This window comes from Uloborus diversus, chromosome 6 (genome assembly GCF_026930045.1).
Source record: "Uloborus diversus isolate 005 chromosome 6, Udiv.v.3.1, whole genome shotgun sequence".
Classification (NCBI taxonomy): domain Eukaryota; kingdom Metazoa; phylum Arthropoda; class Arachnida; order Araneae; family Uloboridae; genus Uloborus; species Uloborus diversus.
In genome coordinates, this window is record NC_072736.1 from 95,148,029 (window position 1) to 95,220,117 (window position 72,089).

The 72,089-nt window shown below is 33.0% G+C and overlaps 1 protein-coding gene across 1 annotated transcript; it reads left to right on the forward strand.

The window, feature by feature from the left end:
* The first annotated feature begins 28,038 nt into the window (after positions 1-28,038).
* LOC129224461 (uncharacterized) lies at positions 28,039-48,666 on the forward strand. Its single transcript, XM_054858914.1, has 3 exons — positions 28,039-28,289; positions 33,689-33,876; positions 47,771-48,666. Exons 1-3 carry the CDS (start codon positions 28,039-28,041, stop codon positions 48,664-48,666), a joined length of 1,335 nt encoding a protein of 444 aa, XP_054714889.1.
* Positions 48,667-72,089: the final 23,423 nt, after the last annotated feature.

Consider the following 72,089-nt stretch of genomic DNA (forward strand, 5'->3'; position numbering starts at 1 on the left):
CTACTGTATTTACTATGTGAATTTACTTTTGATTTCGGATGAATTTGGTTTTAATATTGTAACTATACACAATCTAGATAACATTTAATAAAAAATATATTCTTTTTTCTTAAAATAGATAAATATTTTCTATTTTAAATTTGGAAAAAATTTAAACATTAGTTTCGAAAACATTCAAACAAGTAAAGTAAGCATAAACAGTGTTGATATTGTTGACGTTGTTTATACTTTCTTTACTATTCTGCGCAAAGGTATTTATCTTATTTAAACAAGTATTAGGCCAAATATTCAGTTTGAATTTTACCTGAATATTTGGTATTTAGTGAATCTCTAATCTGTAAAAAAAAATTATTTTCACATTTATTTAAATTTATTTCACATAAATAGCTTCTATTGTTCTAAGTAGCTATTGAAAGTTGATCAGACTTAACTTCTGCTGTGCAAATGTCGACCAACAAATTTTTCAAGGCGACTTTTTTGAAACAGCTTTTACCAGCCCCCCTTCAACGTTATACATCAATTTTCAAGCGCTTGCCGTTGATAGTAATGCATTAGCACTTGCACAGGAACGGAAAAAGCCATTTCTCTACTGCTCCGAGGCAGTCGGCAAGTGTAGCGACTAAAAGCAGTTCGGCCGCAAGCGCGAAACAACCAATGGAAGAGGAGCACACCCCAAGTCGAGAGAGAACTGGTTAGCAGGGAAAAATAGGGAAAATTTCTCCCTTTCGGCCGATTTCTCCACTGGCCGTCCCGACTCCACTAGCCGAGCACAGGGGGGCAGGTAGCAAGGCTCCAAACGGTTAATTTATGTTCTTTAAGAGTTGTATTTTTTTCTGCGATGGTATTTTTTTCAATCTTCTGGAAGGTGCTGGGCAGTAAACGGCTTAATTAAGATTTCGAACTAGGTGCAAACTGCAAAGGTTACCAATCGGAAGTTGCTGACGTAAATGCTAAGGGTATTAGTGAGAATCTCCGTGTTTCTTTGGTAATTGCTCATAAATATAGGCAGAAAAGAACATCAGTTATTTGTTCCTTCGCGATATTTTGTTATTTACTCTTCCTATTTTTGTTATTTGCTCTTCTTACGTCGTCCTTTTTTTTTTCTTAAAGGCATTTATTGCTCATGATTTTAGTTCACCAATTTCGATTTCTCTGATTATCCTCCATGCTTCTTCCACCATCACAGAAAAATGTAGTACGAATATATATTTCTTACTTATGCTTTAAATGGTCGTTGCTTCATTTCAACGTAAGTTGGTAATTAGGAATCAAGTCTTTTATAAAAGAAAGCAAGAGCTGTTTAAAGTTCATGAAACAAAACTTATTACGATAGTGAGAGCGGTAAATATTTAGATTTGTGCAGAACTAATGAGAGAGAACAGAGTCACAACTTACATGATTATTGCACGCGCTCTAAACGTAGCCAGCTTTTTCTCCTAGGCTTTGGTCATAACAAGACAGAGTTTTTTTTCTGGGTGGGTTTGTTTATAAAGTTACAGACTTCACACATTGTACCAGGCACGTAGCTAGAACTTTGTTAAGGGGGGGGGGGTCCAAGGTTGCACGAACTTCAAAAGAGGAGGCATGCTAAAGCAGAATTAGTAGCTGATAATTACACAAGACTAAGATAAATCCAATTAAAACTGATCATTAAAATATGATAATTAATTAAAATTAATTAAATAATTGAAATTAATAAAGTCATTAGTTAAAATTAGTTAACAAAAAGTTTATGTTAAGTGGTAAATTAATTATTGTCAGTTTGTAAATTAACATTAAACTGAAGGTTATCACATACAAAGTTTCCAAATATGGGTGAACCTTTGTCCTCCTGAAAATAAGTGATATATTTTCTATTAATAAAAAGGGCACAATAAAAGAAAAATGGAAAATGAAAACTGTTCTAGAAATTACTTGGAAAATGCATGCGATAATTTAATAAAATATTAAAGCTTTGTAATATATTTCAACAAAATATGTACATTTGTACTTATGCCATTTTATTTGAAAACTAGAAAGTCACCCGTCAAGGCATGACGGGTGAAAATTGCTTCAACTCTTCTTCATTTGAACGAAGCAATTGCCTGTTTGGTGATATTTTGATAGTTGAAATTTTAACTCTAACACCAGTGCATTAACCCTAAACTCCAGTAGATAGCGTTCATTGTTTTCGTTTCTTCATTCCTCTGATATGACACAGTCTTACCAGTAAAACTGTTCAAGTTACCGGATCGAGTTCAGCCTTGTCACAATAAAGCCTTTCCTTGCATGTTAAACATTACCAAAACATATTATCGAATTACATATCATGCCGTGGTGCGAATTCATTGTTGAAACACGCGGGTTACTCAATCATCGGCATTATTTGTATGAGGATAAATAAATCTATATCTATGGAGTCGAATGTATAACTATATGAATGTTACATAACGTAACCCTGTCCGATTTGAACAACATTTCAGGCAAAATCCCACAACTCTCTCAACGAAAATATTAACAAGGTTTCATTTAAAAAGCTTGAATTGGTTTTTATTTATTTACATTTATAATATTCTTTTGATAACACGAAATAGAATGAAATTTCTAATCTTATCCGTTTTCTAATTATCATTCCTAATCACCAATTAAAAGCTTGAACAAACTATTAACTCTTTGAGGGACGGAGGCTTCCTTTGTTGCAACCATTTTTTATATATATATATTTTCTTTCTTCAGCCAACTGACACAGTGATTTCAGTTAGCTGGGGAAAAAAAAAGAGAAGCAAGAAATAAATGGTTTTCTCAAGTGAAGTCGCTATTCCTAAAAAGGGTGAAAGCTGTTCGAAAAAAATTTAAATATCGAAAAAGGCGTATTTTATCATTATTTTTTTCTTTCTAACTGGGCTGTGTTAGAGGCTTTAGCCTTTTGCGGAACAAGTGCGAACCAACGATATGGCATCCAGTCATTCATATGCCACCCTTAAGGCGCGGATGTGAATGTCACAGGAAAATTTGATGCCCAGTTTCCACCAGATGGAAACACCTGAGCTCTCTTCGATGCGAAACTGCAAAAGGAATTTAATTTTGTCAAGAGTATTCACAGTCAAACGACCTAAGGGATCTTTTACATGACGATTAATGGAATGTATACCTACTGAATTAAATTAAGCATCTGTGTAATTTTATTTTAACAACAAGTTGTTAATTTTAACAACAGTACATATCATATTTTACGACGCAGGTAATGATTTTTTTTCTTCAATACGCTGTTAGCAAAACACTCTATTGCAAAAAATAGTAAATATCTTTAGCTTGAAGAAAATAAGTGTTTAAAAAAAAAGGCAATATATAAAAGAAAAGCTCAAAAACATTTACCTCGTATTCACCTTTTTTGTTTCTTTGCTTGTAACGCAGTAAATAGCAGTAATTTTCACCTAGTAATTTATAGTTAAATGCACATTCCTGTTTTTTGTTACGTTTAATGCTACCTTCACAATTTACTAAAGATGGATGCATAGATGCTAATAATTAAATAACTCCTTAGTACAAAGTCAGTGAATAACAATCAGAAAATGTGTTCCAATGATGCAAATACAAATATGTTTTATGGAACAACATCGAATAAGATTTTTTTTCGTCAATTAAAAACTAACTTTTTCTTTTGGGATCATAGAATCACAATTCAGTAAGATTTAAAAGTAATAATTTCTAATAAATTACTTATTACATGCCTTAATATGGCCGAACTTGTAATTTCATAAACTGATCACAGTAAAATATTTAAGTAATTTTCAATTTAATTTTTCTATACAATTTTTATACCGTAAAAAGTTTGCTACATCAACTTCAAGTTTTATTTATTCATTTATTTTATTTATTTTACCTACAAACACGATTTTTTTTTGGGGGGGGGGGGGGCATTTAATATGTTCCATGATCATGCTTAAATACTGGGGGGAAAACATCAGTAAAAAATCTACGTAATTTGTTACTCAGAAAGGAGAGAGATGTTAAAAGTAATTTAAAAGTTCAAATAAAATTTTTATCAAAAAATAAAATGAATCTGAAATGAACCATGCCAAAAATATAAGAGTTAAAATGAAAAAAAAAATCAATAATTATTTTTCTCATCCTCAAACACACGAAATGTGTAGAATTTCTTTTTTCGCTGCTGGCTTAGAATCTAAAATTAGTTTTTAAATGGAAAAACACATTAACACGTAAAATTGCTCGTATTATCAAGAAAACTTTAAAAGGGAGCACTACGACTTACCTAGTTTGGGTAAACTTAATTTTCTTTTGCATACAATTTTTTGTTCAAGATATGTTTCCTATAAGTATGACGTAGATAAAAACTGCGTGTTAAAACAGAAAAGAATCGGAATTCAATTACTGATTCACCAGGAACGCACCTCACTCTGACTGTCTTTCGTACAACATGCGCCTACGAAATCCACGAAAATCCAAAAAGAAAAGAGAAAGAAATAAAGAAAACCACGCCAATGAGAATGTGGGATACGGCGGAAGTGGCAATAAATGCTTGTTTTTACTTTGCCAATGGCAATTTGATGGACCAAGGAGAGGGGTTGAATTTCAAGGTCACAGGACCCAGCTGGTTTGAAAGTCGAAAGGGACATTTCCCCGTTTCGGACGGAGTGGGTGACACAGCAAAAAACGGACGAAAATTGGTAACCTGCAGTTGTTGCACGAGGTTCTCGTGTTCTGAATTGACTCAAGCGCTGAGGAAATTGCCGATTACTGGGAATATTTAAGGGGAGAATGCTGCCTTTTATAAAATTATTGTCTTTCGGAAAATTTTTGTTGATGCGAGATGCAACAACTGAGAAAAAAGGAGAGGAGTCTTTCGGGAAGGGAGGGGGGGGGTCCGGACCCCATGGACCCACCCCTTGGCTACGTCCTTGGTATTACAGGCTTGGCAACATTGCAAAAAAAAAAAAAAAAAGTCTCCAGGGTTGCCATGTGAAAATTTACGAAGTAGCCATGTGAAATTAGCCAAAATTATTCAACCTGCAGAGAAACAGCGTTCCTTTCTAGATATGTTTAAAATCTTCAACCACTAAAATACTTATTAGACATTTCTTCTGTTTTTATGTACAAGATGTATTGAATCCGCAATAGAGAGGTGTCCGCAGGACAGGGGTTTAATAATGTTATTTGCATTGGAACTGGGGAATTAAAATTTGTCCGCATAAGAGGGGTATCCACCTTTGAGGGGTGTCCGTTAGGAGTGGTTTTGCTGTACTTTAATACTTTTCTAAATCTATTGTTCAAATGATTGCTTTAATATTCTCTTTGAATCTTCTCTGACCAATAAATTTTACTTTTCTTGGTATTAATAAGGACTGTGGAATCGGAGGAAAAAGGATCGACTCCAGCTCCGACTTTGTAAATTTAAGACATTCTACTCCAACTCTTACTCCGTCTCCCTTGCATGAAAAGCATTCCGACTCCGATTCAGCAAGCACTGGCAGAGTTGCGGACTTTTAGAGAAAACGACCGACTTTCTTGAAATTTTAAACCTTCGACTCCGACTCTTTTACCGCAAAATCAGTCAGACTCCGATTCCGCAGCCCTGATATTAATCATGCTGTGAATGATAAATATTTAGAAAATTTTCGATCGGTTTTGCCCTGACTGGTTCAAGGGATGGGTTTTGAACCCCCCCCCCCCTCCCCCACTGTTCCCCTGAAAACGCTTGCTTCCAAGCAAATATTCCATTTCCATTTCCAATACGAAAACGCTCGGAGCTTCAGCATCAGACAAAACAAAGTCACTGAATAGTAATTAAATAAACGCACTGAAGTGGAACGATACTTTTGCTCGTCGGGTAAACTTGTTGATGCTCTTATTTTTTATCGTCAGTGGAGAAATAAATTTGAGCTACAGTAATGACTGTTGCTTGCTTTCTGAAGCTCAAAAACTTTTCTGCATCATAAAAGAAGTTCTCCGCAAACCAGAAAAACTTGCAGTCATCCTCGAAGTAACTTTAATCCACAATTTCTTTATTTTTAAAGGCTCCAATCATATTTAAATCGTATTTTTGTATCTATTCGCATAAAATGGAAGAAAAACTCTTTGCGCACTGTATTTTATAGTTATCCGAAATTAAGAAGTAATAGGAATAAAAACAACACTGTTAAAAATTCAGAGAAATTTTTAAGGTAAATCTTATTGTAAAATAGAGTGCTTACAGTGTGAAAAAAAAAAACAGTAAATTGTAGCGGAAAAAGTAAGCAATTGCAGAAACATTTGATGCGCCACGTGACTTCCGGTGTGAATCATAAAATTTCCCATATCCTCTCTTCCTTCGTGTTGCATTCAGTATTGGGGTTGGCACACCGTTCTGCGAAAAATACGAAGGCAGTCTCTAATCCCGCTGCTTGAATCTCTTTCGTTCTTTTCAGAGCAGCTAGTCACAGCGTTTTCATATCTCTACCGTAAAATTTTACAGTAAAATAGGATTTTTCGATTATGTGTGCTCAGTCATAAAAAACGAGGTGCATCATGGCCGGATAATTGGACAGATCGGCAATTAGAGTTCGGATAACTGGTACCCTACTCTGATATAATTCTAATTAAATGTATCTTCAAATTCAGAAACCAGTAATTTTGTTATGGGGGGGGGGAATTCACGTCAGAGAATTTACAATTTTAAAGCATGAGTTTTTTTAAAAAATCACATTTTGTGAAGTCATTTCTGAAATTAGTCCTTTAATGAAACTTTAAATGGTAAAAAATACAATTAACATCTATGGAGTGACCCACCAATGAATTAAAAAATTATAATAAAGATTTTTTTTAAAAAAATCGCCATTTTTGGTTTTGGACCAAAAGTGACCGCCGGGGGGAGGGGGGATTTGGAATGTCTCCCCTTTCTAAAATATTTGTATCTACAATGTCTACAAACATGCCAAGTTTCATAATTTTGTCAAAAAATGCAGTTTCTTCCCCCGTAGCCCCCTGACTATTCAACCAATCTGCGTTTCATGTGACTAATTGAGAGTCGAACAGTGTAGTGAATAGAAATCTGGATTACGATTCAACGTGAAGGTCTACGAAGCTTTCACCGAATCTCGTGAATTTGGCTAAACTGTAATGCATAAAAACACAAATATAAAACATATGTACCAAATTAACCCAAATTACAGAAGCTTAGTATAACTAATCTAATAAAAAGGTTCATAACAAGGAAAAGTTCTACTTCACATTTTTAAAACCAAATTCAAACTTCATTACGATTTTTATTCCCAATTTTTGTGAGCAACAAACAACACACTTTCGGTGAAGCCCTTACTTTATTAAATTAGGAAGTATGGCTTGCAGAATGGACGAGTGCGCGGTTTAAATACTTCAGAAAATGCATTACTGACATTTAAACGATGAAATAGGAAAAAAGAAATAAGAAATGAAGTCGGCTGAGTAATTCTAGTGCTCTGCGCTCCCTCAAACAAACAGACGCTTTTTGAAGACTTCATTTAATATTATGTGGAAATACTACAAACGGCTTCAAAAGTACATTATTCACAATGATTACATCACATTATAAGAACTTACTTCAGAGCACTGTACAGCTGTAATTTCAAAAAGACACACATTCAGAAAAAATGTAATGCTCCTTACCTGAAAACAAAACAAAATATTATTAGGCACATAATGCGGTTGTTTCCTTCAGTCAAAAGTAGTACTTTTAGTCACTGAAATTGATAGAATAAGCAAATAAAATTACATGGACCCAGAAAATTCTTTCATTTTCCCAACAGTTATTTTTAAATTAATTTTTTTAACTGTCCGATTTTTCAAACAAGGCGAGGTCTTGATGACGTCACAAATGCTCTTTCGCTCATCTTTGTACCGCGTTTCCACGTTATCAAGAAGCGAATTAAAATTGCGCTCTATGCTTGCTATCAACCACATCGTTGCCAATACATGTGAGTAAACATGCGAATTAAATATTTTGCTCTGTGAATGGCAACACAGAATGGCATTTCCTCATTTGTGATATTAAACTTAAACAAATTATTTAAAAAATAGTTAGATCCTATATTTTTAAGCATGTTCTTTCATTAAAAAATATTTTTGAAATTTTGGAAATGACCCCATTACCTCAGAATGAAACACAAATTAATGTATTTTTCCTTTTCGTAGTCGTTAAACATCCTTAAGCATCACCGCACTTCAAGAAACTCGCAGCAGACTTTACAGAGCCACTAAGGCTGCGAATTATGTATGTCGTCACAAATATTTCAATTTATGATATTTTACAACCTCATTCAAACCATAGAAATTTCTAGATGCAGATTTACGAAATATTATTTACATTAAAGATTTTTGATAGTATTTATCCAAAACATGCATTGCAAAAGAGTGAAAAACGGAATAACGTTTTGAAAAAAATTCAGACTAGTTTCAAATGTGCGTTTGAATTGGGTGTTACATAGGAGTCAGAATCACGCAGTCCATAGAGGAATCTTTGAAGAGGTATAATTCCATAATGGAAAGAGGAATATTTCCAGAGTGCATCCAAACGGAATGAGCACATTGAAATTAAAATTGACCTGCACGTGCCAGGCAAAGATGCAGTTTGGACACGGCAGCAGCGGGACATGGAATTGAAAACCGTGGAGTTGAGAAAACCTGGAGTATAGTAAAGCCGAGGAGAGAAAAAACAAAAATTGGATCGGAAATTACATCAGAAATATTCAGGATAGCTCCTGGATAGCAGTTGGAAAAATAAAGATCTAAGAAATCTCTGAACGTTAAAAAAAAAAAAAGTGAAGAGAAATCAAACGATTTCAGTTAGGTCACGTGATGAGGAGGTGCGGAACTCAGCCGGCAATGCTTACAGGTCGCGTCGTGTTCTGCACTTAAAAAATTGTAAAATAAAACTTTTGCGTATTATTAAAAACTTTTTCCTTCTGAAGGGGGCGGAATGTTTTTACTATTACCAACTAAAATTTTGGAATTGAGGGCTCAATACTTTTTGCAGGATGGGTTTCGAAAAAAACTAAACCCAGAAAAAAATGCGAAATAAAGGTTTTTTCAGAAATTTATAAAAAATACAAAAATTGCTCTATCTTCAAAATTTTTTCCTTCATCCTATTTAAAATTAAATTTTCTACACTATAGTACAAAAAATATTTGTGTGGTGCGATTGTTTCGGGGTCTGTGAGGTAAAAAGTACTAAAAAGTGCAAAAAAACGCATAAAACATTAAATAACTTTTTTTCTAATTAAAATATCAAAAATCGAAGCCCGAGGTGCACATCTTCAGCAAAAACTGAACCAGTATACCAAATTTCATCTTTCTAGTCCTTACCGTTTTCCCGGGATGCGCGCCACACACACACACGCACATACACACACAAACATCTTATTTTATTACTAGCCGCCTTTGGCGACCAGCTGGTTCGCCTTTTTACGCCATTCGCCTTTTTGCGCCAGGGCTGCCGCCTTCGGCGGCTGCTTAGACAATTTAGCAACGGTATTAATCAATGTTTTTCTTTATGTATCAATATTATCATTCGCCTTTTTACGCCAATGTTGCCGCTTTCGGCGGCTGCTTAAATAAATTTCGTGGCGGTATTAATCAATCTATATCTATTTATATCATTAGTAGTTTGAATAAAATATTTTCTAGACCTATCTCCAGTTCCGTCGTTTGGAATACTTTTAAAGGAGGGGAGGGGAGACACAAACGGCGTACTCCTCATGCAAATTTTGTTGAAAAATAACAAAAAGCACTCCCACTTTATGTGAAAGCATTGTTTTTTCAAAAGTATTGTGTGTGCGGGGGGGGGGCATTGACACCCCGTTGAAGTTCCTTAAATGACGGGCATGTCACTTTCTTGCTGTCCATCTACTATATCAACATCTATATTTGTCTCTCTATCTATTTATCTATATATACGATCTATGCATATCTACCTCAGACAGTAATTAACAATCTTTTTTTTATTTATACAAGTATTAATTCGAAAAAAAAAACATTTTTTGTCCGCTCAATCTCTATCTGTCTCTGTATCTACCTAACCTAACCTCCGATCCTTAACAGAAACACACATCATGCAAAAAATCGCGGGCTTTATTTATTTAATCAAAATAGCACGCAAAAAAAAAAAAAATCTCTATGTTCCCCGTAGTGCGCAAAAAGTAACGCTTGCAAAAAAAAAAAAAAAGGTGAAGAGAAGGCAAACGATTTCAGTTGGATCACGTGATGAGGTAAGTTCGGAACTCAGCCGTCAAGCGAACAGCTCACGTTGCGTTCTGCATTAAAAAAATTGTAAAAAAAAAACTATTGCGTATTTTTAAAAACTTTTTTCTTCTGAAGGGGGCAGAATGTTTTTACTATTACCAACTAAAATTTTAGAATTGAGGGTTCAATACTTTTCGGGGATGGGTTTCGAAAAAAACTAAACCCAGAAAAAAATGCAAATTAAAAGTTTTTTCAAAAATCTATAAAAAATACAAAAAATGCGCTATCTTCAAAGTTTTTTCCTTCATCATATTTAAAATTAAATTTCCTACACTATAGTACAAAAAATATTCGTCTGGCGTGATTGGTTCAGGGTCTGTGAGGTTACAAGTGCTAAAAAGTGCTAAAAATCTTATAAAACATTAAATAACTTTTTTCTAATTAAAATATCAAAAATCGAAGACCGAGGTGCATATCTTCGGCAAAAACTGCACCTGTATACCAAATTTCATCTTCCTAGGCCTTACCGTTTTCCTGGGATGCGCGCCACAAACACACACACACACAAACACACACACACACACACACACAAACATCTTATTTTATTATATGTACTAGCCGCCTGCGGCGACCAGCTGGTCCGCCTTTTTACGCCATTCACCTTTTTGCACCAGAGTTGCCGCCTTCGGCGGCTGCTTAGACAATTTAGCGACGGTATTAATCAATGTTTTTCTCTTTTTTCTCAATATTATCATTCGCCTTTTCACACAGATGTTGCCGCCTTCGGCGGCTGCTTAAACAAATTTCGTGGCGGTATCAATCAATCTATATCTGTGTATATCATTAGTAGTTTGAATAAAATATTTTCTAGATCTATCTCCAGTTCCGTCGTTTGGAATATTTTTAAAGGAGGGGGAGACACAAACGACGTACTCTTCATGCAAATTTTGTCGAAAAATAGCAAAAAGGACTTCCACTTTTATATGAAAGCATTGTTTTTTCAAAGTCATGGTGTGTGTGTGGGGGGGGGGGGGGGCACTGACACCCCGTTGAAATTCCTTAAATGATGGGCATGCCTCTTTCTTGCTGTCCATCTGCTATATCGAACTCTATATTTGTCTATCTATCAATCTATACGATCTGTGCATATCTACCTCCTGGCAGTACAATGTTTTTTTATTTATATAAGTATTAATTCGAAAACAAAAACATTTTTTGTCCACTCAACCTCTATCTATCTCTGTATCTACCTAACCTAACCGCCAATTCGTAACAGAAACGAAGATCATGCAAAAAATCGCGGGATTTATTTATTTAATAAAAATAGCCCTCAAAAATAAAGGCTCTATGTTCCCCGTAGTGTTCAAAAAGTAGCGCTTGCAAAAAAAAAAAAAAAAAAGGTGAAGAGAAGGCAAACGATTTCAGTTGGATCACGTGATGAGGTAAGCTCGGAACTCAGCCGGCAAGCGAACAGCTCGCGTTGTGTTCTGCCATTAAAAAAAATGTAAAAAAAAAAACTATTGCGTATTTTTCAAAACTTTTTTCTTCTGAAGGGGGTGGAATGTTTTTACTATTACCAACTAAAATTTTAGAATTGAGGGTTCAATACTTGTCGCAGGATGGGTTTCGAAAAAACTAAGCCCAGAAAAAAATGTAAAATAAAGGTTTTTTCAAAAATCTATAAAAAATACAAAAATTGCTCTATCTTCAAAATTTTTTCATTCATCATATTTAAAATTAAATTTCCTACACAATAGTACAAAAAATATCCGTCTGGCGCGATTGGTTCGGGATCTCTGAGGTCAAGAGTACTAACATTAAATAACTTTTTTTCTAATTAAAATATCAAAAATCGAAGCCCGAGGTGCACATTTTCAGTAAAAACTGCACCTGTGTACCAAATTTCATCTTTCTAGGCCTTACCGTTTTCCCAGGATGCGCGCCACAAACACACACACAGAACACACACTCACAAACATCTTGTTTTATTATATGTATAGATTAATTCGAAAACAAAAACATTTTTTATCCACTCAACCTCTATCTATCTCTGTATCTAACTAACCTAACCGCCAATTCGTAACAGAAACGAAGATCATTCAAAAAATCGCGGCCTTTATTTATTTAATCAAAATAGCCCTCAAAAATAAAGGCTCTATGTTCCCCGTAGTGTTCAAAAAGTAGCGCTTGCAAAAAAAAAAAAAAAAAAACAAAAATGGTGAGGAGAAGGCAAACGATTTCAGTTGGATCACATGATGAGGTAAGCTCGGAACTCAGCCGGCAAACGAAAAGCTCGCGTTGTGTTCTGCCATTAAAAAAATTGTAAAAAAAAAACTATTGCGTATTTTTCAAAACTTTTTTCTTCTGATGGGGGCGGAATGTTTTTACTATTACCAACTAAAATTTTAGAATTGAGGGTTCAATACTTGTCGCAGGATGGGTTTCGAAAAAAACTAAACCCAGAAAAAAAATGTAAAATAAAGGTTTTTTCAAAAATCTGTAAAAAAAACAAAAATTGCTCTATCTTCAAATTTTTTTCATTCATCATATTTAAAATTAAATTTCCAACACAATAGTACAAAAAATATCCGTCTGGCGCGATTAGTTCGGGATCTGTGAGGTCAGGAGTACTAAAAAGTGCTAAAAATAACATAAAACATTAAATAACTTTTTTTCTAATTAAAATATCAAAAATCGAAGACCGAGGTGCATGCACATTTTCAGTAAAAACTGCACCTGTGTACCAAATTTCATCTTTCTAGGCCTTACTGTTTTCCCAGGATGCGCGCCACAAACACACACACACACACACACACAAACATCTTGTTTTATTATATGTATAGAAGATAGATTAATTCGAAAACAAAAAAATTTTTTGTCCACTCAACATCTATCTATCTCTGTATCTAACTAACCTAACCGCCAATTCGTAACAGAAACGAAGATCATACAAAAAATCGCGGGCTTTATTTATTTAATCAAAATAGCCCTCAAAAATAAAGGCTCTATGTTCCCCGTAGTGTTCAAAAAGTAGCGCTTGCAAAAAAAAAAAAAAAAAAAAGTGAAGAGAAGGCAAACGATTTCAGTTGGATCACGTGATGAGGTAAGCTCGGTACTCAGCCGGCGAGCGAACAGCTCGCGTTGTGTTCTGCCATTAAAAAAATTGTAAAAAAAAAAAACTATTGCGTATTTTTCCAAACTTTTTTCTTCTGAAGGGGGCGGAATGTTTTTACTATTACCAACTAAAATTTTAGAATTGAGGGTTCAATACTTGTCGCAGGATGGGTTTCGAAAAAAACTAAACCCAGAAAAAAATGTAAAATAAAGGTTTTTTCAAAAACCTATAAAAATACAAAAATTGCTCTATCTTCAAAATTTTTTCATTCATCATATTTAAAATTAAATTTCCTACACAATAGTACAAAAAATATCCGTCTGGCGCGATTGGTTCGGGATCTGTGAGGTCAAGAGTACTAAAAAGTGCTAAAAATAACATAAAACATTAAATAACTTTTTTTCTAATTAAAATATCAAAAATCGAAGCCCGAGGTGCACATTTTCAGTAAAAACTGCACCTGTGTACCAAATTTCATCTTTCTAGGCCTTACCGTTTTCCCAGGATGCGCGCCACTAACACACACACACACACACACACACACACACACACACACACAAACATCTTGTTTTATTATATGTATAGAAGATAGAAGATAGAAGATTCATCTAGCTGTAAATATTGTGCTTTTAAGGCTAAAGCAAAGACACATGAACTACGAAATACTCGGAAGACAACTATTCAATAGAATAATTACAAGTCAATTAAAAGGGCTAATTAATACTAAGATTTTTAGTATTAATATATCAGAAGTTCAGCTTTCAGAATTTCTGATATATTAATACTATAAACCTTAGTCACTTTATGTATGCATATTGATATTCTACAATTACTTTTAATAAGCATTGTTTTACTAATTTTATTTAATTGGTGATTTTTTTTCAAGAAATCTAGTTTATAATTTTATATTTGTTTTGATATAAGCTCAAAGAAGCTTTTAATTTTTTTATTTATTTAGTACATATTACTTCTTGTAATATTGTTCTTTGTTGGGTAAATTATATAAAAAACTATTTGCAAAACAATACCCACTATATTCATTTGACCAAATTAAAAATATAAATTAATAGATATAAATTAAAATTATATTTGAATTGAAACTACCGTGTGCCCGATTTCCTAGTTCGTCTCAAATTTAAAGCAGTATATAACAAAATTATTATAAAACAAAAGCCATAAATGCATACTTTACAATTAGAATAATTTCGTAAATTGCAGAATGGATGGTTCGTCATTAAGTCTATTTTTTCCTCCTTAACGTGCTGCCGCTTTATTCAAAGCGCTAACACTTAGGCGGTGCTTCTTACTATTTCTGCTTCGCGTTTTAACAAGTACGTTGGTAATAATGAAGTAGTTTTAAACAAACTGAATGAAGAAATTTGAGATTTCATTGATTCTCTAAACGGTTGAATAATTTTTAAAGAACTTATCTTTGGAGGAAAAAAAACTTCCTGCGTATTTTATTCAAAATTTTGGCTTGATTGCGAAAAAAAGAACTTACTCAGAAACCAACAAAGATAGGACTATAAACATTGCTTGGTTTTTTAAGCCCTTGTTCTGTTGCATCTATTGCCACTTTTTTTAGTGTTTTACCTCCTACGGTTTGCGAGTTATAAGTGTTTTAGTAAACGGCGCCTCCCACTGCTTAACCCCCGTCCCCTCCCCCAGGGATTTCAATCACCGAGGGGGGGGGGAGCTGACATGTGTTTTCATAATCACTATAGTACCTATAACAATAATCGGAAATAATTTTGAGTCAGTTTTTCCATGCATGCTCATAAACCACCTACAGATCCTGAACTATACTGGGAATCGTGTTTAAGCTTGCTACTGTCATTTTGTTTTTCAACGCGTTAACAATACATAAATAGTTTTAACAGACTGAATAATGATATTTAGGTTTATTTAATTGAAAAATAATCAAACAATGCTGATTAAGAATTTATCTTGATAAAAAAGAGTTTGTTTTGCGTATTTTATACAAATTTTTTGCTTGTTTGCAAAAATGGCATTTTACTCTGAAGCCAAAAAAGATAGGTCCATAATCATATTTAGCTTTTATAAAGCTCTTGTTTTGTTGCGTCGATTGCCACTTTTTTCAGTGTTTTATCTCAAATGGTTCACGAGTTATGAGTGTTTTAGCAAACGGCTCCCCCCACTGCTTTCCTCCCTCCCCCGGAGTTGTCGACCACCCAGGGGGGCGACGACATGTGGTTTCATAATCACTAACGTGCCTGTAACAATAATCAGAAATAATATTGCGTCAGCCTTTCCATGCATGCTCAACCCCCTTCAGATCCTAAGTAGCGTTCATTGTTGACCATTTTTTCGTTTCTCCGTTCCCTTGAAATGGCAGTATTACCAGTAAAACAGTTAAGTTACCGCATCGAGTTCAGCCTCGTCACAATAAAGCCTTTCCCTGCATGTAAAATATTACCAAAACATATTCTCAAATTTTCATGCCGTGGCGCAAGGTTCATTGTTGAAACTCGCGGGTTACTCGATCATTGGCTTTTATATATATTAGGATGATTTGATCTTCAGGGATAACTTTTTCTTGACTGGAATAGACTACACATGTGGCACTACAATGTTGAGATTATCAGATAGGTGGCACTAATAACAGAGTAAATATTTCACCCTTTCACTTTGTCCCACATTCCACTACCTCTTAGTGCAATATAAAATGCATAGTAAAATTAATTTATCAAGTTGTTCGCTCTTTTTATTCTTTTTTAGCCTACTTTCCCATTAAAATAAAAGAAAGAAGAAAAAAAGCAAGACAGAAGGCCTAATATATATTTTTAAAAATATCGCTTAAAACAAAAACAAAGAAAAGGGGGGGGGGCAATGGCACACCCACGGAGGGAGCTATGGGGCTTACGTCCCTCCCAGAAGCATGAAGGTTAATCCCCTTGACCACATAGAGCCTAAAATTGAGTTTTTTTTGGCATTCATTTCCGGAAATTTTCCGGGAGATGGCACTCAATCTCCAACCCCATCCTAATTTCCCCAAACATAACTTATATTTTTTTTCAAGGACTTTCGAAAAATTTCCGAGGGAGGGCTACTTACCCTCTCCTTCTCCTCTAACTGGTACAAAAATAGTCTAAAGTGAATTTTGGAAGCTTTATTTTCAAAGTATTTCCCGCACGGAACTTCTGCGTTTCCAACCTTTGTGTATCGTCTCCAAGATGCAAAATCTGTTTTAAATCGGAGAACTCCCAAATCTTTCATCCTGTACCCCTTTGGTACAACAAATATAATTTTAAATTGTGTTTTTAGACCCCCTATGTCGAAAGTTTTGCTAGGAGAACCCTCGAACCCTACCCCCCAAAAATCACCAAACATAGCATGGAAATGTATTCTTTGGGCTTCCATTTCGAAGCATTACCGAGAATACTCATCCACCTTCTAATATCTCAGAAAATAGTTTCCCTTGTGCTTCTATAGCTTCAACATTTCTAGGCAGAGCCCCCTGAACCCTGACCCTCTTCTCCTAACACCGTCAAAGATTGCCAAAAATGTGGTTTAAAGACTTAAATTTCAAAAAATTTCCTTTTGAGAGCCCCCTAACACCTCCTCCTTATCACCACAATAGCTTAAAATTTCAATTTTTAAAATAAATTTCGGAATTTAGAAATTTTAACTTAGCAATGTTCTCCAGGGGAAAGCTTTTCATCTTCCCTTAACACCCCAAAAATTTCATTTTTAAGGCTTTACTTCAGAAAATTTTCGGGGCAGTTCTTCCGAAACGCCCACCTACCTTCGTCTATTCTCTGAAATTACTAGAGACTCACCTAAAATCGCCTTTTCTGGGGCTTATAATGTTTTGAAGACTTGCAATTTTTTTTTCAGGGGAGAGCCTTTTGGAACTTCTGTGATTTTGCCATGGACTTTCCTTATTTGAGCTCCTCGCACTTCTAGCCCCTCCCAGGAAACAATCCTGGATGCACCCCCTGGGTCAGGGGGGAGTCAAAAATAAATAAAATAATTAAACATCTATCGAAATATTAAAAATTGGGAAGTTGAGTTTTGAGAGGGGGAACATGTGTGCTTGTCGGTCAGTTTGTCGGTCTGTCTCTCGGTTTGTGTTTATGCCCTAATAACTTTCGAGTGAATAGTCCCGATTCAAGCTAACTCCTTTTTAGCCTACTTTCCCAGTAAAAGTCAGAAAAAGAAGAAAAAAGCATGAAAGAAGGCTTAATGCATCTTAAAAATATCGTGAAAAACAAAAAAAAAGTCAAAAATAAATAAAATAATTATTAGCCTACTTTCCCAGTAAAAGTCAGAAAAAGAAGAAAAAAGCATGAAAGAAGGCTTAATGCATCTTAAAAATATCGTGAAAAACAAAAAAAAGTCAAAAATAAATAAAATAATTAAATGAATATTGAAAAATTAAAAATTGGAAAGTAGGGTATTGAGATGGGGAAAAATGTCTGTCGGTCTGTCTGTCTGTCTGTCTGTCGGTCTGTCTGTCTGTCGGTCTGTCTGTCGGTCTGTCTGTCGGTCTGTCTGTCGGTCTGTCTGTCTGTCCCCCCCTAATAACTTTTGAATGAATAGTCCGATTCGAACAAACTTTTTTTTGTTCGAAAGATCTCGGCGAGGACACCTCATTCCCATATTTCACTTTTTGATTTGAACTATTTTTTGTTCAATTTTGAACAGTTCAAAAAAACTTAACATTAGCGCCTACGGGGAAATTCAAAGCAATTCCGAACTGTGAGGCGAATTTGCTTCAAACAAACTTTGTAGGAAAAAGCTTTTGATAAAAAACTTGTATATAAGATATCTTTTTGATTTGAACAATTTTCCGTTCAATTTTGAACAGTTCAAATCCCTTAACATTAGCGCCTACGGGGAAACTGAAAGTCAATGTAGATTCCGTACTTGAAGGCGGATTTACTTCAAACAAACTTTGTTGGAAATAGCTCTTGACGACCAACTCCCGACTCCGACTCCGAGAATTTAGGGGGACCTGACACTGACTCTGACTCCTGTTCCCGACAATTAATCGGACTCCGACTCCCCGACTTCGACTCTGACTTCGTAGCTTTGGCAAACATTTATACACGGAGGACAAATGACTGACTCCGATTCTTGGATATTTGACTCCGACTCTTTTATCCCAAAATGAGATTGACTCCGACTCCGACTCCGCTGCTGTGGTTTTAACTGTGAAATAATTATTGTTGATATGATTTGTTTTTATTTTCACGCTAAAGTTTTAATTTAGGTATTTAGTTTTCGGTGAATAAACTCGAAAAATATGCGCAGACGATTTTTTTTTTTTTTTTTTTTTTGACAATGAAAATTATTTCTTTAAGTTGACATTTTATTGTTTTTTTTTTTTATTTTGGTAAGTGCATTAATTCGTTTAAAAAATTATTTTCGGCAACAGGGGAAAAAGAAACGATTTTTTTTATATGATGTATTTATTTTAATGAACTTATTATTATTTTTTCGTTTTGAAAGCTGTTAAAAAAATTTTTTTAATGGAAAGAAGTGTATTAGCTGCTTTGTTTAAAAGGTGCTGCTATTTTATTTGTTCGTTTTTTTGAAGAAAAGTAAGGAATATTTTATTCCTAGAAATCAGCTTAAAATATTAAAAAATATATGTTTGAAAAAATTTGCGATTTTAGCTATTTTTGAGAATATTGATCAGGTACTAGAAAGTAGTATGGGTATACGGGAAAGTAGGCTCGTCTAGTTCTAGACGGAACTTCTTGTTGTTAAAAAAATCTTGGCGAGGACACCGTATTCCTACATTTCTCTTTTTGATTTGAACAATATTTTGTTCAATTTTGAACAGTTAAAAAGAAAAGTGAATATTTAGCCGGAAATTTCAGAATATCGCAGTTTTATTAACGATCTGCTGATGCTGAATATAAAAGTGTTGCAGTGGATCCCAGCACACTGTGGGATTAGGGGAAACGAGCTCGCTGATGCTCTAGCAAAGAGGGGGTCTGCTGTTGTTCAACTATCAAATGAGCCATTCTCATTCAATGCAATAAAATTATATATCAGGAAAAAATCAAGGGATGTTCTTTGGCAAGGCCTAAAAGCTAGAAGCAACCACAAAGTTTGGTTTATAAACCGTGATTTTGATCCTATTTGCACCAAGAGCAGAGTCAGTAGACATGCTTCGACTTTTAACTGGCCATGACTGTTTGTCAAAGCATCTTCACCGTTTGAGGATTGTCGAAAGTCCTAACTGTCCTCTTTGTAATTCAAACCAAGAAATGGGCATTCGCCATTGCACACTTGCACCCAGCTTTGTAACGTAGGCTGTGCGACCGTTATTGGGAAGCAAGAGAGGGTATCGGCAGCTAAATATTTCACTTCATTGTTCTTGTATTGTTCCTTGTTCTGTGTATTGTGTTTGTTTTTGCTATTCTGTTCTTTGTAATTTTTTCTTGCTGCCAGCCATTGGAAATAAAAATTTAAAAAAATGTATTTCGATTTAAATTTTTTTGTTCGAAAGATCTCATCGAAGAAACCTTATTCCTATATTTTACTTTTTGGGTTGAACAATTTTGCGTTCAATTTTAAACAGTTCAAAAAAAAGAAAAGAAAAGAAAATGAGCTAACAGTCCGACCTTCAAGCAACCTTTTTTTGTTTGGAAGATCTCGGAGAAGACAACTCATTCCTATATTTCGTAATTTTGATTTGAACAGGTTTTCGGTAAATTTTGAACAACTATAGCGTCAGTGGGAAAATGTGAGGCAAATACAGATCCTGAACTCAAAGATGGAACGGCTTCAAACAAACATAATAATGAGCTATTTAAAGGGTATTTTTTGAATAATTCAAAATTTTTGAACCTACGGGAGGATTTCAAGACAACAACATTAACACTAAAAATGATTTTTGGCCAAGAAATCAAAGAAAAAAATTGCATGTATGCAATTTATTTTGAATATGTTCTTAATTTTTAGCTTCAAGAAATAACAAAAAATCTATTAATTAAAATAGAAATATCATCTCTCTTAGACTTAAAATTGACACAAATTACAGGTAAATACGAATGAATTAAAATGACATAACATCCAACATCCAGCCCCAGGCATTCATTTGAATTTTGACGAATTGAATTCAAATTGCGGTTACGATAAAAGCCATCAGTAGAAACAAGAAACCCAACGAGTAGAGTTCTATCGCAATTCGTGATTGCAAAAAACATAATTTGAATTCAAGATCTTAAAATTCAAACATTATTATTATTATTTTTTTTTTTTTTTTCAATTTTTATTATTGACATTTTTGGCTTTTTTCTTTTCGGACAACCAGTTAGTTCGATAACTTCTATATCTGTACCTATATGAGAAAAAGCCTCACCATTGTCAACCAGCTGAATGAATTGATTATTTATAAAAGTTTGAATAAAAAGCGCATACGTCGACCAGTGTTGATTTGCTTATTATATCTTATTTATACCTACTTTCCCAGTAAAAGTCAAGGAAAGAAGAAAAAAAGCATGAAAGAAGGCTTAATGCATCTTGAAAATATCGCGGAAAAAAAAAGTAAAAAATAAAAAAAGGGTATTGAGATGGGGGGAAAAATGTCTGTCGGTCTGTCCCCCCCTCCCCCTAATAACTTTTGAATGAATAGTCCGATTCGAACAAACTTTTTTTTTTTTCGAAAGATCTCGGCGAGGACACCTCATTTCTATATTTCACTTTTTGATTTGAACTATTTTTCGTTCATTTTTGGAAAGTTCAAAAAAACCTTAACATTAGCGCCTACGGGAAATTCAAGGCAATTCCGAAATTAGAGGCGAATTTGCTTCAAACAAACATTGTAGGAAAAAGCTTTTGATTAAAAACATGTGTATAAAATATCTTTTTGATTTGAACAATTTTCCGTTCAATTTTGAACAGTTCAAATCCCTTAACATTAGCGCCTACAAGAAAACTGAAAATCAATGTAGACACAATGTAGTTGAAAGCGGATTTACTTCAAACAAATTTTGTTGGAAATAGCTCTTGACGACAAATTCCCGACTCTGACTCCGAGAATTTTCGGGCACCTGACTCCGACTCCCCGACTTCGTAGCTTAGGCAAAAATTTATATACGGAGGAAAAATGACTGACTCCAATTCTTGGATATTCGACTCCGACTCCTTTATTTCAAAATAAGTCCGTCTTCGCAAACATTGGCAGCTCTAAAAGGAAAATGACCGATTCCAACTCCGAATCTTTGAATTAAATACCTTCGACTCCCGAATCTGACTCTTTTATCCCAAATGAGATTGACTCCAACTCCGCAGCCATGTTTTAAACAGTGAAATAATTATTGTTAATATGACTTGTTTTCAGTTTCACTCAAAAGTTTTAATTTATGTATTCAGTGTTCGGCGGATAAACTCGGAGTCCTTATTCGCAACTCCAACAAACTATAGGGGGCACTGCAGCCATCGTCTAATGGCGGATGAAAAAGGTAAAACAAACGCATGCCGTCGTAGCGTATAAAATGCTAATAAGCCTAGGAATTTTTGTTTGAATGTATGTTTTTCTAGTTTTATTCTTTTGAAATTAATTTTTTAAGTCTTTCGGATATTCTGGCCTACGTAGCAAGAAATGAGAATTCAAGAAGCATTACTAAACGTCAGAAATTAATGCAAATTACGTAGTTCGTAGTTCTAAGCAGCCATTTCCTCGATGTTGAATTTGATATTTATGAATTCTTGATGGATTTACATTTTCACTGTGGCCATAAGACTGAGAAGAATAAAATTTAATGCAAGATAATTTAATTATTTAATTATATAACATTACGATTGATTATCAAAAGAGGAAGATGATGTTTCTTTGTCATATTTGGTTAGCGCTAATTAAGGCCTCTATACTGCGGCTCTAGCGCTAATTGATTTACATTTGTAGCTGAGCTATTTCTTAAATTGCCGAATCGGTTAATATTAATTTTTCCTGTTTCGTATGTTTCTAATTTCTAAATTATGATTCAATTCTGTCATTCTATGCAAATCATCAATAAAATTCTCACGGATATATGGTGGTAGTTTTCTTTTTAATTGATCTTCCATTGTTTCACTTATCGAATTCTGCTTTCTTCCTACCATTTTAATACACTCACGATAAAAAATTAAAATGGTAAAACTGGCATGTGAAATCTTGCCAAGGGTTCTTTGCTCGCCCAATACTAAAACTATAACCCTAAACAATTTTTTGGTGAAACTCTTCAGCTAATAATGCAAGCAAAAAAGTAAAGTTAGCGCACTATGTTTTTTGCATACTGTCCATTCCAGCTAAATGCTGGCGTAAAATAAGGCTAGTTAAATTAATTATTTTTAAATTAGGCGGAGATGAAAACCCTAATTCTTCAAAAACAACAGAAATCTTCTTTTGTGACTAAATACGGTTCATAAAACCAATCATCGGCAAACTTAGGCTCATTAATGAATTCCGATACATTTTGAGCAATGTAGTTATTTATAACCTTATAAAACAGCTAATATATGCAACGTAGTATTATTTTTTAAAGAGGAAGCAACTTGTAAGAAAATTAGATTAAATTCCTTACATGTCAGTTCGCTGTACTGGTCAACACACAAAACTTACTCACTTGGATTTCCTTTCATTTTTGTCTTCTTTCCTTTTTTTGGCACTCTCGCCCGCCAAAAACATTGGTGTATTTTAATTTGTTCAAATGAAGAAAGAGGCAAGGCACATAGTATGCAGTCCTCGACATAAATACAGTTGAAGTCAGTTGTGACTCTTGAATAGAATAGAATAGACAAATGAAGAAAACTTCGCCCCTACATCAAAAATCATTTCTCCATATTTACAATAATTAGATCATTGAAATTCTATCCATATGGGAAAGAATGCCGAGAAAAGCACGAGGCGCTGAGGCGCAGCAGTTGCTGCCAAAAAACAACGCGAGCGTGATCGCCAAATATCGAGGACGTCTGAAACCACGCCAAGTTACTTCAAAGGTTGCTAGAAAAATCGAGGAGTAGCAGACACTTCCTATAAAAAATAAAAATTTGCATACTCAAAACAGTCTCCAACAACTCAACTCTGATCGTATTGTTTCCTTTTTTATTGTAAACAAACGGAGCCTACTTACCGGTAAATTGATGTAATTGATTATTAAGGAAATGTTATGGCTAACGATTTTATCTTCACTCAATACGCATTATTATTTTTTGTCAAATAATTTGTGTGATGTTTGATCTTTTATATTGTAGATGTTTCTCTCTTTTAAACATTATTTTAAAAAGGGGTGTGTCTATATGCTTTGTTTTATGCAGATAGTAGATTTTTGTTCTGAAAAATTTTACTCGAACTATACCCTACACTCAGCCATCGTATGTTTAAATATTTTGTTGAGAAGAAAATGTGTAGTCTTTAATTCTTACAAATATGTTGTCTTGAATGAGATGCAATTTTTTTTTTGCTATTGTATAAAGAATTTTTTTTTTTTTACTTTTAAATTTTAAATATATTTTAGACATTGATCATTAAAATTTGAGATATATTAACCAAAAAAAATTTAATTTTCATGAAAGTGTAGTAAGAAGTTTTATTTAAAAATTTTTCAAACGCCAGGAATACTAACTCATTATTTTGAATTGTATTGATAAATTGAAAAATAATATGCAAATATTTTTTTTTCTTTCCCGGCAAAATATTCAAGCCATTTCTTGATTGCTAATGCAAAATCATTTAACAGAGTGATTTTCTCTTTGTAAGCTTTTGAATAGATTAATTTAGATTTTAAGTTTTACTATGACCTCATCAATATATCAAATCTGGCGATTTTCGCTATGAACAGAAATAAAAGTTGCGAGAACGAAAAAAAATAGTAACAAAGCTAAAATTTGTTTGATTACCATGGGCTTGCAAAAAATAAAGCCTTGTGAAAATAAGTGAGCTCATATGGTATTGAAATTGTCTTTTTTGTTGTACTTGATCTTTCTTGTACCATGAGAAAACACCAAACATTGTTTGCATCCATTTTTATACTTTATTTGTTTATAACTTCTCATTGGTGGTTCAGGGCAATTCCATGGTGTAAAAAATGAAGAAAAATTTCTCAGTTTTAATTTTATTTACCAAATATAAACTGATCCGAAATGATTAAATTTATTTACAAAATACTTACTACATCCCACTGAATAAAAAAAATCATGTTAGTTTTTCAGAATTGATCCCTAAAGTATAAATTAAAAAACTTTAAAGAGTTGGTGTCGGACGTAAGCACAAAAATAGTAAAATTGATGGTTCACTTAAAAATTATTAAAAGTGTGAATTGGGGGACTTACATTTTCATTTTAAAAACAGCTTAATTCTTAAGTATACTTATGATTTAAGCATATTTCAGTTTTCAAAAAGAAAAAAAAATATATAAAAAATATTATTAGCTTAGTGTCGGATGTAAATTTTCGGTGTCAGACGTAATAATTGTTCATATTTCATGTAAACTATTGCTCTTAGATGTAAATACATAACAGTGATTACAGTTATGAACATGTAAATTATAGGTTACATATAGTGAAACAAAATTTGCCAAGTAAATTCCGAAGTAGGGTTGGTTGGGGGAAGTGGGTCACTGAAGTAAGTGGATCACCCATCTAAAACTGAAATATGCATCTGGTGTCTATACTTTTTTACATTGATCTTGTCATGGTTCATCACAGTGATTGATTTTTGCATATATTTGGGCTTTGTGGAATTTTTTTCTTAGTAGAGAGTTTATAGTCAAAAAAAAAAAAAAAAAAAAAAATCTGAAAAATATTTTTTTAAGTTCAAGCAACATTCCTCAAAAATGTGTGACCCGGTTAGCTTTTATTATTTTTTTATAATTATTAAACCTTCATGTACAGTTTAACTTAAAGTGCAAACTGCAACCAGAATTTTTGAATAAAATATTATTAATAACTGTTTTAGAGGAGTGGTCTCACTTACACCGTAAAATTTCACTATGGGGTAATTGGTTCCCACCATTACAGTGAAGATTTAAAAATTAAAAGCAACTCTGATGAAATTTTTGTATTAGTGACATACAAGACAACATGATGACTTAGTTGAAATTGATAGTTCAGCTACAAAAACTGCTAAAGCTGGTGATTAGTTATTTGTGAAACTTATGTGAAAGAAAACCATTAAGATTTATGTAGATCTAATGTTGATAATAGTTCTTCCTTAAGTACCTTAGACGCAGTCATTTAGTGTTTCCAATTTCTTTTTCAAACTTATAGTTTTAGCGAATTTGCCAAAAATAATCTTAATTAACTGTATTACCTTCATTCAACACACCTTTATATGTAAAAGTAAAATATATTCCTAAAAGCTTTCAGTAAATTTTGCAAATAAAATTGTTTTGCTTTTGTTTTAAAATTTTCCGTGATACAGATTTAAAAGACAGTAAATATCTCCTAAATGGATGCATTTGCAAAAATGTATTTCACACTAAACATTTCTCCCTTATCCTTTTTTAGATATGCTTCATTTAAATTCAATTAAAAGGGGGGCCACCCACTTACCCTTTACTATGGGGGACACCCATTCGATTTTTGTAAAAAATATAATCCTTAAGAATAGTTAAAGCATTATTTTAGAAAATAATGATGAACTTCCTTTGCTAATAATGTCCAAGATAAAATAAGACAATAACATTATTGTTTTTTGCTTCAAAACTTTTGTATAAGCTTTCATGAACGAACTGTTCTTAAAAGGGGTCCTACTTACCCCAATTAACCCTATATATATGTACAGTAAATTCACTAAGTTGTTTTTTATGCATGTTTCACTTTAACTTTGAAATTAAAGGCAAAAAAAAAAAAAAAAAAAAGAAAAAAGAAATGGTTAAAAACATATGTTGTTCAAAGGAATGTAACAGTATTGGACGTAAATTTTTTTTTTAACATCCAACAGCTAGATTTTAATAAGAAATATTCACTTGTTACAAAATAAAAATAGGTTACATCAATGAGATTGAAAATCTTACTTTGTACCCAAAAATACATGAATGTAGCTTTAAAATTATTAGCTCAGCATAATTAATTGCACATTTTGGTGTCAGACGTAAATCACTTCATGTACCCCAGAGGATTTCTTCTCCACATCAAAATGAATTATATTTTGACACATTTTTGCAACATCACCACCAACACATTGTATCTTTAAATGGTTATTCATCTCAATCCATAATATTAGAATGTATTTTTTGGAAAAAACAGAATTTCTTTGAGAGTCACCAAATCCAGTTCAAAAATACTCAAGATGTTGACCTTAGTTTAACCTCCTGTAACTTATTTATAACTGGAGTCATTTAATTTTAGACAGGCATTTAAAAATATTTAACTCTTTAAGATAAATAAATACCTTTGTGCTGAACAGTAAAGTAAGAAAAAAACAACTTAAAAAAAAGCACAAATTGCCAGTTACAGCAGATGGTTGACCTTATCATGGAATTACCCTTCAGTTAATCTATCATTTTTACTTTTTAAGCAGTTTGCCATTCTACCTCATTGCTTTTGTTGGATAACCTTTTGTCTATAAGCTCACTTTTTTTGCATTGAAAAAAAAAAAAAAAAAAAAAAGTGGAAAATTTGCATTTTTTTTTAGGGGGGCAGAGTGAAAAATAAGATATTTTTATAATGAAATATTTTTTATTTGCTTACCAGGGGTGCCCACCTAGGGAGGGGGGGGGGGTCATCGCACATAATGCACCATTGAAATTTTTAGATGGGTGTTTTGAGGGGTATTTTTCTCTTTTTTTTGGGGGGGGGGGGATCTTTGCGATATTTAGGTGGGTGCATCCTTGCCCTTATTGAAGGGGGGGGGGGGGGTCACTCCTGTGCTAACTAAACATCTTTTTGATCAAATGAAAGAATAAATAAAAGAATAGATGAAGAAATTAATCGATCATGAAGCAAAATATGAATAAATGAATAAAATAATAAATTAATACATAAGAAAAAATAAATTAGTAGGGTAGACCGGGGCACGTTTACGCAGATTTTTTTCTAACTGTTCTGTATGGCAATGCAGATTCTCTGCAATCCTTTTGAAGAGCTTGATAACACTCTTATTTTACAACTTCTAGCACATTCAAGCTTTTTCAACTTCTAATTTTCTTTCGAAAACATTTTGACAACCCTTACTTTAGACCACAAGCTAATGCAAGACTCAGTTCTTTTGTGTCACTCCACGTGAGTGTAACATAGGAAGGATGCGTCTTTTTGCTGAGTTGTAAAGTATGTATGAACATGTGAACATTCTTTGATTTTGTTGCATGGTGTTTTTACAGCAGTATTGCCACCATTAAAGATCAACTCTCCTAGTTTTGCAAAGTGTTAATCTCTGCTGTTGTAAATTTTTGAAAAATTCAATTTTGTGAAAATCTTTTTGGGCCCCAATTATTTCAGTTAAACAATAATCATTAAAATTTTAGATTTTATTAAATTTCATTTTTTTGTACATTTCCTTCTTCTTTTGTTGTAATTTTACTGAAAATTTATACATTTTAAAATTTGTTATCATAGTTTCTTTAATTCAGTTTTTAGCTCTAATCTCATGTATCTACGATACATGAAGACCCATGATGTAAAATCAGGTGCTTTTGCACAAAAAATAAATAAATAAATAAATAAATAAATAAAAATACATTTACTAATTATATAAACTACATGTTTTTTTAATATCATATGATTTCACTGCATTTGATTTTCATTATTATATTTTTTAAAGTTTCTTTTAGAAAATGAGCCACACCTTTAAACCTTCTCCTGTTCATGGAGCAGGAGCAACTTTATTTATGAATGAACATTGCAGTGATATAACCATCATCATCACAGAGGAGTGCACTGTATGGAGATTTCCAGCTCACAGTACAGTTCTTGCCGCTCAAAGCATAGTTTTTCATCGCATGTTAGACAGTGACTTTCTGGAGAAAAAAACTCAAGAAATTGTTCTGCAAGACATGACTCCTTCGACCCTGAAGAAGTTACTTAGGTAAAGAATAGAACCTGTTAATAACTTGATCTTCTATTATGTTTTGTTTTGTTGTGGATTCTATTTGCTTTGCTATCTGAGGTTGCTGTGTACCTACCGTATTTTCCGGGTATATCGCCGCACCGTATATAACGCCGCAGGCAAGTATTTTTTTTTGTTTAGAAAGCAAGTTTAACGCCGCACCGAAAATAACGCCGCTCTATTTAAAAATTATCTCAGAAGCAAGATTATCAAAGTAAAGAGGTGATAATTAGGAAAATGTTTAGCAATAAACATAATAACAGTAAATAAACACGACCACTTACCTTGTACCATTAAAAATCATTTTACATTCAATGACATTTAATATTTATTTACAAAAAAAAAAAATACTATATACAAAATAAATCTGGAAAACAAATTTACAGATCTGAAAACCCATCAAAATCATCGTCCTCGGAATCTGTATGGAACATTTCCAAAATATCGTGCGGCAAAGGTTCATCAACATCTGAATCAGTCTCATCGTCCGAAGACACATTAGGGGTAGCAAGTCCATCAGTAATGACCAATTCAGCCTTTTTAAACGCTTTTTGAATCATTTCTTTTGGAATTCTATTCCAAGCGTTTAGGACCCACTCGCAAACAACGCTAAAAGTTGCTTTCCGCATCTTGCCGCCTTTTGTAAACGTGTGGTTTTCACCGGACATCCACGTCTCCCAGTATCGACGCACATGACTCTTTAATGCGCGATTCACTGAAAGGTCCAAAGGTTGCAATAACTTAGTCAACCCACCAGGCACAATCGCGAGTCTGGTCTTTTCGGCCGCGAGACATTTCTTAGTCTCGTCCGAAATGTGCGTTTTCATCGAGTCCATAACGAGCAGACAGTTTTTCTGAAAAAAGGAATTGGGCCGCTTGCGCCAGCTTTTATGGGCCCACTCTTGCATTACATCCTGATTCATCCATCCTTTTTCGTTTGATAACACTATTATTCCTTTCGGGAAATCCTCCTTGGGAATTGTTTTTCTTTTAAAAATCACAACGGGAGGTAGTTTATCTCCCGAGGCTAAACAAGACAGCACCACCGTAAAACTTTTTTTCATTCCCAGTTGTTACAATGGGGACAGACTTCACACCAACGATGTCGGCGGTTCTTGACGAAGGCATGTCGAATGACATAGGGACCTCATCCATGTTCCCTATGTCGAATGGCTGGAAATTGTATTTTTGAATTTCCTCTTTGACAAACTTCAAAAAGGAACCTTTCTTTTGTTCCCAGTCACTGGGCAATTTTTGGCTGACGGTTGTTTGAGCTCTCATGCTCAGTTTGTTTCGTTTGAAAAAACGAGAACACCACGAAGGTCCACCCTTAAAGTCGTCGAGACCTTTTTCTTTCGCCATTTGCTTTGCTTTAATTCTAATGAGGACAGTAGATAAAGAGCGACCGTTTTTCCTTTGGTCTCCAATCCATTGGAACAGTTCACTTTCTAAGTCTTTCCACTTTGCAGCAGGACCGCGGCGTTGAGCACGCTTCTCTCTGGGCGTTTGCATCAGCACATCTTTCTGTTTACGCCACTCTCTGATGCGTTTTTCATCAACATTCAGCTCCCGTGCTGCTTGCCTGTTTACATTTACTTCTGCAAGGGCAACAGCATTTAATTTAAATTTCGCCGTATAACTTCGGCGCGTAGATTTGATCGAAGACATTTTGAAAAATTTTAACTCAAATTGCGTATGGCTAATTCCACGTGTGACTTCTAAAATCTAAGCAAAAGCATAGAACGAACAAGCATGGAGTTAGTTAGTAGTTGAACTGTTGCCAAAAGTATAACAATTTTCATTCAGACTTTAGGCTAGATGCTAACGCCCCCTAGCACCTCAGCCACGTTCGGAAAAGATAACCAGTTAAGAGCGGTTGACCGGTAGTTCTATTTGAACACAAGCATGCTGGTAGGTTTCTAGTACGGTGGAAATTGCCCCGCACACGGGTTTATTTTACATTTTCTTTTTAAATAAATGGATAAAACTTGTTGTCAAATTACTATTTATAAGCCGCACCGAGTTATTGGCCGCACTTTTGTTGCTGAGAAAGTAAAATCGAGTTTGACGCCGTGGCGTTATTACCGGAAAATACGGTATATTCACCCGTACTGCATTATTATAGTCTAACAAAATCAGGTTCAGTACTCTGCTCATAGTAACAATATCAGAAATAAATTTTTTCGGCCTTGCTGGTGTTATCAGAATTTACCAAAATTTTGCAATTGTGCTAGAAGCTCAAGTATCAAAGTATCCCCCATTACCATTGGATGCATACTTTAACTTCAAATTAGTTTATTTAATAGATGCTAAAGTATTCTACAACAAATTCCTATAAACAACTCTACTCCTGTGTTATTTTTAATCTATTGTAAATTGTAGCCGTGCTTGAAATTTTAAACATTCATTTCAACATTCATTTCTATTTGAAGCCTAGTTTGCTGGTTGGTTGGTTGATTTGATTTTTATGGCGCAAAAGCCCTTGAGGGCTATACTGCGCCAAACGATTTTTTATTATATGCTATTTATTTTTCATTCAAGAGTAAAGTAAATAAAATCATATTCTGAAGAAGAAAGCATAAAACTTCAAGTACTAGTATTAAAAAAGTGCAGCCGATAAAAACATATGCGTTAAAAACATATAAACAATTTGAAGATAAAGACAAAATAGACGAAACAATATCTTGAAAAATAAGGAAAGGACGAAATCACATAATGACGTGACAAACACTAATTTAAAAAGGAGAATCCAATCTCCTGGAGGAAGGAGTACAAATTTCGATGGGGTGGCTCCCCCAGCAACTCCTTCAAAGATGGGTTAAAATGATTAAAATATTTATAATGAATTAGATTAAAATTTGGGCAATTGCATAAAATGTGCAACACTGTCTGATTTACATCACATGTAATGCATGTTGGAACTGGTTCATGACATAAAAGATATTTGTGGGTGAATCTGGTATGTCCAATGCGAAGTCGAGCCTAGTTTGCACTCATCTACATTGTTTATTCCTATGTAACCAAAAGCAGAATTTTTTTCAGCCAAAAAATAATCTGCTAGATAAATCAGCATTAGGCTAGCCATAAGTCAAACACTTCTTATGTATATGAAAAATAATTCTTAATTTAAAAATTGTGAACCAAACTTAGGCTGAAAAGTTTCAAAATTAAATGGAAAACTGAGGCACAGATAGCTACCGTACTAAATGCTGTGTTCTCTCGGCCTCTGAAGACCATAGATTTATTTGCCTTTTATGTTTTTACTTTTGCTTTCTTTTTCATTTTCAGTTGTATTTTTCTACTTGAAATTCAAAAAATTTGCAAAAATCAAAAAAAAAAAAAAAAAAAAAAATCTTGCAAATTTAGAAATTATTAGCAAAACTCAAAAAGAATCTTCGATGGGTGTAGCATTGCTGCTGTTTCTGCTATCAGATTAATGCATATATGAGAGATCTTCACAGAAATACAGGAGGCAGGATGCTTGTATTAAAAAAAAAAAAAAAAAAAAAAAAATTGGAGGGCAGCAGTGTGCACTTAGTAGTGATGCCAGAAATTGACCAAATTGGGCAAAGCTAGGCAGAGTTTAGACATATTATTCATGAAAGAAACGGGAGGGATCCCTGTAAGAAGGCACCGTTGCACCGTGAATTAAATAATTGTGTTTCCAAAAATTTCATTTGTACCTAGTCATTTTCCTTGACTTTGTTCCAAAAAATCATCTTGTGAAAATCAGAGTTTTTAACCACATTTTTAAATTCAAAGTTATGCCACTTTTAGCATGAGAAAAGTGTAGTATCAACTAAAAACAAAAGCTACATGAAGAATGATTAGGAAACAATCCATGGCAAGGAGACCCCATAATAAATGAGTGTACCATGTTTGATCTTTTTTTGTTCTTTAAATTATCTCATAATTTGCTTGAGTACAACTAAGTTTTTTTTATAGCTCTTCCAATATTTTAAATCTAAAATATACCTATTGACAAAAAAGAAATGAGCCCATGGCTATTGAGAAGAATAGCACATCTATTTGAAAAAAAAAGAAAAAAATGGAATGAATCCACGGCTAGGAGACTCCATAATAAATGAGTAGACCATGTTTGACCTTTTTTTTGTTCATTAAATTCTCTCATGATTTTCTTAAAATTCTTCTAATGTTTTAAATCTAAAATATACCTATTGAGATAAATAGAATGTGTCCTTGGCTATTGACAAAAATGGCCTATGTATTTAAAAAAATGAAATGACTCCATGGCTATTGACAAAAATAACATTATCTACTGACAAAAATGGAATGCGTCCATTTCTAACAGGGATGTTCGTGATTCAAAATTTCCAACATTTCCAAAAATTTGGGTTGTTGTTTCCGAAAATTTTTGGTCTTGCAACATTCTAAAACTGAAAAATTATATTAAGAAAAAAGTTTTAAAATGTTTTTTTCCCAATGATTTTTATGATTTTTGTATGCATATTTAAATATTTTTTACGGAAGGGAAAGAGAGCAGGAGCTTCCGAAAATGTCACACCGTCTTCAGAAAATTTTACTTGAGATTCCACTTGATGTCTAATGAAAAAAATACATTGACAAAAATGGAAAGAGTTCATAGCTTTTAAACCCCATAATAAATGAGGGGTGCCATGTTTCACTGACCTCTTTTTAACCCCTGATGCACAAAGGAAGGGGGTTATAAGTTTGACGCGTCTGTGTATGTGTGTGTTTGTGTATCTGTCTATGGCACTCTAGTGCCTAAACGGATGGACCGATTTTGAAAGTAAAAAATTACTTCGAAAGGAGAGTTGATCCAGAATGTTCTTAGCTAGGTTGCATCTTTGGATGACATTAATTAACTAAGATATTATTTAGAAACCTCTAAAAGGATTTTCGTGACTTTTGCTGTGAAAACATATTTAAAATTTAATACCAAAATAAAGAAAAAATTTTTACGTGTCTGATAAAATATGTTTGGAACTTCCATTTTACATAGAACTTGGCCTACAATGTTTTTTTAAGCAGATTTTAATAACGGCTAAGCCTTTATTTACGCGATTGATCACCAAGTTCATTGTTGGCTGTCATTTAAAATTTATTTCTGTTGCCAGTTTCTATTTCTTAACAAATAAAATAATTGAAACTGATTTTTAATAGTATAAGGCTTTTAAAAGGATTTTCAATTTTCCCTCTTGATTCTACAGTTGCGACTCAGTTGGGGCTTTTTTTAATTTTTAATTTGACATGGATTGTTGTTTTTAAAATTCTGTAATGATTTTCTTGTGTACAATACAAATTTTTTTAAAAAAAACTCTTCTGTTATTTTAAATATAAATTATATAAAACTAATTCTAATCTTACACTAAAATATATGCATCCTATTGTTTTAGGTACATGTATTTAGGTGATGCAATTTTGGAAGATTGGAAAGAAGCAATTGATCTTTTGAAAGCTGCTCATAAGTATCAGATGGAATCTCTAGTGCAAAAATGTGCTCATTACCTCCAAGATCATATTGATCTTACTAATGTGTGCTATATATATAGCAAAGCTGTCACTTATACATTAAGTCCTTTAGGTAAGATTTAATTTTTTAGAACAGGAGAATAATTTTATTTTTTAGTGAAGGGGATTTTAGGGAAAGAAGGATACATACATAAAATTTTAAAATTTTGATGCAAAATTACCCTTCCAACCATTGATGACAGATATTAAAATACTTTTAAGAAATTAAAATGCAAAAGATGTATTTTGAAAGCATAACCATAGAAACATGAAATAAAATAAGTTTAAGATATTAAATGAAAACTGAGAAAATAAACAATGGATTCAAAAAGCATAACCGTGGAAACGTAAAAATAAAATAGTTGACAACCTGACTCGAAATGACATATTTCGAAATTGGTTTAAAAACGCTTGTAACTTTTTTTCCTTTGAAGATAGAAGCTAATTTTTTCGACCATTGGTCAAGAGATTTCCGGATTAAATAATGTCGCTTTTTTCAATGGTGTCAAAAAGAAAACTGGGACAATTCTTTCACTTTTTATTGATAGATTTAATGAAGAAAGTAGTGCCTAAATTTCAGCTAAGCCTAAAAGAGTTCTAGCTAAAAACGCAAATTTCTCCCATCTTAATGAAGTTGGAACATCAAAACAAATTGCTTAGAACGCGGAAAATTCTACCCTTTTCAACGATATATAATATTAATATGTGCAAGTAATTTTTCACCCCTTTAATAGCCAATAATAGGCAATTTACGTGAAATTTGGGCCTAAATTGGAATAAAAAAGAGCTATTTATCGGATTTTTTTTGAATTATAACCTATGTTACTCAGTGAAAAGGCACCTTTCATACAGTGAGAGAATTTTTCAAATAGATGCAGTGGTTCCGGAGATTACCTCGAACATATAAACACACAAAAATTCGTCCTCTGTCTTTATAATATAAGTATAGATATATATACAGTGAAGCACCTTTTATACATTTCTCTTTTATACTTTTTTTTATCAATTATTCGTTTTTAAAATTGGTCCCTGCAGAGTCTAATACGCATTAACTTATACATACGTTTTTTCATTTGTACGCTTTTTCGTGCAGTCCCTTCAAAAACTTATAAACGGTGCTTCACTGTGTATACATATATATATATATTTCTCACATTTTTAGCATTGTTTAGAAATTTCTCTGAAAATTACACTCAAGATTTGCCTCATGACTGACTCAAACCTACACCCACTGGATTGCAAAGCCTGCATTTTCAGATCGAGCCACCGTGGCTATGCATATTCTGCGTTCCAAGCATTTTATATTATAATATAAATTTTCCCGTTTTCGTAACATTTTTTATTGCTGCTCCACTCCTATTAGTCATAGCGTGATGTTATGTAGCCCATAGCCTTCCTCAATGAATGGACCATTCAACACAAAAAGAATTTTTCAATTCGAACCAGTAGTTTCTGAGATTAACATATTCAAACAAACAAACTCTACTGCTTTATATTATTAGTATAGATAATAAGTGAAATTATTTTTGTTTTTATAAAAAATAAATTAAATTGTTAGTCACTGCACTTCAATATGTATATTGTGTAGAACATCTCTCTCATAATACTTAAAATTTCATGTCAGCATAATAAAATAATTATTTTATTGTATTAGGAGACTCTGTAATCTATTGTTCACTCAGAAAACCATTGAATAATACATTGTAAATACTGTTCATTTTTGTTGTTGTTGGAGTAAAACGTATTAGAATTGTTTTCTAATTTTTATCAGATGTGAAAATATTGGAAATAATACATTTGACTTGGCATGCATGACAAAGTACAGTACTTTTAGTGCATTGTTGTTAGAAAAATAGATTGATTCATCCTCATTCAAAGTGAATATTACGTAATGTGCTGTTGCACACGTGTGTTTAGTTTTAATATAATTCCTTAATATTTTTTGGACTCCTTGGATTTTTTCTGTACTTCTTGGATTTTTTTTTTTTTTTTGATGTAAGTAACAATATTTGTAATGAAAAATGTTTCAGTTAGATTAAAAGTTTTGCCTATTTTTGAAGTTTTAAATTTTAGCTGTCCATTTTTCTGTAGTATGTGTTAAAATTCTGGTATGTTATCAAGTTAGAAAAAGTTTTCGTCACAAAAAGATCAGTTACATTGAAAACTTAATATTACACTGAGACTAAAGCTATCTAATCAAGTTTATAAAATGCTCATAATAATGCATTTTAATGTAATAAATATCCTGTTTAGCTCAAACACCCTAAATAGTATAATACTATAATTTAATATAATACAAGACGCATCCAGAAAGTAAGTTTCCCTATTTGAAAAAAAAAAAACACACTTTCAGGAACATACTTATTGGCTACAAGAACAGCAATATTTTAGCTATTTTTCGACATAGCCACCACCAAAATTGAGACACTTGTCATAGCGTTGGATCAACTTTTGTATCCTTCTGTTGTAGAACTCAGCCGTCTGTGAATGGAACCAGCGTGTTACAGATGTCTTCAGCTCTTTGTCATTGACAAAACACTTACAGGAGGACAAAAATTTCTTGAGGTGCAAGAAAACGTGAAAATCGGTGGGAGCAAGATAAGGGCTGTAGGGTGGATGCTCAAACAACTCCTATCCAAATTCCATCAAAACAGCTGCCGTGCATCAAGTCATATGCAGATGAGCATTGTCATGGAGGAGCACAATACCTGCAATAAGCATTCTACGCCTCTTGTTTGGAATGGCACATCGCAATTTCCGCTGGGTTTTACAGTAATGGTCAACCTTAACTGTTTCACCACTTGGAAGGAAGGCAATGAGCTGAGTGCCTCTCCTGTCCCAGAACACTGCACAGTGCACATCACTTTCCTTGCTCACAGCATCTGTTTGAATTTCCTCCTCACTGGAGATCCACTATGCCGCCAATACATTGAGTGCTGCTTGGTTTCCTGGGTGAAGTACGAAATCCAAGTCTCATCGCCTGTGACAATCCTTTCGAGAAACTCATTGCCGTCATGGTGATACCATGGCAGAAATATCAGTGCTGCTCCTAAGTGTTTAATTTTGAGTTTGGGTGTCAGTTTTTATGGCACCGACCTGACACACAATTTTTTGAACATCAGGTGTTTAGTGACAATCTCGTGCAATAAGGATCACAATATCTGCGGAAAATGTCAGCTCCCTATTCCTGAAGTGAGGGTTCCCCATCATGCACTGCCGCACAAGCTCAACAGGATCATCATCAATGAAGGATGGTTGCCCACTGGGCTCTTCATCATGGACGACCTTTGGAAAACTGCCTGCACCAGCGACGCACCATCTGCTTACTCATGACGTTCGACCCCCTATAGAGCTGACGATGAATTTCAGTTGGTGCAATGCTTTGTGCATTCAAGAACTTTGTCACTAACCAAACCTCGCAGTCCATGGAAGAAGGAATAAGAACTTCCATTTTTGGCCACCGCTACTGGCATGTAGTGGGACCTGTCCCGCTTAAGGCCCCTATATATACGAGCCAGCGCATCAGCTTAAGATCAGCCTTTTTGTATCGGAGCGCGAGTTTGATTGGTTGTAATTTCTGGCGATTGTTCGCGTTTGGTGATTGTTCAATGCGAGCAATTATTAGCGGAACGTGAATTGTTTATGAAATAAAGTATTATTTTCGGCAAATTTGGTGAATCCCGAAACTGTGCTGTGGTAACCCAAGCAGTGCAACAATGAAAAATCCGATCCAAAATGGCTAAACTTAAGCTGATGCGTCGGCCTGTCTATATAGCGGCTCTAGTCCCGCTGGCTAGGGCGGATTCAGCGAAGGGTCAAAGGGTCCACTGATCCCCCATGAAATGATTTTTATTAGAATTAGTATCAAGCTTCAAGTTTTTATGGCCCCAAAAATAACATATAGAGTCAATGTTAACTTTTTTTGCTTTGTCCTTTCGAATATTTCTTTTCAGTGCATCATAATTCAGAAGATTGATTGGATTTGTTTACTGGGCACTTGCTATTTTGAGTTTTTTGTTCATTTTCAAAAGAACAATCATCTCTAACGAGCTTTATGTTTTTTTTTTGTTCAGAGTACTCTTCCACCTCACACCACATGTTGCGTGTCTGTGTTGTGTGTGTGCTATAAAATGTGTATGTGAATGTTTCCAACTCTTTTACAGCTGTTATCTCACATATTCAAAGCTTATGGTAATGCAATCAGCCTGTTTGCCTACATGAAGAAACATGACTTTTGATGGAAATTTGAATATGATCCATGGCACAGATTGGGCCATTGAAAGCTTTAGAAGTAGAAGGGGGGGGGGGGGGAGATAATTTGAAAGGATTTTGGTCTTATTTTGGGGGGCGGGGGTGTTTTATAGCTTATGAGGGGGTGCACCATGACCCTTGCACCCCCTTGCTTAATTGATACTTTTTTAAATAGGAGGTATAACACGCCCATCATTAAAACTTGACCCCTCCTAAAAAAAATTCTGGATCCCCATCTACCAGCTGGCATATGATTATGTGTCAGAGATCTGTTACATATGTGCAATTGAAATAGATAATTACGTTTACTTTAAAGGGGAAAACATTGGAAAATTTACTTTCTGGATGCGCTAGGTATTAGTTGAACCCATAGAGTTGTGCCAGTGAGTGTGAAAAAAGTCCATTGAGCTTTTTCAAATTTTTCTCACCACCTCAAAATAACTTTCGTTAACTGAGATGTGCACACATAAATTTACACAAGCTACAAACGTATTCCATGACATGATTTAAAAAAATATCCTGCTATTATGACGACGACTCCCTCAGAACTCGCTCTTCTGGAAAAAAAAGAATAAATGAAATGACACAAAATATGCTTTAGAATTAGAACAAAATTATTATCTTTCTCTCTTCAAGAAAAAAAAAAAATTAGTGAAAATATGCATTTCAGTTAGGAAAAAATGACCCTCTCCCTAAAGTAAAAAAAATAAAATATGTCTTACAAGTTGTTTTAACTTTCCGGCGGTTTTGCACGTCTTATCACGCCGTAGCAAGATCACGTCGCTAGCGTTTTACACGTATTTTTCTGACACTGAATTTTCGTTGTCAAATGGTCCAAGGCGTAGAATCCTGCGTTTCCTTTCCCCTCTCCTGAGAGCGGCACCCCAGAGCGCACGGGCCCACCTTCTGTATTCACACATGCAAACAAATACCCTTTCATCAGGTTGAGGTTTCAATGTTCAGTGCATCCTTCTCATCAACTCAAAGATTTCTAAGCAAACCTCCTTGCTATTTATTGTAAGCATCTGCTAAAAGCAAAACTTGATTCCAAGAATGAAATATCCACTTCTCTTTCTTCTAAGCTTAAAATTTACATTTAATTAATGATTGTGCTGTAAATGGATGCAACATAATTTAATCGACGACAATGACATTCAATTACATTTCAAATAAATTAATAAATAAAAGCCGTGAGATTTCAAATTGAACAAAAACAAACTAAGTATCCTTTTGGAAATAAATTTATAGTTACGGCTTTATTCGCCACTAACATATAATTTAGGAACTTTAAGTGTTATAAAATCACAATGCTGTAAAGAAAACCAAAGAGTATACGTAAAAGATCAATTTTCAACTTTTATGTGCACTTACGTCGCGTTTTATGCACATTTAGGCAGATGTTGTACTCAAAACACACTATAAAAAATATAAAAAAGGGGATATTTTTTCAAATTCATTTACTCTAACTGATTGGTCTTGGGTTTTGGTCGCAAATTTCAATCATTAATATCAGAAACATTTTAAATTCACCGATTCTGTCTAATACTTCAGCTTATAATTATTTTAATCACAAAGAAAAACAAACATTTATCTCTTAGCATACAATTTCAATTCTGTATGAGTAAAAAAAAACTAAATAAAAAATATATAGTAAGAGCAAAAATTTTGCACAACACCAGGCCATTGTGTTAACATTTATACAAAAAAAAAAACTTCAGTTGTTAGCAAAGAACAATAATAATATTTTTTTTTATTGTTATTAAAAATGGAAAAGTATATGAAAATGAATAGTTTTCAAAAAAAAAAAAAAAAAAAATCAAAAATTGAATCGTTTATAGCTTTTTCTTTTCAATAAAAAATAAAGAGCCTCGGAATTTTTTTCATTGAGAGGGAGAAGAAATTCAGAAGAATGGGACCTGACTCTTAGTAAAGGAAATTTCTATGGAGTTGCTTAAGATCTACAGTATTTTGTAGGAAGATGGAAATGGGGAAATGGGTAAGTGAGAATTTATAACTATTCTTTTATGTAAAAAAAGGAATAATAATAAATAGAGAAAAATAAATAAAATTTTAAACCGTTTTATAATTAAAATAAAACTTCAGCAGAGCTTAACTATTTGTACTTTATTAAGCAACAAATCCAGAATTTTCATTGATCACAATTTGCCCAAAGCCTGATATTTATCTAAAATCACTATTTAATCTGTGCGATTGCTTGATTCAAGTCATATGATCTTTCAATTCCTTGGAACAACTTAAGCAAAAATAATTATAAAACCTTGATTTTTATAGAAAAATCATTGGAAATTCAGCCATAATTTTTGACTCAAAAAAAAAATAAATTTTCTCAAAAACTTCAATTATTTTGAAAACTTAACCTTCTTCTACATTTTCGCATAAGAAAATCTTTAATGCCATTACAATAAAAGTTAGCTATCATCCAAATATCTTTTCATTTTAAGCAATCCAGAAATATGATTGTGTGTTGATAAAAGGTTTGCAAAATGTGGAACCCCCTCCCCCCCCCCACACACAACACATCCTAGTTCTAAGAAAATATATCTCAATTTACTCAGCAGTTCATTATGGAATTTGGATTTTTCAAAGATGAGCCTTTTTACTCAACTTTGAACGCTTAGATACCTAGTTACGAATGAAATTGCATTCCGGTAAATGGGTCTCTTAGTGAAAAAAGCGATAAATAGTTGATTTGAGGGAATATTTTACATTTCAATGGAATTTTTCTTGTAACAAGTGCTTTTTTTTTTATTTATTTATTTATTTTTTTTTTGGTTATTGATCTGGCAGATTTTTCTGAAAAGTAAATGGAACTTTCATTTTATCGCGCGTTTAAATGAATAGCGCTTTTAATTAGTCTAATGAAAATTGAAAGGTAATCGGAGAAAATTGAAATCGAAAAGTCGTCATATTTTTCTTTTTTTTATTTATTTATTTATTTTTTTTTTTTTTGACTTCTATATTTTGCTTCTTTCCCAACAAGCGCAATAAAATGACTGCCTTAGTAATTATTTGATTTGACTTTTGTTTAAGCTCCAGTTAAACGCTTTTTTTTGTTTGTTTGTTTTAATTTTCAAGCCACGGTTTTGCTCGTAGTTAATATCAAAGAAAAATCTCTGAGACCAATTCTTTAAGCAAAATTTTAAACGATCAAAAAATAAAACGATTAATAAATAATAATAATGACAATATGTTGAAAAAAGGAAAACCATGTAACCAACGGAAGAAATTCTAGCAGAAATTTTATTCCAAAAATATATTGTACTACACTCATGGCATTGATCTGGAAGATACACTATTTTTAGTTTTACGAAAAAGAGTTTTTGCCTTCGATAGCTTCAAGGACACATTTTATTTACGGTTAATGAAAAAACCTACAAAATGCATGCCCATTCTGGCATTGTACTTCTAAAAGACTTTTGTAGAAGGATAGTATATTTCTTTGTCCAGAATCGTATTTTACTTCATTCTGTTTCACTTCCTAATATCAAAATACAAAAAGGAGCTAGTAAGATTATCCCTGCTAGTGCACCGCCTACATTTCACGTTGTGAATTACGGGGCCCTCCATATGTGTTATTTCTCGAAAAGTAACAAAGTGCATTTAAATACTTCCTTTGAGTGAAATGCTTTGCGTTCTATGACACATTTCTGTGAAGTTTCCTATTTCTTCCGGCTGACGATACTTGAGTGTTTTTCTTTTATATGCTTATCTTTGACATGTAGTCAACCATTATTCTCCAACAACATATAAGACGCGTAAATGCTCTTTCGTACGCATTTGTCTGCTAGCCAGCTATCTGCAAAGTTTATATATTCTTGTTTGTTTAAATTAACGATATAAATGGATTCAGATTCAGCATCAGATCAAGAAAGTCTGATCCAATCATCAGAGGAAGACTTCGGTTCCTCGGAGTATGAATCAGAGGAAGATGAGGTTTGCATAGATGACGTTAGGGACTGGTGTAAAGTGAATAGTTCAGAAAAGAGATGTGCACCGCCTAAATTTCCTTTTCTTGGAGATCCTGGAATCAAAGCCACGTTTTATGACGAAGGAGATCCACTAGAATATTTCCGATTATTTTTTAATGACCAAATAATGGATCACATTGTTATCGAAACCAACAGATATGCCGACCAGTACTTAGAGACTGCTCATCTAACACCTTCATCCCGATCATTGAAGTGGAAAGAAACAGATGCAGAGGAGATGCATAGATTCATCTCACTTCTTCTACTCCAAGGAATCACCCAAAACCCCGTAGAAAGATGGTTCTGGTCAAAGCGACCATCATTAACCACTCCTTTTTACGGTCGAGTAATGAGCTCGACACGTTTTTCTCTGATAATGAAATTTCTTCATTTTGTGAATAACGAAACTATTGATGCAAGTTATCCCACACCTAAGTTGAAAAAAATATATGACATTCACAACATGTTGACGAAAAATTTTCAATCGGCATATGTACCAGAGGAGGAACTATCAATCGACGAATCTTTGCTAGCATATAATGGGCTGCTGGGTTGGAAGCAATACATTCCAACCAAGCGAGCGAGATTTGAAATAAAAATGTATGAGCTCTGCGAATCCAGAAGTGGATATATATGGAACTCTATTATTCACACTGGCAAGGATACAGCTTTCAAAGATATTTACGCGCATTTTGGATTATCGACCAAAAGTGTCATGACACTTGCACACGATTTGTTAGGAAAAGGATATACAATTGTTACAGACAATTTCTACACTTCTCCTGAGCTTGCCGATCTTTTAATCAAGGAAAAAACCGATATTTACGGAACAATGAAGGCAAACAGAAAAGGTTTACCTGCCGAGATCAGAAAAAAAGAGAAATTAGAGAAAGGTCAAATTGTAGCATATCAGAAAGGAAAAATGTGTGTGATGAAGTGGCAAGATAAAAAGACAGTATGCATGCTCAGCACAATTCACAATGCTGATACTGTTAATATTGGCGCTGATGATAGAATCAAAACTAAACCCGTAATGGTGCATGAGTACAATTCGACAATGGGTGGGGTGGACAGATCTGATCAATGCCTATCCTATTACAACATAACAAGAGATCAGCAAAGGAAGTATTACAAAAAAATCTTTCGGCACTTACTGAGTCAATCCGTTTGGAACGCTTTTGTAATTTTTAAAAAGAACGGTGGAACTCTATCCCATGTAAATTTTCGACTTCGCCTGATTGAAAGACTAATTGAACATTCTGGAGAACTAAAATGTGTGCCAAATCGTAGCGTAGGGGTAAAAGCATCGGAAAAGATCTTGAGATTGACCGGAAGGCATTTTCCCTCCTATGTTACAAATAACTCAACAAGTAAACAATATCCTGTAAGGAAATGTGTTGTTTGTGGCAGTAAAACAAATGATAACGGGAAACACATTAGACGAGAAACAAGATTTCAGTGCGAAGAGTGTAATGTTGGTCTCTGTGCGGTCCCATGTTTTAAAATTTACCATACTTCTCAAGCATTCTAAAATTAATTGTGTAAAACTTTAAATGTATTTTTTCTCTTTTTCTTTTTCAATAAATTTATTTTCATGGAAATGCTTCTATAATTTGATTGCTTAAGAATATTTTGTATACTCAAATGTATGTAAGTTAAAACATAATCAAACTGAGCTCTTAAAATATACTTTTAAACTATCTTCAATTTGTGTTGCACTTTTTATTTTACTCAATGTGTTTTTAAGTCATTTGAACTTAAACAATAAATAGAGACCATAAGATAGATACACATTTAGAGATGCATTTAAAGCGAGGGATACGTGTACTCCACTCCAACTGATAACATACAGACATAGAAATTATTTTCTTGAATTTTATATTTATATAGATGGATATGGATTGATAAATATAGTCAGATATATAGATAGCTGAGTATATAGAGCGAGAGACAAAGTTAAAAAAAAAATAATAATAAATGATAATAACAAAAATAAAGTATTACTGCAATTGAAGATTGAAAAAAAATATTCATAGCACATGTACATTTGCAATCATACTTCAAATTAATATGTACAGAGGCTCAAGTGAGTCGCACTAGCGTAGCCAGCAAAAAAAAGGGGGGGGGGACATCGCTAAAATTTGGGGGGGAGGAGTTTGGGAAATTTTAGTCTTTCAGGGAGGGGAAAAATAATATCGAGTCCCTCTCCCTTTCGGATAAGTCCCTGTGGGAGTGATCAGCATAAGCGTAGAGTCAGGGGGGGAGGGCACGTGTCCCCTATATTATTCCGAAATTAGAACGAAATTCATGTCAGGAATCATTCGATAGGAGAGAGAGGGGGAGGATACACGGGGGAAGCCCTTTAGCTTTTTAGTGCCAGATAATGTAATGAAAAACATAGTTTTTAGTTTTTTGAAGTTTTTAGAATAAAACATGGATTTTAGTTAACCTTTTTGTTTACCTCTCAATCTTTGTTCACAAATCAATCTTTTCGATTTTTATTTTTAAATCTTATCAAATTAAATAAATAAATATTAACCATAAAATAACAACAAAAAAATCTTTAGATGCGTGAAATGGCAAAATACATGTGATTTACATGTCGTAATTTTCGTGGACAAGCTGAATACATAATTCATGCCTCATACTAATTAATAAACCTTTTACGGGGATGAAAATTCGTAAAATTATTTTAACAACTTTTTTGCTGCGACTTTTTTTTACCACTCTAATTTAAAAGTATTTCGTTGTTTACTATTTTTTGCTTTAATTGTGTTTTCATAACTTTGATTTGATACCTAGCTCGGTCACTTAGGTCTTAACTACTAGCAGGGGCACTCCGAAATAAAATGAGAGGGGGGGGGGGGGGGAGAGGTGGATTCTCAAATTTTCGAATGAAGTTCTACTTTTTCCAAATGATAAACATGAGCATGCACATTATATCATACTTACATAACATCTAATGAGAAGCAACATTATGCATCATTAAAAACAATTTTTAAAATTTGAAAGAAGAATCTCAATGTTGCAATAGTGTTTCCACATTTTTCAAATGAGAATTTTTTGGGGAGGTTACACTGTCCTTTTGAGACCTCTCATCGAGGCGCCCCATACTAGATCCCATGTGATTGTCAGTGTTTCTTTAATAATAGCTTTGTTAAATACGCCATAATTCAGTGAATGTTGGATATAGTATTTGTTTTCCGATTTTCAAACGGGATCCTAGACAGTCCCGATTTTCATTCAAAAATCCAGTGTCCCGGCCAGTTTACTTCACGTCTCGGTAAAATATAAGTTTCATTACAGATGACCAAAAAATATAAAAATAATCAACTGTGAAGGATTATTTAAAATAATAAATTTTTCATTTCTGTTCCTCGTAGCCAGGCTGACGTAAGTCCAAAAATTTGAATTTTCTGTTTATTACTGCTAGGGTTCGCCGATATATATCCGATATTTGTTCTGAAAATATCATGATATTTTGATATTTTCGATATTTATTTTTCCAACTACGGTATTTTCAGTATAAAAATTATATTAATCATAGTAATATAGCTCATTTATTATTAAAAATACCCAAAAAGTTATGCACTATAGTTTTATGATGTATTATTACACATTAATATAACAAAATAATGTATTTTTTTTATTCATAAAATTATTAGTAATGTAACAATTTTAATGCATATTAAAAGTACCTAATTAAATGTTAACTATTGGTTGGAACAAAAGAAAATGTCTTATGACTGTGCCCCTGACTGTTGCATATTGTTTTTTTCTGAACATATAACTGTGTAAAAGTAGCTAACAGAAGACAAATGAGTAGAACAGCTAACGCTATATTAACTCTATTAAAATTGACTAAAATGTAAAATGGAATATTAGATATGAATAATTAAAGAAACTTTAATTTTAAGTCTGCATATTATAATAATAAATAAAGAGTGATTTGAGGATGCATTTACTATTTTGAAGACATTAGTTTGCGTTGATTGAAAATATCGGATATTTTACATATTTTCAAAAATAGCACTCACATGACATATTTTTTTCTCTCCTGTAAAGTAGCGTATGTGAATCACGTTAGTTTAGCTCTGAGGTACAGATTTGTAATTTATGACCTGTAAAATTACTATCGGATTAGCTTGTAAGGAATTTTACAAAAAGATTTAAAACAAAAGAGACTTTCTAAAAAAGTCCTAGTCAATGCAATAAACAAGTAAATATTGTTCAAAATTCAATTCCTCATTTCTTGCTGAAGTAACTTCAAAAGATTAACGTTTACAAAATAAATTGTTTAAATGTATCTGCTTGCGTCATGTATCATTTATTATTCCTGGTTTAGGCTGATAATTAGTAATCATTTATCCATAGCATTGAGAATAAACTACCTTCTAAAACACTCTGAAAACCAGACAAGGTGTGTACCTTTTGAAATACCCACGGTGGGGGGGGGGGGGTCCTGGTTGAACATTTCGGAAATAAGGCAAGCCTAGGTATACCGCTATTACGATCACTTAGTCTCAAATATGGCGAGATTCGAAACATAAAAATGCACTAATAAAGAAAAAAATATACATATACAAACATAGTATGTAAAAAGTATGCATAGATGTATAAATTTGCAGTGCTTTTTTCCCCCAGCGTTAAAAGAGAAACAACGAATTGCTATTGCGCGGAAGGGGGGAGGGAATTCCTTTATTGCTTTTTATTATTACGTATCATTTCAGGTTATGCAAAACATTACAATCATAACTAAATGCATTTAGCTATTTCATATTGAAATAACTTGTTCCAAATATTGTTTTATAAATGTTGAATATGAGTAGTTAAATTCAATAATAAAATATGTGAATAGTAATTTAGAGCAGTAGTAGGAGATAGCAATTCCAGAGATTTAAAATCTAGATTATTACTTCATAAATATTACAGAAAGTTGTGATTAGTAAAACACGACTGGCTGAAAGGAATTCAACTCGTTTGCTACACGTGTTGAGGGGAGAAATGGGCGGGACGGACCTTGGCAGCATGTCTGGAGGAGTTCCACTCTTCCCTGCGACACGCGTTGAAAAGAAAGGGGTTGAGCTTTGACAGCACGTCCGGGTCAAAAGGGATTAAGTGCTTTTTATCTCCTTCCGAAAGGGGGAGGAAATTTCAAGATAAAAAGTATTGACCATTTCGAGCAGATAGCCATGTTCCCAAGGTGACCTTTTCCAGGTGAAATTCCGCTCGTATGTCAAACCGCCAGTGAGTTAAATAGAGTTTTGGGTTTTATAAACTTTAAGAAATACAGTTGGTTCTCTGTTTAATGACACTCTATTTAACAATTTTCTGTACTTAACGACAACTTTTCACGATCCCAGATGGTCCACTGTAGTGTTAAAAGCATTCTATCTAAGGATGCTTTCTACTTAAGGACGACTTTTTGTGGTCCCTTGAAAGTCGTTAAACAGAGAGCCATATTTTGCAGTAGTAATGAAAATCAAAATAAATCTTATGCTACCAAAAGTTTGGAACACATACCGCATCGAAAGTCATATTAACATAAAAAATTAATTTAGAGTAGTTTTGTAGATTAAAACATATTTTTCTGGTATGTTTTATATTGGAATGGTATTTGTCAAAAATTTATGAATTGCTGGATAAAATGTCCTTATCTTTTTATTCAAATTCTGGGTATTGAATTATCGGAAAACAAGAAATTAAATCTTTTCTTTTTTCTTAAAGGTAATATATGCTTAGAAATTATACTTGGGACCGGATGTGTTGTTCTTCGAAGTCAAGGATTTGAATACCTCAACAAAGAGTCCGTCATGGCTGTTATTTCTAGTTATAGCTTGAACGTTGACGGGGAGATGTGTGTTGTGAACGCCTTACTTCGTTGGGCAGTGATGGAATGCTGTCGTCAAAATAAGCCTCTAACAGAGGAAAGTATCGTAGAGATTATGGTACCTTTTCGTAAATATCTTTGTACTCGTAGTATAAACAGTGATGAAATGCACACTTTACCTCAGTTCTTACATGCTGAAATAAATAGTTATCATTCCAGGCAAAGTTTTTCTGTTACTCAACACCTGTTAGATTATGCCAAGCGTGTCAGTTTGAAGCTGATCGATTTGGATTGCCTGGCTGATAACGTCAGCAATTTCACCTGCTTCCGATTTCTCGCAGATCACTCACTTTTTCTGATTAGTGTGCACTTAGTCACTGTCACATCTTTCTTAACATCAAATAATTATGTTGTTCTTATAAGTGAGGCAGGTAGCGTGAACACAACTGTGTTTGAGCTGAACTTAGCAGAAGTTACCGAAATCACTACTAGCCTTCCTGGTGCAAGCTCCAAGCCAATGTTTGAGACCGAAGTCCTGCTCAAGAGACCAGTGATGTTACAGCCACAAACTGTGTACCGTTTGAGCCTTCGTAGCAATAGTCGCTCCTTAAAACCTAGTCAGTGCCACATTCAGTTCCCCAAAACTGGATTAGTTCCTAACAAAGTTGGTTCACGCGCTGATGTGGTGCCATTTACAATACTAACAGATTCTATATGGGGTGTTACAAAATTGCTTTACCTGACTGCTCCTGTTCCAGAGAAGGAGATTTTTAAATTCCGTTTGCAGAAATGAATTGTAGATTGTGATGCCTATAGGAGCCAAATTTGCTCATGGATTGTTTTGATAATTTCGTGCATTTCTCTCACTATTTCAACTTTGTTTTTGATTTGGATTCCATGTTGAAATTTTTTTCCATATTATGTAGTAACTCTTTATGTACCAAATAATCTTGAATAACATCTCCCCCTGAATGTTAAATGTGCATTTATTACTAGGGTACTAGAGGGCTCTGCTCCCTGTACACTTCACTGGCCATCCCCCCTTTGCCTCCCATGGTGGCTCAATGCCGATAATTGATTATTTTAATGCTTTTACTTCTGGATGTCCTCAGAACATCCTGGATATCTGCCCCCTTAAGGTTTAGAGGGGTGAAATGAGGCATAACTGCCTCTCCTTGGCTTCCTTTATCCAACGGTACCAGTATTGGCCTGGTAGACATTCAGTCTAGAGGAGATAAGGTTACAAAGAGAGACACACAAAAAGACAGATGTGCACAGTTTTTAATTGTACAGATTAGTGGTGCCTAACCTTTTTCTTCTCGAGGGCCGCACCTCACATTAAAATCATTCTTGCAAGCCAGAACACATGTAAAATTTCAATATATTTCATTCTTTTCTAAATTACAAGACAAAATGTAGAAAAGGAAAGAAAATTACAAACCAATAATTGTTGTTATTTATTAGTTAATGCTTATTTTATAAATGTACATCTTTCAGAAACTAATTTCTGAATATTTGGCTCCAAATTTGTCACATTGTCACTAATCATGTTTTTCAATTTGTAACATTGAACGAAACAATGGGCCACTTGGGTCAGTTTCGCGGGCCATAGGTTAGGCACCACTGGTATAGATAGATAATTTTGGAGGGGCAAGGGGAATGGTTACTTTTCATTCCCAAAATGATGCAAAACCTTGTGTGATTCATTCACACATTCATTTTTGTGTGATGTCAATAATCAAGAATCATCTTCATCAGATTAACTACCATTGCCATAGGCGGATTTATGGGGGGGGGGCGAAGAGGGGCAATGCCCCCCAGTCTTGGGAGGACTTTATACGTAGTAACAATAAACCTTCCAAAATCTTAAAACAAAAAAATCATGATTTTTTTTTCTTTTTTGAATAGTTCAGAAGCGAAAATGCAGAGAATAGCGACTGTCCTTTTCTGGGGGGGAGGAGGCGGGGGAGAGAAATCCGTACAATATATTACAAGTAGTAAAACGGTCACTGGAATGCTGAAATGTGTTGAAAACGACTACTTTGAACTGAAAGCTATTAGGACAAGTATATAAGTGAAAATATCGACTGAACGAATTATGTATTCAGCTGCAATACTTGAAATAATCAAGGATTATTTCAACAAATTAGAAACTGAAACAAAGATTTAAAAAAAGCGGATTTGCCTATAAACTGAACAAGCTATATAGCTTAGGAAACCCGCTTTGTTGAAGACCACCAACTCAAGAAAATTTCATGATTTGTTCCTTACCAAAAAAAAAGGAAGGACTTGAAAAAATAAATTTCATTTTAAAGTGCTTGAAAACCCTGAAAATTTTGGAAAAGTCTGGATACAAACCATAAATTTAAACATTTTGTAGCAAATTGGAGGGGGTAGAAGAATAAATGCCGAAATATGTTAAATTCAGTTCCTCGCCTCATCCTGCATCAAAAATTTAAAAATCATGGTTCTCACGCTTTTGTAACATAGTACTTGAGATAAATTTTTGTGACTCACATGTTTCACATCTTGCTGTTTATTTCATCCCAAATGCAGTGCAGTATTTTGGAAATTCTTTTGTATTGCTTGCTTCTATTTTACTTATACTGCATATTGTTAATCTGTTCAGCACGGGGGAAAAAAACACCACCTCTATTCCTGTTCGTTTTCTGCACTGCTTGTAATTAAATAATTTTAATTGTTCTCAAGTCCTTGAAAGGGATTAGATGAGTCTTTGAAATTCCTAAGCAAAGGGTGCTTCAATTTAATTTCTTATCAAGTGTATAAATTATGAATTGTTCAAATGGGCATCATGGTACTCTCCTGTATCTATTTTCTAAATCTGTACACCATTTTTTTAAAAAAGCATGCTCAAAAAAAAAAAAAAAAAAAAATCCTGCCCCTCCAGGAACTCAGTCGCCTATGACCATTGGGACTTTAATCATTACTTTTCTCCCTAAAGAATTAATTTTTATTGGTTGTCGTAGGATTAGCGTCAAGCTTGTTGCCACAACAAACTGCCTACAGCAACTTTCTTAACATGTAAGAGTTTTGATCTCAAGATGCGATGATTATGAAGTAAACAGTGCTGTGGCTCAACCAATGAGTGAAGGGAACAGTAATTGAATGGTTGGGCAAAATTGAATCAAGTGAGTTAATGGTCTTAACTGAAATATTGATTTATGTTAAAATACGTTTTCATGCTTCAAGATCTGCAATGAAAGTAATTCATAGGCATACATACTCAAGGTACAAAAAGAGTTACTGTTTTAAAACCAGGTTTCTGTTCATTTAAATATATTATAAACCGATCCTTATAATATTCAGTATATATTTGAAATTTTAAGTATTTTATACCTTGTTCTTACACATAGTGTTAAAAGAACATTTGTAAAATCTAAAACGGTAGAGTTCTTCACACGATTTTACTAGTGCGCTATTCATCTAATTAATATTGATGTTCTAGAACGTCTAGTAAACACTGGATGCAGATGAATATAAAAAAGCAATTTTATTTTGGCTCTGTCCCTGAAGGATATTTGAAATATTAGGGATTGTTAACAGATTTACTTCCAATCTTACTCATAACCTGTAATTTACATTTTTTTCTTTTAACAGTTTTTGTGATTAATGTATTGTATCCGCTAAATATGCTATTAGTATATTCATTAAATTACCTTGTTTGTTGATCAGAGAGCTTAAGAAGTGCACTCGAAGAATCATGTTAATAATGTGAGTAATATGCAAATTTTAGTGCCTGTTAAATTTCTAAAACTGCCTTAGTAACTTCATTTTAGAGATCCTTTCTAGTAAAAAATAATTAACTATGTAGAAAGAGATGTAAACCCTCTAAATTTTTCATGAGCTTTTCCCTTTGATCCCAACGTTGTTTAAATAGATCAAACTTTTGCAACATTCCATTTTTCTATAAATATTTATTTCAGAAATTTCATTTATTATTTATTATTCCATTTTACAATATACAGTTTAGAATACTCTTTTGTTTTTACTACCTTGAGAGCTAAATGCAGAACAAGTACCAGAAATATTATTTTGTTTTTTAAATGGCTGGATCTTTACCAAAATTAATGCATGAATTGACTTAGTTTTTAAAATAAGGTATAATGTTTTGTAAAATTGAGTTTATTTTTGTTTTTATATTCATTGGTAGTTTGTTTAAAAAAAAAGCATAATATTAAATTTGAAAGAATATATTCATAACAAATAAAAGCAATAGCTTTTAACATGCTATTTTATATAAATGCGATACTGCTCAAAACCAAAATAAGTTACCTTTTGAACAATGAAGGATTCCTGTTGCAATAATTTTAATTCTGACTGTGAAACTACATTCCAATATACAACATATGTTGATGTTGAAATTATCTATTCTTGCATTTTGTTCTTTTCAATGTTTTTAGCTACATTCCAATATACAGTTTATGATGCAGTTTAAATTATACATTTTGATATATTTTTTGCGGTGTGTTTTGTATATTTAATGGGGGGGGGGAGTTGTATACAAATACATTTATTTGAATCACAGGTGTTTCAAACAGTTTTGATTCCATAAAGCAAAAATGTGTCATTGTTTTTTTATGTGGAAGTCTACATACAGTTTAAGAGAGCTTAGTTTCATTTCTATTCAAACAAGATAAAGTATCATTAAAAATATCTATTTTACTCAAAATGTTCATTCATTGATTATTTAAAGAATTTTACCGAAAACTATTACAAAAAAGCAAATTCAAAAATTTCATTTTTTCTGGTTTGAGAAATGTATCTGCTATTTATTTCTAAAAATAGTTCACAATTAATTTATAGACTCCTTTTTCAATGTCATAAAGATTACCTTTATTCCTCAGAATACGTACCTGCCTCTTTGCTCCAATGCTAACGCTATCGGTGGCAAAATCTAGAGCCCAGAAGTCCCATCCGACACCATGTCTCTCTCTGTTTGACTGGTTTTGTTTCACTTTTCCCATCTCGCTAAAAATGTGCAACCTCCTCCTTTTCCCACTATTTGCGAAAGTGAAAAAAATCCCATTTTACTAAAAGAAAGCAAAGAAAAAAATACCGCTGATGCACCATGAGTTTGTGAGAAATGGTTAGTCACATACTCTTAATTCATTTAGGCACGTGTTTCATTTAAATATCTGGCTGTTTTTTAATGTTAAGGTTGGATTTTGTTCTATTTTTGAGTATTTGATTCATTAAAGTGGCTGATACAATTACCCGGTGCTCACTTTATTAGTATATTTGTCTAGTAAAATTCTTTTCATCAATTAAATTTTCTAGAAACAATTTTGAAATGAAAATAATGTACTAATACAAATCCTGGATAGACGCCAAACTCAAGTATTAGGCGGAGAACAGAATAAAAAGGATGTTTATTGTAAAAGTAAATTAATGCATGGGGGAAAATTAAGCCATAGTTTTCCTATGCGTGTATTTTTTTAATTTGAAATTTCAATTTTGAATCAAAGTAAAAAGTAGCATGTTATACCTTTTACAAAATTTCATAAAACACTGAGCAAAACTGTACAAGTTTTTGCTATCCTGGTCAAATAGTCTGTTAGTTAAAAGCCGTCTGAAAATTATTTGTTTTACTAAGCAGTTCCAAACCTCACAGAAATATGGTGTGAAACTGCTTGCATTGTGCGAAGGGGAAGTGTGCTTACTACCCTGTGTGGGTCCCCCTCCCCTCTAAGCTTTATTTAAGCATTTAGTACTTTTCTGTACTACTGAACAGTTCAGAAACTGGGCAGGCTATTGTGGTTATTTTATTTATTTACTTAACTAAAAATAGAGAAACTTGCAAATTTAGAGCAAGTGACCATCTGCATTTTTTAGGAAGCGATATGAATTTTATCTAAGTTTCATTAATATACCTTTTGAATTCTTTTGTTTTTTATGTACTTTTGCACATGTGTTGCTAAAGTATTCTTTCTAAGCATTTGTATTAAACAACCACTTTTCTTAACAACCTATTTTTTAAGGAAAAAAATGTGCCAACTTTAGATAGAGAGACAAGTTGCACAGTATACCCGTGTGTTTATTTATTTATTTGTGTGTTTTTATGCACAAAGACAATTTCAGGACTCAAGCCAATCTGAGCAATATTTGCTAAATTAATCGGGATTTAATCAAAAAAAGAAAAAAAATGCTACTGAAACCAATTTGAAGTGTTTTATTTTTATGTTAACACATAAAAATCATAGTGTTCTTAGATTTGTGAAGAAAAATACTTTACCTTTTCTTCTTATGTACTTACAGGTTGACATTTTTTTTTTTTTTTTTTTGCATTATGTTTCACATAAATAATCATTAAATAAAAATAGCAAAAAAGTGCATTTTGTGAATTGTTCTTGATGTCTTTAAAAAAAATATTATATTAACAGTTTGAATATTTAGTTATTGTTATCTTTTGATACTTTCTCTATAAAAGATGAGTTATTTTTTTTAAACAATTATTATTCATCTTTAAATGCATTGCATTTTCTTAGTATACCTTTTAAATGCATAAAATAATGACAAAAATAAATAAATAAGTGAATAAAAGTAATATACTTATATAAATCTGTGATAAGGTATCAAACTCAACTTTTGGTAAGTTTTGTTTGAAAAGTTTTAATGTTTTTAAATGTTAAAAAATCATGTTTAGTTATTTTTATGCATTCCACATTTCAAACCTAATAAACATATGAGGCAGTGAGAAGCAAAGGGATGTAAGAGGATGTTTTGAAGTTTTATGTAAAAGATGTTTGAAGTTCAGATCCTAGATAGGTTTTCATTAATGTTTTTTTCTAAATCACACTGTAAAGCAGCTCCTACCAGGACTACTAGTTCCATTTCTTGACCTAAAGCAGAGAAGAGGTTCTCCTATCATTTGTTCTGGTTGTCTCTGCTAATTTTTAATTTTGTCACTTACATCCCTTTGCCACTTCCCTCCTCCCCCCCCCCCCACTGCCTAATATACTATTAAATAAAAATAGGAAGAAAATGCATTTTGTAAATTGTTCTTAATGTACATGAAATACGCCGCCAGCTCAGTCAATTCCAGCCGAGGACTGCAGTTTTGTACTTATTAGCACTCATCAGCTCGGCATAGGAGTGACTCAGCTTTAGGCGGAAAATCTCTTAAGGAAGCCAAGAGATTGAAAGAAATCTAACTAGCCAAGACAGGGTTCGTACGGGTCATGGAAATCCTGGAAAGTCATGGAAAAAAATTAAGCGAATTTCAGACCTGGAAAAGTCATGGAAAATTGAAATTTTCATTCAAAGTCATGGAAAGTTATTTAAAGTCATGAAAAAATGTCCTGGGCAAAGAGAAAGTAACAGTAGCTAAAAGAACATTAGAAATATTGAGTGATTTAGCAGTAAACTGGAAAAAAAACTATTAAAACTGGAAAATTGAACGATCCCAAAAACGAATCTGAATTTTGAAATCTCATTACATACACTTCTGTAAGCCGCTCGTCTTTTTTTGCAATGTGACGTTACTGCTTAGACATCACTCATTTTGCATTTACCATTATTTTTAACACTTTTTATATTTTATATTCTGCAGTAGCGAAGTAGCACATTCTTAATTTTGTCACGCCCACTTAAAAATGCAATTCACTTGCATTCAAGTTTGTTTCCATCACTCGTAAAATTTTATTATTAAATTTATCAGGGTTTATATAAATTTGTTAAATGTTTTAGAAAATGAAGATCTTTAGTTTGGTGATAGAATACAGAAATAGGGGAATCCTACTACTCTAAAACAGTAGTTCCCAACATATGGCCCGCAAGACTAATCCATGCGACACACTGCTACATTCAATGTCAGCAATCAAACACTATGTTGCAGAATTTCTGAACCTATTAATTTATACGCCTTTGAAAATGTGCAAATAAGTAAACAAAGACATTTGAATCAGAAGATTTATTCGCTACTGAATATTTTTCTTTCTTTTTTTAAATATAAATATTTGGTTTAAAAACATGAATTTACTAAAGAATGTGGCTTTGCTTTAATGAAACAAAGTACTGTCAACTTATTTGTATGCTTAAATGCACTGCTGCTGCTAAAAGGCAACGTTTGAGCAAATTTATTGAAACTTAGTAATGACTCATTCAACCTTTGTCCCATTCATTATCATTCTACCCAATTATAAAAAAAATATTAGACATTTAAGCACCGTTATATTCACTGTATGTTTACTTTACTTAAAGTATGATGAAGACAAGTAAGAATAGTTTAGTTTTTTATGTGTACACTGATATTTTTTCAATCACAAGTAAGTGCTTCAATGAGGTAGTGGCATTCACGTAAAAGTACTAATAGTAATATTTTCTTCATGTAACAAGGTCATGAAATTTTTCATGAAATCATGAAAAAGTCTTGGAAAAGTCATGGAATTTTTTCATCCAAATAGGGTATGAACCCTGCCAAGAGATCTCTTGGCTTCCTTAAGAGGTTGGAATTGACTGAGCTGGCGGTATATTTCGTGTACTTCTGCCTTAGCCCTATCTATAGGACGGTAACTTACTGAATATGTTCTTAATGTTTTTAGAAAAAAATGTAACTATTAACAATATGAACTTTTAGCAGTGCAATATTGTTATCTTTTGATATTTTTCCATAAAACGTTACTTAGATGAATTTATTAAAAAAAATTTTAAAAATAATTAATCATTTATCTTTAAATGCATTGCATTTCCTAGGTACAACTTTTAAATGCATAAAATAATGACAAAAGTATATAAATAAAAGTAATGTACTTATATAAATCTTTGACAAGATATTAAACTCAACCTTTAGCAAGTTTTTGTTTGAAAAGTTTTGATGTTTTTAAATGTTAAAAATCATTTATTGGTTATTTATATGCATTTACTTATGTATTTCCGCATTTCAAACCCAATAAACACATGACAATTTTTGACTTATTTTGTGTATCTTCATTTTTACTTTATTACTGTTTGTGTAATCTAAACTGTTATGTTAATGCATGTTTCATTTCGATCAGTACCATTCCAATACTTCAACAGTTTTGTATGTTTTATTATGTGTGTGTTGCATTCTCTTGTGATTTATTGTGCAATATTTTACCTTTAGAAATCATATACATATATATGTTTTATGTAATCCTACATATGGTTTTAATTGATGCTGTGGATTGTGGGAATTTTAAAACTTTAAAACATAGCTTATATCCTACATATATTTTATATTTCATACCTGATATAGGTCATATCTTTCTGTTACTCTGAATAAATATTCAGCGAATAGATTGATTAAAAAATAAATATTTCCTGTGTCGATTTAAAAATCATACATTGTGTAAAAGTAAGTGAATGTATCTGAATTTTAGGTCTATCAATTTATCACTGAACTTGTTTCAGAAGGAGCACTCAAATTTTAAATTTTGGAAAAATAATACTATTTTTCAGTTTACATTTTTAAGTTGTGTTTAAAGTAGTTTAAGTACATTCTTAAGGTTTACAAAATTCATTGAATTTAAGTTCAAAATGAAGCAGTGGAAGGTGTTAGCTTTAATTTTAAAAACAGCAGACTAAAAAACGAAGAAATAAATCTAACATGGGAGATATGTTTAAAAATCAGATTTTTACACTATTAATGGTTTTGACTACTCTGTGGTATTAATACCTATTCTCATAAATAATTCTGTAAGTAAAATGTTTACAAAGATGATAATAGCTAAGTTATCCAAAAATAAATGAAATACCGAAACTGTGTTATGAGAATCAGTGAAAACAAGATTGCTACCTAGGAAAAAAATGACGCAGCTCTTCTTTCACATGTTAAAATTATTGTTGAAAGAAGACTGATAAAAAACAGTGCCTCAGCAAAAACAGTAGTGGGACACATTCTCAAGAAGCTTCCTGTTTGAAGCAACACATAAATCCAGAACTTTCTTTGTTATTAAAAGCTGTAGTTTAGGCATTATGTTTTATGTGTGCCAAAATTGCAAGAAAGTTTGAATAATTGAATAGACGTAAACACAAGAGATTTTCTTGATTTTAGTGCTGATATTATTTATGTTTATAGTGTCATTCCTTCTTGTTTAATTTTAGTGGTTTACAGCTTTTGTGGTTTTAATTAAAAATTTTTATATAAATCTTTATGTGTGACATCCCTATATTTGTGAAAAAGTTTCAATTGGTTTTTTTTCTTTTTCAGTACTAATTAGATTTTTTTTACAACTATAAGAGACGGGCACAGATATAGGTCTTTTTACTACATAAAAGTCAAAAAATAAATAAAAAAAGAAGAAAACAAAAAGTTTTCTTAAGTAAGAGATTGTTACAGATAAATATTATTACTTATCTTGAAAAGCTAGTGATATATTTGTTGTATTTAACTTCAATTGTAGTTGACTTCTTACTACTAAATATTAAGTTTTTTATTTATTTCTTTACTTATTTTTGGTTCTGTTGGTGTTGCTGTCTAAAGCTATTATTCTGAAACTCTAGATTTTTTACTACTTTGTCAAGGAATTTCAGATATTCCCTAATCTTTCCTATTTAGCTTATAACTGCACATAAATTCAATTTTCAGGCATATATTGGCAACCGTAACCTTCATATATTTATTTGTACAGGAAAATCAAATTTGGTACTATTCAAAATAATTTCCCCATAGTTTTTTTGTGCACTAATTTAGATTTTATTAACTGTCAGAAACACCTTAAAGCAATATCAGTTGCATTTAGTGACTGCGATGCAAGACCAAAATTGCAATTTGGGTGCTGAGTATTTTTAAAAACGTGGTACTGAAATACCAGTATTGATATCAGTAGAAATTCCTCAAAAGAGGATCAAAAATATTCTTGTTTTTTTGTCATATTTCATAAACTTATGCAAAATCTGCATTTATCATAAAAATTTATTGCAAACAAATATGTAATGAAGAGACAAATGTTATTATGAAAAATCAATGGTAGTAAAAAACAAAATGCATCTATTGAATTATCAGCATGTCTGGAACTCACTCTAGTGCACAAAATATCTTGCTGTTACAAATACTTTTTATGATTTCATGATGGTCGGTGGTGCTGTTGATAATACAAATACAAATACAAATACAAAAGTGACGACCAGCAACAGGCTCTGGGCCCAGCTAGACTGGTCCTAGTCAATTTACAATCCCCAGTGAAGATCAATGGCCCTCTTAAAACTGTCTACTCCTTTGCTCATTACCACCTCTTCCGGTAAGCTGTTCCAAGGTTCCACTACCCTGCTAAAATAATAATTTTTCCTAATATCCATGTTAGCCTGAGATTTAAATAGCTTAAAACAATGACCCCTTGTCCTGTTTTCAGTGCTAAACTTTAGCCCCGTAACATCTTTCGTTTTAATAAATTTAAACAGCTGAATCATGTCCCCTCGGTCTCTTCTTTGCTCAAGACTGTACATTTTTAGCCTTCTAAGCCTGGAATCATAATCTAAGTGGGAAAGTCCACTTATTAGCCTTGTAGTATAATGTGTGATACACCCCATTTAACCCTCCATGTCCGTCATCCTCACATAATTTGGTCTCTTGCCGGCCAGTTTTGAATACATTTTTTTTTAATGTAGTATTTTTTTTTTTGTTTATAGCTAGTTGTAATTTCTCTTTAAAAGTTGATTTTTTTCCGATTTATACATCATCTTCAACAATTTCCTCTTCATTAAGATATGTTTGTGTTAGCTTTTCATGATCCCTTTGGTTTAAAATTTACAATGAACTTAACTAAAATTGATCTCTTTTATTTGATTTCTGGTCAAAATTCTTTATAATTATGTAAATATTTACAACAACAAATTATAATTTGTTATACTAACAGAAAAGGTATACCTCACAATTCAATAGTTAAGACATATTAAAAAAATAATATAAGTATTACTGTAATTGATGATTGCAAATAAATTAATCAAAGCAAAAATAGTGATGAAAATGTCATTTTATGTTCTTTCGCTACTTTTATTTATTGATATTCAATTAATTCATGTTGTTGAAGCAAAATTTTTGCATCTATAAATTGATCTTGGTACTGTTTTATGAAATAAGAAAATTAACATTTAAAAATAGTTGATATCTAATAATTAAACTAAAAACTCTTTAATTTAAAACTATTTATTTCTCTCTTCGAATTTTCCCAGGAGTCAAAGAGTATATACATAATGCAAATTTTACTGAGATACCACAAAAAACATGCCCACTTATATGTAAATGCATTAATTTCTCAAAAACTGGAGGGGGGAGCAATTGTCTCCTCCTGACCCCCTTAAATGACAGACCTGTTTATTCTTTGCACCTAATACCAAAACTATTGGTATTTTACCTCAGCAAATGTTACAAAATTTCAAAATACATCTTTACGAATATACTAAAGAACATAAAGGATTCCATACTTAGGAATATAATACAGTATTATGAAATTTCAAAATAGCTCAAAATACTGGTATTTGTTATTCGGTATTGTGATTACTAGTTGTATTTGATGTGTTTAAATTGTCATATTTTCTTTATGTTGTCTTTGCCACGTTGAATGTGTTTGAACTGTTCTCTTTTGCTAAAGTTTTGCTTTGTGCTTAATGTGTTTAATTTGTCATTTTGTGTTTAGTGTGTTTGACTCGTCCGTTGTATTTATTGTATTACATTTGTCCAAACTTTATATACTGTGATGTTATTAATACTTAAGTCTGTATGAATGCTGATATTTTTCATACTTATTGTAGCAGCATTGTAATGTTAGACTAGTGATTGTCTCAGCTTCCGTTTCCTAAACTCCTTGAAATGTTTGATAGTGTAAATAGTCATTAAGTTAAATACTAATGAAGCTTTTAAATTGTTTTGCTTCTGATACTGTAGCATAGAAAGTTTATCTGTTAACGATTGAAGTTTGAGGTAAAAATCTGTATCAGTTCGACTCTGTATGTCAAAATATAGAATCTGCCTTATTTTCATTCCTGCTTGTGACTGTGATAAAGCTTATTTAGTGTGTGAAATCATTTCTTCCATGTAAAATAATTTGTTCTTTCTGTTGTTGCTGAAGAAGTTTTAATTATTAGTTATTATTATTATTTTACAGTCCTATACTACATACCGGCCTATGTATCATATTTGGCAATAGAATGCTCATATTTTGTTGAAGTTAAAAAATGGTGAACTAATGACAGGTTCTTTGTCTCCAGGTCTGATCCTAAGATCATATGAAAAACAATTAATTACGGTTCAAATTTGCAACGAAAATTGCAGAAAAGTGCTTCAAAATTGCAAGATACTCTTTTAGACACTGAAAAGGTCTGTTGCAGCATTATGGAACACTGTCTGCACTGCCGTTTGCTTTGCAAATTTACTGCTTAATATGGCTATTGAATATTCACCATTGATGCAAAAGTATTTTGTTCTGATTCATTAACCCATTTTCTGCCAAAGGTGCGTATACGCACCATTTTCAGTAAAGAATTTTTAATTAACACTGTTTCGTATATTTTTTACAAATTAAATTTTTATGCTATTTTAAAAAGTTTTGAAGGCATCTATAAAATAATAGTAATTTATTTGGAGCAAGCACTTTCTTTAGAGAAAATTTCAAAATATGCTTGTTTTTTACCTTGAAACGTCGATTGTCAAATTCAACTTTTTGAAATTGTAAATTAATCCACTTGAGATTAATCACACGTTCTTATAATGGGTTAAAGTTGTAAATTCTATAGATAAAATAAAAATAAAATAACGTCAGAAAAACTCTTATAAATCGTTATTCAAATTTAATGGTGCGTAAACGCACCATTGGCCGAATGCATGAACAATAAGCAAAAATTGAAAACCTAGTTTTTATGCAAGGAATTGTACGTTGTTTTTTTTCTTTTGCAAATTGTTGTTATTTTATTTAAATTTGTCTAATAGATGTGTCCTAATAGATTTCTCTATTTTTTTTTTTTTTCAAAAAAATATGCTAATGACAATAACAGTCACGATTTCCAATTTTCCGCAACCGACTTGAAAATATTTTTAGTCATACTAATTCTTTCTGGATACCATTCTCTTCCCTAAGTAGATATGTACTGGTCTTTAGATGATGATAAAGGACTGCCAATAATTCGGAAAAGAACGAGTCGAATCAGATTTAAAAACATAAAACAAAATATCCATTTATCCGATAACGCTTGCCTTGATAAAACAGACAAGTTTACTAAATTACGCCCATTTTTCCGGCATATAAAAAAAGTATCTACAATTTGAAATCTTTTCTCAAAATTTGTCAATTGATGAAGAGATGGTGTCTTATTTTGGAAGGCATACATCAAAAATGTTCATAAAGGGAAAGCCAGTAAGTTTTGGATTCAAACTTTGGTGTTTGTGCTCATCAGACAGATACCTTTTTCCAATTCATTCCATATATAGGTGCTGAGACTAGCAGTAATAAAAAAAAAAAGCCTTTAGGAACAAGTGTTGTTATGCAATTACTTTACGTTGTTCCAAAATCAGAAATGCACAAAATATATTTTGATAACTTTTTTCTTTCTACAGTTTATTCGAAATTTTGAAAGAAAAGTTCTTTTTTGCATCTGGAACAGCTCGCGAAAATCGCATTGCTGAATGTGTATTGGATGACTCCAAAAATATGAAATTAAACCCCTCGAGGTTCCTATGATTTTGCATTCAACAAGGATGCAAAGACATTGGCTATCAAATAGAACAACAATGCTGTAGCAACGATTTTTACCAATAATGGGACCGTTTTGCCAATTGTAAATGCCGAACGTATAGCCGCAGTGAACGAAAGGAAATTTCTATTTCACAACCGAACTTTATTTTGGACTACAATAAGTATATGGGAGGCGTTGACCTGCATGACAATGCTATAGCAAATTACCAGATTAGAATTCAAAGCAAAAAATGGTGGTGGCCATTATTTACAACTATTATTGATAGTGTGATTGTGAATTCATGGAAGATACATAGAATTGCCAATAACACAAAAATGCCACTTACAGACTTTAGGTCATACATAGCGATTGCCTTATTAAAAGCTGAATTCAAGGACAACCTTTTTGGTGAAAATACCGTACAAATAACACATCCAAACAAGGGTTGTAAATCATCGACACTCTACCGAAAGAAATACGGATTGATAGAATTGCATATACCATAAATGAACACGAAAAAAAAAAGCCCGCAGACGATGCAAAGTGCGCAAAAACCACACGATTTATTTGTGCCTCAAATGCACAGACCATTTACATCCAAAATGCTTCGAAAATTTTCATTTAAAAATGTAAAAATTCGACTAAGAATAATATTGTTCCACTGAAATATTTGTTCATTGATTTGGCCAATGGTGTGTTTACGCACCATTTTATTTATTTAATTAAATATTATTTTTTATGCAAGAAACTTTTTTTGTGTCTTAATGGATGCATTTTAAACCCAATTTTACGAAAATATTACCACATTTTGTAAAATTTCCATGCTTGGCGTGAAATGGGTTAAATCAAAAGTTCTTAACTTTTCGGACTCTACACCACCCTAACAGCTTTTTGCATGAGGTCTTGCCAGCCCCCCCTCCCCCGAACGATAAGGATAACTGAAGCTAGATATTAAGTAAAAACCTAGATATTGCAGAGAAGTGACATATACAAAAACAGTTAAGGACTATAAAGCAATTAATTGCCTTAAAAAACTTATCTTTCTAACCAGGAAACCATATGATAGCGGAATAATGAAAAAAAAAAGTGAAAGCATTTGAAAAAGCATAGTTTGTAAAATATGTTTATTGTTGCATAAATTATTTTCCCTCATGCCCCCATTATCATAATATAAGGCTTACTTTTTATTTTTAAGACATATTTTCGATTTTCAATGTGTGAAGTACTTTTGTAGGGGCGTTGAACTATATATGGTAGCTGTTGTGCTTTTTTGCGATTTACTTTAGCTATATTTTGAAATTTGTTATCAGAAATTCATTTTTTCCTTTGCCACTCTGAATTCAAATAAATGTTTGCAGTTTTTGTTGTTCTATTGTTTTTTTTTCAATTCGTTATATTTTGCTTACTAACTGCCACTGAAGTGCAAATTTCATTCTGTTAGGCATTAGTTTTTTCTACAAGGTAAATTTCAGTTTGATGCTCAATTTAAAGGCCCTTTAGACACTTACTTTTTGGTGAGTAATACTTTTTTCTGAAACTGTTTTTGTTGTAATGGAAACTATACATAATGAGTTAATATATTTTTGCCAAAGATATTGAACTGAGTTTTGTCAAAATTGAAATTATTACAATTTCAATTTTGAAATATTGGCGGGTATGTATGCATTATTACTGCAAAATTTCCAAGTGCTTTTTAATGTCTGTATTAGATTATGAGCTAAGAAAATGTTATTTGTTGTGAGTTTGTTTTATATATTTACATGTTTGTTAAGTGTTCTTGAAATGTTTGCATATGTGTGACTGTTGTGCAGGCAAAATATTATATCTGAAAGGAAAAAAAAAAAGTGAATAAATTTATTCTTTATTGTTTTATCTGACGTGTTGATTATTTGAAGGAGACGGCAAGAAAAAGCTGCTGGTCCCTGGTTATACTAATAGTGTTAAAAAATTCCAGATTATGCATTACCTTTTTCCAAAGTCCGCTTAATACGTTTTTCTGCAAACAGATCAAAATAATTTTTCATCTACAAGACTCCCACAAACTTTTTTAATCTTTTTTTTTTTCTAGATAAATTTGTTTTATAGCTGTTTGAAGCCGCTCTGCCATTCTCTTTTTCCGTCTGATTGTCCTTTGTCTGCGAGAGAGATATCCTCTGATAGTTCAATCCTCTTCATGACAATCGAGGACTAGAACTGCTGACATTCTTGAAAATTTTCCAGAAGTTGGTGACACATGTATTGTCTCATTACATTATGAATTCCTTCAATATCCAATTAACTATCCGCTGTCGATGATAAGGATAAAGACGTTGAAAAAATAATCGAAGATACCCCCACAGCTGATCAAGGGATTCAAAGCATAAAGACTCTTAAAACTATTTTTATTTGTGAATGCCAACGAAGCAAGTTTCCAAAAAAATTTTAGTACTGATCATGCTATAAATTTAAAAACAAAAAGCAAGTAACATACTTGCCAACTCTATTGTTTTTATCGTGAGACTCCCATTTTTTGCTTCCATCTCCCGATTTCCCGTTTTTTATGATTTTCTCCCGTTTTTGCAGTTTTTTCAGTCAATCATCAAAAAATTTCACTTTCTTCTCAATAGATGGCGCCCTTTTCTAGTCTACCAATGTTAGGGAATAAGAATTTCTCCAATTAATAACTCATTTGGTAGAAAATAATTTTTTGGAAGCTTTCCACATTGCATGTTCAACGAAGCACGTGCTTTGCTGAAAATAGCAGCAGATTTCAATCTTTTTGCATCTTGAAAATATTTCAATTATTTTGAAAGTTTGAAGCTATTTCAACATGTTCTACCCTATACCTACTTATTTTATGTTTTATTTTCATTATGCATTGATTTTTTTCCCCAGATTTTAGTAAATAAATTTTTGTAGCTATTTTTTTGGTAGAGACTGGAGAATGTACGAAACTTTAAGCAAATTCTCTCATTATTTGTTTTTCCTTTTCAGTATATTTTCCTTGATGCTACCAATTAGCTTACATCTGCGAAAAATCCCCATTTCACTTTAAATTTAGTATTCATGTTATTTAAAGCATAATTTTATCATTCTGTTGTGAAGCTATGTCGCTAGTGAACCTCCTACATACCTCTAGTGGAATCTCCTGTTTTTTTTTTTTTTTTCTTCAAAGGTTGGCAAGTATGTAATGATTACACATTTTCCCCATCACATTGGATAGGAATTAATTTTTAAACAATGTGCTTAGTTTTTTCACTCTACCTTTTACGTCATTTTACGATTTCTGGCTTGGATACGTTTTATTTATCACTGCTTCGACAGAAAATGTAAGTTCAGGGTTCCATTGTACCGCTAAGAAACAACTACAAAATTAGTTGTAAAGTAATTGACACACAACACACACACACACACACACACATATATATATATATATATATATATATATATATATATATATATATATATATATATATATATATATAGAACCAATGGGGGTATAAGTGCCAAAATTAAATTAAACGGTAAGAGAAACTCTCATCTGTTTTGGAGCAAGAGATGGTAATAGTAGCTCTATACAATAAGGTGGTTCGAAAAAACTTTTTTTTTTTTTTTCAAAATCGCGTTACTTATTAAAAGTGTTAGTTTGGTATCCTCAATTGATCATCCATCTAGAAGCCAGCTAGTATATAGTTCTGTGTTTGCCCGTGGCTGTGTGTAGTGTAGTGAATAAAAACGATGTGAAAGGCAGTGGAGTTGTGTTCTCGTATGAATATTTTATCGACGACTTTAGGAACTTATGTTGATTCAATTTTGTGAACAGACTGAAAGTTTGAAAAAAAAAAGTTAATTGAAATTTTCAGAAAATAATAAAATTATTTTTGTGTGTGTGTGTGTGTGTGTTTTCTTAATGCAACAGCCATTACTTGTCAGTATATAGCGTAGATTGAACCTAAAAAAAAAGTTTATAGGTTTTACACAAGATCTTTAGCTCGCGCATGCGCCTTAGATTGGGCAGGAGATTTTAGCCCAATTTAAGGCGTATGCGCAAACGAAAGATCTTATGTAAAAGCTATAAAATATTTTTTTATGTTAAAATTACGCTATATCCTGACAATTTATGGCTGTTGCGTTATAAAAATATGAAAAAACTAATTTTACTATTTTTTGAAAAATTCAACTTTTAGCATATTTTTTTCAAATTTTCATTCTCATGCGCGAACTGAAGATGTCAACTTAGATTTTTTTTAAAATTATTTTTCCCCAATTGAGAATACCAAACTACCACTTTTGAGAGGTAACGCGATTCTAAAATAAAAAAAAGTGTTTTTTTCCGAACCATCCTACTACATAAGTGCTGCTATGCAGAATGATTTTGAAAAATATTTTCAAGAAATTCCTTGCTGCGATTTTCTAAGACACGTTTAATTCAAAACTTAAAGCAAAAAATCTCTTTCAGCCGTCTGCCTCTTACTGCCTCATATATCTTTCTAAGGAATCGCTGAATCTTAAGTTTCTTCGATTTTTTGGTTCTTAATCTATTGAGCAGTTTAGCCCATGTATTTCCGAATGCAGAATGCCGACACTCAACCGATGACGAATTTTGTGTACTATCCTAACTTTTTAGTGTTTCACAAACTAGGAAGAATTTTCTCCATTTCTTTTGATGACCTCTTTGAAAAAGTATCAGAATAGGGTGTTGTTTTTAATTTTAAATACTAGGTTAGCATAAAAGAATATCCCGGTTTGAAAAATTTATATTTCATAAACTATTACACTTAGCACTATAAATGATTCCGGGAAATAAAGATAAACTGAAGAAGATTTTTTGAACTGACGTAACTACTTAAACGTGCACGTTCCGCACTAGCTCAGCCAGAAATTTATTCCGAAGGGAGATTTTTGTCACAAGTCTTTGTTGGGTGTTTTTGCCCCCAAACCCCCAGACTTTGCTGAACCACTGACAAGCAAGAACTGAAAGACCGTATGTGTGTAGCAATACGAAAAATTGAGTGAGACACTCCAAAATGAATGTTATACATGTGTGTCACGTTACGAAAGGCGCACACATCGAACATTTCTGAGTGAAAAGAAACTTGAACAGTTTACCTTAATTTTTGTGTGTCATTTATAGTGCTAAATGTAATAGTTTATGAAATATAAATTTTTAAAACCGGGATATTATTTTATGCTAACTCTGTATGAAGAAATCAGGTGAAAAATTTGGGGTTTTGGGGCCAGCTCCTCCAATGGGACAGTGGAAGGGGGAAGCAATCGATCGTTTTTATTTTCGTAAACTTTAGTACTGTATCTGAAGAACTAATGCAGGGATTCCGAAAAAAGTAGTCCATAGATATACCTTAGAAGGGACAAGTGCTGATGCCATTTTAGTGCCGTTTTTTCTCCTTATTTGCGAGTGCTATATGTTGTCTTGTTCGCGGACAATGCAAGTAGGAAGAAATAAGTAAAGTAGACCACAGTGTGTATGTAGGCCTTCTTTATAAGATCTTCTATGGTTACTTCGCGCTAATGTCGTTTAACCAGGGTGACTTTATAACCGATTAATACGCATGTCTCTATTAATAAGCATGTATGTAAGCAAAATATAAGTCAAGGCTGTTCAAAAATGTACGTTTCATAGATTAAAATTTTATGCTTAAGTTAAATCTATAAAATTATCAGAATAAATAAATAATTATGAGATTAAAAAAAAAAGAAGAAAAGAAAAGCAATGAGCTGAATAAAGTACCCTAGAAATTTGCTTCATCAAAGAATTAATGAAGAACTAACTTGTTTTACTTAAAACAATCCATTATACAGTACTGTCGCGGGTTTCGTTTAATTTTTTGTGCTGTGTTTTCAAAGTTTTTTATTTTCTAATAATGTTCTGTAGCTTTCTCACTACAGTTAGGTGCGTCGTAGATAAGAGAAAACTTTTTTTTTTTTAACCGTGTTAAAAGGTGGAGTACTAACTATCCCGCATGATCCAGGCATGTTCATTCCCTGCTGTATTCGAGTGTCTATGCTCTGTTTTAACGCCTAGAATTTGAGGTATTGAAGGGCTGTGGAAAAACTCTTATTTTCAGTGATGGAAGATGTAACTTTTTGCTGATGAATGATCGTGTACCACGGAAAATCGTTGGAATTGAAACAGTGTGGCACAGAAAACACTCAAGGAAATTCGAACAAAAGTGACCTTACCAGCGATTACAGTACTTAAGACCTAGGCATATATTCGATAATTACTAATTTGGAATTTCTGTTCAATAAACCAAGACTGCAGTAAAGTGACCTGATACGGAGGTCTCGGTCTCGCTGAATAAAAATGCATACAAATCTCAAATGCAGTGGAATGAGTTGGAAACTGCAGCTGCCAGTTTTAGTGCTGCAAGGCTGTAGAACATTTCTCGCAGTGGGTTCTCAAGCGCTATATAGTTTTAGGATGTTAGTTTTGAGAATAGGGCGAGCAATAATGTGACTTATCTCCACTTAATTTTCAATGCAGTATTTGAAGTGTATATATGTTCTCATCATATCAGGAAAAAAATTTCATGCCTCGTATTGATTTCATCTTTAACTAGCCAATGTAGGAATTGCAATGAGGCAGTCTAATTCAATAATTTGGGGATTCTTGTAAGGATTGTTTATGAGTTTGCATTTGCATCTGCAAGTGGCTGTGAAAGAATGGTCGAAAAGGTTTTGGGCTTTTGCCAGGACATCTGCACTTTCGGGCCTTTCGAAGTTCACATGGAAGTTCCATATTCGATAATTACTAATTTGGAACTTCTGTTCAATAAACCGGGACTGCAGTAAAGTGACCTCTCACGGAGTTTTCGGTCTCACTGAATAAAAATGCATACAAATCTCAAATGCAGTGGAATGAGTGGGAAACTGCAGCTGCCAGTTTTGGTGCTGCAGGACTGTAGAACATTTCTCGCAGTGGGTTCTCAAGCGCTATATAGTTTTAGGATGTTAGTTTTGAGAATTGGGCGAGCAAAAATGTGCCCTATTTTCACTTAATTTTCAATGCAGTTTTTGAAGCAGCATCCGGCTCCGACTCAGAAACTGGGTAAGCAGATTCATGGCCCCACTTAATTCTGATAGGCCGTCACAATCGCTGAAACTCATGGCAGCAAAGAGGGCACTACAGGGAACCCCTGTTTCCAATTGATTGGTAGATGCAAGAGTTCCGTTCAGTGCCTCTTGCGGTCAAAATGGGAGACGTCCAATCAAAACAATCAAACTTTGAAACGTTGACATTGATTGGTAGATGCAAAGCAGATCATAAGTTGCATCTGTTTAACACAGAAAAGCCATAAATTGCCAAGGCCGAAAGCGTCAGTGCCATCTAGTGGGGCCATAGTAGATTCAAAAATTTAAAAATACGGGGGGAAGGAGGGGTGTCATTACTTACAGCATTCACAGAAATGGCATTGGTGTCAAGTGATGCTTCAAAAAAAAAAAAAAAAAAAAGTACAGAGTCAGGGACGCCCCGATGGGAGGTCACTGTGACTTTCTAAAAATTTCCTTATTCGGCAAGTTTTATGTGATGATTCGGCAAAATTGTCATCTTTCGGAGTAATTTGGAGTTCAATTCGGCAAATTGAGAATTTCCGCCCACACAAAAATTTTAAGTTCGGGGTGCCGCTTTGCGTGGTAATTTATGAGCTATTTTTCTTCCATCCTGTTTTTTTCTAATTACGATGCAAGAAAATTAATTAATAAAAAGCTGGTGTACTTTCTAAACTAGAAAACTCATTGAAGCGAAAAATCTTATGCTTTGGTTAAGAACGTTACATCATTTTCCTCTCTTAGAAGAAGTGCTTGTGCTTGTATACTTCTTATCGGATTTGATTTGTTGCTAAATAGAGCATTTATCAAGGGTTGCTGAAAAAATGCTGAAGCAAAAAACGCAAGAAATTAAAAAACAAAATACTTTAGCGTTCCTTTTAACTCTAGAAAACTTGTTTTTTTTTGGTTTTTCATTGGATAGCACTTCAACAAAGGAAGGCATGTATGAAAATGTGGATGATATTAGACAATGCTTTTCTCGAGGTTTAATATTTTAATCTCGCTGCTGGGAATATTGATCTGTTTTTCATGCATGTAGAGAAATATTACCATATAAATTGTTTCTCATATTTTTCTGTGAAAGATTTTATTCAAATTTTAGAAGTCTTAAGTTTAATGTTAAAGCTTGAATTTAGAATATATTCGAATTGGATGAAATGACCTCTGTTCTTGAAAAGTAAAATAATATAAAACAACGTATTAATGCACAAAGTAGCGGGAAAGCTGCACAGACGAGTTTCGAGGTTACAAAGATTACCTTTTTCAATGGAAAAGAAGTGAGTTTATAAATGAAAAGGCAGCAGACAAAGCAACGAGGTAGAACAGCAAGCAGCTGAAAAGTAAAAACAGCGAATACCTGAACACCAATGAAAAAACTATAAATCAATACATAAGCTATAGGAATGCAAATAATGCTCTAAAGATTTCTTAAAGGATTTTAAACCTATGCTAGAAAGAATTAGATTGGCGGAAGGTTAAGCCGATAAAACTTAAACAAACAAACGAAAAAAAAAAGAAAAAGAAAAAGACAATTTTAGTAACCGTGAACTGCTGAGAAAAGAAAAAGAGAGACAGAATGAAAGAAAAAAAAACACTTCGGTAAATGAACAAAACAAAGTTTCGAAAAAAGAAAAATAAAGACGAATTGAAAAAAAAAATAATTTGAATTTTGACATCTTTGAATTCAAATTATGTTTTTCGCAATCACGAGTGTGTGTATGTAGGCGTGTGTGTTTGTGTGTGGGGGTATGTGTTTGTGTGTAGGGGTTATGTGTATGTGTGCGTAGGCATATGTATTTGTGTCTGCGTGCAGGCATGAATGTGTGGGTAGTTGTGTGTATGTTTTTGTGTATGTATGTGTGGGTGTCTGTATGTATGCGTGTGTGTATATGTTTGTATGTGTGTAAGTGTTTGTGTATGTGTGTAGGAGTGTGTATGTGTTTGTGTGTGTGTGCGTGCGTGTGTGTAGTTGTGTATGTATGCGCGTGTGTGTAGGACATGGACGCAACCTGGAGACAGCGCCCGATCAAGACAAACTGGTGCCCAGGTCCTGAGTAAAAATTGGTGCCCCCCCCCCATGGGAAAATCAGCATAATTTCAAAGTCAATGTTTTATACTAGAAGCCTAATACACTAGAAACTTACACATTACTACAGAAACCTGGGATTTGAATACCAAACACTTGATAGTCACCATACTAATCATCGTTAAATTGCCTTACCTTAAAGTGAAAATGAATTAAAAAGCAATTTAAAACTGCAAAAATAGCAAAAAAAAAAAGAAAACTAATTCTGACATTAAGCTTTAAAAAGGCTTCTTTCTGGCTTTAACAGAGGCAAATGTGTCGATCACATCATCGAAATCTAATTTTGATGTCACAGAAATTTCAATGGTCAATAAGAAAAACGCCTGTAAATTATCCTGAGAAACGCAGCTTCTCAAACAATTTTTGATTCTTTTCAAAGCTGAAAAGGAACCTTCACTTTAACACAAAAAAAGGAAGGAAGAAGCTAATTTAGG

Coding starts and splice junctions, on each gene's coding strand:
- LOC129224461 (XM_054858914.1), top strand. CDS start 28,039: ATGAGCCACACCTTTAAACCTTCTCCTGTTCATGGAGCAGGAGCAACT. Junction 28,290..33,688: donor ACCCTGAAGAAGTTACTTAG/GTAAAGAATAGA, acceptor CTATTGTTTTAG/GTACATGTATTTAGGTGATG. Junction 33,877..47,770: donor TTATACATTAAGTCCTTTAG/GTAAGATTTAAT, acceptor TTTTTCTTAAAG/GTAATATATGCTTAGAAATT.